Consider the following 60,169-nt stretch of genomic DNA (forward strand, 5'->3'; position numbering starts at 1 on the left):
TGCACCAGAATGTATTGATTTTGTATTTTCTTCTTTTTGGTATTTAGGAAACACTGCCAACTGGTAGTATCGCAGCAGTTCCTCTATTACATGTTTTATTTTTTATATTTTTTATTTTTTATTTTTTTATTCACTTCACTTATACTACGGCGCAGACCAATACACTGTTGAAGTATAGTTTCTTCAATTTAAAAATTCAATGAAAAGAGGTATGGGATTAACACCTGACTCGCAGCGTCTACAGCCACATGATGGACACCCCAGCAACCCCATTTTTAAAGCATTTATATAGTAAGGGCAGTAAAGCTCTGGATTCCACTCGCGGGGATGATGGTAGCCGCTGATACTTTAAAAGCCTCTTAATACCATGATGGGTATGCTTGATGTACATGTTTATTTCAGGCTTTGGGGTATTTTTTCAAAAATTTCCCCAAATCTAGCCACTGTTTCCAATTTTGTAAATTTGCTGTGGAAAAAAACAACGACGCAAATCCCTTTTCCTTCCCGTATTGTTTTTTACTTCACGGGTCATCTTAGGTAGAAGAAGGGTGACTCGAACCAGCGACCCATCAGAACAGAATCAAGGGCAATAAAGACATTGTCCATGCTGTAGGATTTTAGAATTCCATAGAAAGAATACTTGTGTATTTTACATACATTGATGGGTGTCTATTAGGGGGGCAAGAGGGGGCAAGTGGAGGCACTCAACACTCTCTCCCAAATTTTGTGACTTAACGTTTACTCATCGATCCAAAAAAAACACCGGGGAATTTTAAAAACGGCAGCCACACATCTATTTCAAGCTTTCCGCCCTCCAATTTTTTTTAACCCCTTAAGGACAATGGGCGGTCCCTAAACCCATTGAAAACAATGCATTTTGAGCCCGTACAAATACGGGCTTTGTCATTAAGGGGTTAAAAGCCGGTCCGCCGCCATATGACAGCACCGGCAGAATCTCGAGATTCGGCAGAACATCTTCAGGAGATCTCACACACGGCAATAATAATAAATAGAATCATATTTCTGTCTGTCTGGGTACTACAGCATCAGCCGTGATGATCAACAACGTTGCCATCTCTCCATATTATTCTGATGATGCCCCATTGGAATGGGTAGGGCATATTAGCCTCACTGGAGATTAAGCAAAGTGCCTATAGGGGTGACATAAGGGTAGAGGAGAAGGACACCATCCTACACGGAGTGTATACGAGAGATCAAGGTGTAAACCCTGCATTTCAGCTCTGCAATAAACACTAGTTATTTTAATGGGAATAAACTCTCGGATGTGCTAACTTTCTAGCTACTAAAACCTACAGGTCACTTCTCACTTTATGGCAAGGGTGTCCAACCTGTGGCCCTCCAGCTGCTGCAAGACTACATCTCCCATGCTCCTCTGCCAGCCACTTAGCTGAAAGAGCATTATGGGAGATGTAGTCCTGCAGCAGCTGGAGGGCCGCAGGTTGGATACCCTTGCTTTTTGGCATTCGTCCATCTGAGGTTTTGGGAAGAGGTCAGCAAACCGTAAGCTGATCTCCAGAAATATGCCGGCTGTCTTCATTACAGCAAAAAAAAGGTGAATGGAATTTTTATGAGAGCGGGAAATCTAAAAACTAGCAGCTTGAAAACATCTTCCATTAAGTAGGATTTTGTAAATCTGTATCTTTTTCTCATCTATGTTGATATAAAGCAGTTTACGTAGCGACGTTAAATGTATCTCTCTGCTGTGCTGTTGGTAACTGTATCCGGCTGCTGGGAGATCACATGACTGTTGTGAAAATGAAAGGGAAAGTAATTCAGAGCCGGAGAGTTCGGGTTTTTTCTGTGATGTGTGGGTTCTGTTAGTTATTGTGTATAACGCATTCGATATTGTATGGGAGGACTGCGTATTTGTATGGAGTCTGCTGGTATATTAATGATTGTTGTGTGTGAATGTTAGTGTTGTGTGTATCATTGTGTCACCCTGTAAAGTGCATCGCTGGGCTACATCCTGGAAGAGATCATGGACAGCATGAGGAACTATGACTTCATATGGTTTAGAGTGATGCTGACTCTGTACGGTAAGAGAGCCTTTGGAAGGTGGCAAAGAGACAATGAGGGTATTAGAGGGTTGATGTAGACCCTAGGGTGGTATAGGGGGAAGGAGACAGTAACTGAAGAGGTATAAGAAGAAAGAGATGGGTCCTAGGGTGGTATGAGAAGAAGTAGATGGGTCGTAGGGTGGTATAAGAAGAAGGAGATGGGTCTTAGGGTGATATGGGAAGAAGGAGATGGGTCCTAGGGGGATATGGGAAGAAGGAGATGGGTCCTAGGGTGATATGGGAAGAAGGAGATGGGTCCTAGGGTGGTATAAGAAGAAGGAGATGGGTCTTAGGGTGATATGGGAAGAAGGAGATGGGTCCTAGGGTGATATGAGAAGAAGGAGATGGGTCCTAGGGTGATATGAGAAGATGGAGATGGGTCCTAGGGTGGTATGGGAAGAAGGAGATGGGTCCTAGGGTGGTATAAGAAGAAGGAGATGGGTCTTAGGGTGATATGGGAAGAAGGAGATGGGTCCTAGGGGGATATGGGAAGAAGGAGATGGGTCCTAGGGTGATATGGGAAGAAGGAGATGGGTCCTAGGGTGGTATAAAAAGAAAGAGATGAGCCCAAGAGTTGTATGGGAGAAAGGACAAGGACCCTACGGTGTTATTGGGGTAGAATGTGGGTTAAATGACTTGCTTGGGCAGTGAAGAGGGTGAAATCAGGAAAAATCAGCTAACGTGGGAAAGATAAGCTCGATAATGATACACAATGAGAATGAGAGCAAAGAAAGAAATGCCAAGGTTATTAGAAGATACTCAAAGAAACCCGGGAGGAGGAAGGTTGCATATCCACTGGGGTAACGGCACTGGGGTTATGGAAACTTGCATAAAATAAACTGAAAGTAGGTAAAAAAAGAAAAAGGCAGAGAAATATTCGGTGAGGTTCGGGGTGGAAGAAGGATTCTGAGAGGTCTGGATGTTGATGTGCGAAGAGTTGACAGAATGTATCAGACATTAAAAGGTATGAAGGGCGAAATATGGAGGGGGAAATTTGATATTTCCAGTATGGTGACGGCGGATACTGTAAAGTTTGTGGGAGTGAGATCTGATGGGGATGAGGAATACCATTTATGAAAATTCCAGGTTACTCCAGAGACATCGGTATTGGCGGAGAAACTAGAATTTAAAGAAGAGATTAGAACTCAGGGATATGGTGGGGACACAGGACATTAACAACCGAAGACGGGACCACACAGAAAATTATTTTGATTTTATTTTAGGCTTGCAGGGGTTGTCTGCCGACTTGGCCGGGGGTCCGCGCGTTGTGGATGTTGTCCTGCCGTGCTCACATGTACTGAAGGGCGAAAATGGGGGAGGAGGTGTTTCATTCCCACGGGAGGACATTACGCTAGTCCTAAGTAACATTGAAGTTACAGGAGAAGGAGGTCTGGATCCTGGAACAGACTATGTTCCACCTCAAGATAAGGAGACCACTACCTTTCAAGCCACAGGTAACCGACTGCCAACCTCTCATATTCATCTGCCAGCAACATGTCTCTGCAAATAACACTCAACTTGCTGTTTAGTTATTCAACCCCACAGCGCGCTGTATGAGTATGCCTCGACACAGGAGGGAGGTTTGTTGTAATGTGGGAAAGCTTCACTTTACTGACAGAAGGGTAGATAAGTGGAACAGCCACCCAGCAGAAGTGGTAGAGGCTAAGGGATAGACATATCGCTACTGAATACAAGATGAGAAAATTACCGATGGGTGACTAGATGAATGGGACTGATCTGCAGTCAAATCCTGTGTTTTTTTTCTCATTTATTTTTCTTACACCCCCTCCCCAGTGAACTGGAGCCCACTACCGTTTGCTGAGCGCTTGATTCACGCAGAATGTGAAGGGGAGGACTTGTTGTGTGAATTGTCCCATCTCTACACCCAGTTTTATGTCGTCTTCCTCCATCTGCCGGACCTCAGCATCTCCTTACTGCTGGAAGAAGATCAGCCGGCAGGAGATGCAGCGACTGAGAGCGTCCCGAGCCAACCAAGAATTATACCCACAACAGGTGAGGTCTGTCATTCTCAGCAAGGTCCACAAATGACTAATTTATCTTCACCGGACGGCATCTTACCAGGTTGTTTCTAAAAGGGACTGGATGGAAAGGACTGAGGTTGAAGGACCTCTTCCTCTAAAACCAGCTACAAGTTTTGTAGAAGAAATGGTATGTAGTAGCGCTGGGTTAAAGTGACTGTAGCCCAGTGTCTCTGATTCCTCGCTTCCCCATATCTGTTCCAGTTGCCTCCATTCCTCCACCCATACACATTCGTCACAATACCATTAAACCTTCATCCCTCCACTTCTCTATTTTTTTTATGCTATTTTGCCTCCCCCAGGCAATATCCATCATTCTCACTCCTGTTAAATGCCCAGATCCTTTAATTCTGTACAATTTTGCATAATTCCTATTTTTTGCCGGGAGCACTCTATTGTCATGTGGCACAAAAGCAAGCACTGATAGGTTGTTGCCATAGCGAAGCAAAAAACACATCCCCCTTAAATCTCTACTCCAGCGGCGCTTACCTTTCCTGCGATGACAGAGCAATCGTTGACTCTTTCTAGCCTTTATTTGCTCATGCCTTCTCTCTTCGTTATTTTATTTCCAGTGAAACTCTTGCTTTCATCGTCTTCCCCCTCACTTTTGACCCCGATTTCCGTGGATGTCTCGCTGGGCTGTGAGGTCTGGGGGGACACCGAAGGGCTATCGGTGGAATGGCATCTGCAGAAGGAAGGCAAAGGCCAAAAGGTTGTACCTGAAGACGGAAGCCGGATAAGTATAGATCCCGGGACGTTGCAGCACAAACGAGATATGTCTTTGATCATAAAAGGTGTCCGTGTGGAGGACGAGGGGACCTATATCTGTACGGTGACTTCAAGACAGCATTATTTACAGCAGGTCCTCAAATTACAGATCATGGGTGAGCTACAAAGTAATGGCTAGCAGATGAAAGGTCAAAGGGTGGATTTCGGTGGCTTAAGGGCAACCTAGGTCAGTTGACTTTAAGACTATCGAATGGGGGGCCATTGGGTTCCAAGGTCAGCAGACCATCAGGTTTGTCAAAAGATAAAAGGGAAAGAGAGAGATTGTCCAGAATTTGAAGCAATATTTACTTGGAGTGAGTTGTTGAGGTATAATGAACTCGAACGCCATTAAGTGACAGACTTCTGTTGTCCTCAGAGCCCCCTTTGGTTTCCGTCATCCTAACCAAGACCCCAGAGCCTCGGTTGATCTGCCGCACTGACCGATACTACCCTCTGGATGTGGAGGTTGAGTGGCTGCTGAACGGGTCAGCAGTCACTCATTCTACTCCAGTCACCTCCAGCCATCGACGAAACAGCGATGGGACCTACAACTTGACCAGTTATCTGACCATTCCCAGCCAACCAGAAGGAGCTTCCCATGATATTTACACCTGTACAGTGTCACATGTGTCCATCGGCGAACCAGTTCAAGTCCAGTTCCCCCTACAAGGTACTTTAGTATGAAATTTACCATAACACTCTGTCCCTGAGTGTTTTCAGAAGCTAAAAAGTACACCACTTGTGGTAAGTGAAGCTACTCCACTCACTGGGAAGATTAGCACATATTTACCCATATAAACCACGGCGCCCACCATTAATTGGACAGACCCCAGCCCTATTTTCACAATCAATGCATATTGTGTTCCTTGTTGCATCCTCTCCAAAGCATTCTTTGATTATGGGAGTTAGAAAATTAGCTCCTCCCCCAGCAGCCTCTACTGAAAGCAGGGAGCATACCTCAGTATGCTTCTTGCACATGCTCAGTAGAACTCTGATTCTAGTCAATGGCAAATGAGCTACCATTAAAGTCAAAGAGAGAAGCAACAGCCAATCATATGTATGCTATCTGAACACTGATAGCGTACAAGTGATTGGCTGCTGCTACTCCCACTAATTTTCCGTGAAGCTCGGCACTTCCTGGCAAAATATTTCCACATATATTAACCAAATCAGTTAAGTAAGAGATTATAATATAAATCACGTCACTGTCCACTCCCTTTAGAGTCTGAGACATTTTTTACTTGTTTAATTCTCACCCCTCCCAAGACATTGTCACGTATTTATTTATTTATTTATTCCACCAAAGAAAATGTAGTATATTTATATTTACATAAAATTCACTTAAACTGAACTTCTGTACATCATTTAGACAAAATCCCTTTAACTACGTATACTCTCCAAACCTGTACAATCCTTTACACAGCACATTCAGAGTTTTATATAATTATATATGTTATTTCATATTTTTTTGTGTTATATGCCCCCAAAATGGTACCCTTTACAGTGAAAGGGCAGGTACTGACGTAGAGTGAGAACCAAGTTCAGGGCCGAGCCGGACCACGACCCAAATTTTTTAACCTAGGAAAACTAGGTGGTTTAAGCAAAAGTACCCTTTTTAGATCTTTTTTCCCTTTTCTCGACTTCTTGCTGTCTACTTTTTTTATTTGGTAATATCTGGATTATTGGTCATTACGTAATGTAAGCAATAATGATACTCTGTATCACCATTATCATGATAAATGTGGAATTGAATGCTGTTTCTTTCCTTCCTTGATCAGAGGAAGATACATCATATGGAATCGCTGTCCTTATCATCCCATTGCTAATCATCATCGCCGTTAAAATGCTCTTCAAGTTTTAGCGGCAATGGCGACGTAAGACTTTCAGATGGATCCCGGGAGGATATTTACTGCACTGTGTTCTGGAAGACTTTGGACATCGTGGGGCTGAGAAAGTTACCGGTGAAAATGATTTAGATATTATAATGGCCAATAGCTGCACCATTTCGGGGGCCGCTATAGCAAGCAAAGGACCATGACTTGAAATTTCCACCCACAATGGCACATTCTCCTACGTACATTCAAGGTCCACCTAGATCAATTGACTTGACTTTGATGTACTCAGTGCTGGTCACTACTTCTGATTTAAAGTTTTTAGACAAAGATCTAATCCAACCATTTTGAAAAGCAGATTACTCCACCTGAGCTCAAGCATGCAGACCTTCACCTTGATCACACATGTGTCCAAACATACCAGGCTTTTCATTCATAACTCTCGGGATTTCATAATGTGTCGCTTAGGAAGTTTTATAAAGTATATCAGCAACTCTATGTATGTGAATAGACTACTTTTTGGTTAAATTATGACCCTGCTGCTGTTAGACAGAGGTGAAAAAGTGAGAATGAAAACATGCTTCTGGGAACTGTAACATTTCGATGACTTTATGTTAACGTGTTTTTTTGCTTTTCTGGTTTATGTTTTTATGGAAATAAAACTAATTCCAATCACAGCACAGCGCAGTATATCTACATATAAACTATGTGGACAAAAGTATTGGGACACCTGACCATTACCAAGAGGGAGTTTGATGACATTTCTATGAAGTTGGTGCCCCCTTTGCAGCTATAACAGCTTCACTCTTCTGGGTAGGCTTTCCATAAGATTTTTGAGTTTTTCTGTGGTTTTTTGTGCCCATTAATCCAGAAAGCTCCTTAAAGACATGGTTGAATGAGTTTGGGGTGGAAGAACTTGGCCGGCCGCACAGAGCCCTGACCTCAACCCCATCCAACATCTTTGAGATGAACCGGGAACGGAGATTGCGAGCCGGGCGTCTCGTCCAACATCAGCGCCTGACCTCACAAACGCTCTACTGGATGAATGTAAACGACTGTTTATTTTCTTGTATTAATTGATGGCTGTCAAAACCCAGCCCATGGTATCAGGACCAGATGTGACAGAAGAATAATTGTTGGGCCTGCGTAACATGCAGCTCAGCCCACGCATCCGTGTTTGATGTCACATTCCGTTCACATATTTCCAAAACCTGTTCCACCGTGTCAGGACAGTTGGGAGCTACACTACCCAGAATCAGTATTTAGTTACAACCCCGTCATAATAGTGGAGAAATATACTGATGTCTGATGGCTGAACAAACGCTCTTAAGTCTGTTTATTAAAGCTGGATCATCTTCTGACCATCCAGTGTTTTTTGCCCTATGCCCAGTCTCAGCCAATCCAAGCATAGCGTTGGTGGCCATTGGCGAGAAGATGTGCCTCTTGGATCATTTAGGAGGTTTTCACACCAGCTTAGTTGAAACAATTATACACACCGTAATGATTTTGTATATACCCCTTATCGTCAGAGAAGCTTGAGATTGGTGGTGAAATGGAAAAAAAATAAAATGAATCCAAAGCAAATGTGGCAGAAAACGGAGAGCACTTTCTGATTTATGCGCCCAAAACACAGGTTGGGAGTCGTAGCATCATATTAGGTTCTCACTGCCGAGGAGTCATCGTGCGAAAATACACTAGAAGAAAACAGTAAATATATATATATATACACCATATACCATATACCAGTATATATATATGATTATATATTATATAATATATATATATATATATAAATATATTATATACTATTATATATATATAATATATTATATTATTATAGATATATAATAATATATTATCTATATATATTATATAGAACCAAACCTTTACCACTAACACTTATAACACAGTATTTTATTGTTAAATCGACGTATAGCTTATATAATAAATTCTAGCACATTCATAAATAGGCAAAGTCCAGAATGGCCTCCAGAAGAAAACTGAGGTTCCTGCGACCCAGAAACAGACCCAAATACCAAGGAACCCCCAGCAAATACGATGTCTTAAAATAATTCCTTCCCCAAGATATGCTTTGTGTATCAGAAGTATATACAAAAAAAGGATGGATATTCAGACTCACCTATAGCTGTAACTACGATGGAAATAACAATGAATACCACCACAGCGATAACCTATAAAAAAAAAAAGGATTTGGTTATATTTTAATGTCATTCAATATGTACTATTAGCTTTTCATGGGTTCCATTCTCGTTCCTTAAGCCCTATCAGCTTCTGGTTCTCTGGATGATGGAGCTCGTTGACCCCAAGGATGGAGGGAGCTCCTGGTCCTGCTGATATCGGTGCAGGATGGAGCTCTGTGAATTCCCATATGTCTGTATACATATATCCCAAGATTTACACCGTGATTTACATATAATGGTAAAGAGGAAGCTCTCTGAAGTCTAATATCCCAGACATTGTTGTAGTATGAGCTCCCTGTTACTAAGAGTCAGTATAGCATGGAGGTCTCTGGAGCCCTCAAATCTCCACTTATCATCTCATGGTTGAGTTCTGCGATCCTAAGCATCACTATAATAGAACTCCAGGTATTATTTTGGGATGGGACTCTCACATCTCCTTGTCCCAATGCAGGGTGACGCTCCGTGATCCTGGGTATCAGAATATTAACTCCTTGAACCCCACGTATCAATGCAGAATGAAGCTCTAGCTTCATGTCTTACCTTTCTCCACCGGTGGGACATTGCCCTGGAGTATAGTTGCTGGCGCTCAGCGTCCACCTCTTGTTCTGTGGCCTCCCGATCAGTCACTGCTTCTATGTTTAAAGCCATGATGGCAATCACCTTGCAGTTTAAAAAATACGAGTAACAATGTATTATAGCGTAAAAGTATTATTTTATATATCATAAGATATAATCATTATGTATTATGATGACAATGAGAGGATATGGGGATACTAGAATGATAAAATAAAAGATAAAATATTATAATACCCAAACATGCATGGCCTCTATGTCATCGCCAATCCTATCAGCCCCCTTTTATCACCACTGCCCCCACAGCCCTCCATGCGCACGCCGCAACTTTCCCCCAAAGCCCTCCACTCCATGTTCACTGCCCTGTTGCCCTCCCCTCTTCTCCTCTGCCTTTGCCAGGGCCTACACTGGGGGCTTTTAGAGTCTTAGACAAACGGGGATGACCTGTAACTTCCTTCATTGAAATATTTTTGACTTGGGTCAGCAGAGATGCCCTACGTTCCTCATATCGAGCTGCAACGCCATTCTCTTCCTCCTCTCTTCAATGCTCTTGTTTTCTCCCTGACCATCCACCCAATTCTCATGCCCATATGTGATGAACGATGACCGCCATCCTGCTCCGTTACATCATCTATCTGAGCCTGGGTCAGCTGTATCCTCCGGTAGCTGCTGGCGTTGTACCCATCTGGGTCAGAAGCAGAGACTTCATCAGGAACCGAGACGCGGGAGGGCCTGGGGGAGCAAGCAAAAGCCACATAAATAACGTGTAGGTTGAGTCAGAAGCCAGTGTCCGATCCATAGGGTTTATTGTCTTTGTCTAGGGGCTCCAAAAGGTCTTGTGGTACTATCGGGGAAGGACATATAGGCAACCTTAGACACCAGGGGGGAGGGGTCTTCTCTATGTTAGGAAGAATGTGATGTCATGCGGCAGGTACTCTGGGCTGTGATGTCATGCAGCAGGCACTCGGGGCTGTGATGTCATGCAGCAGGCACTCGGGGCTGTGATGTCATGCAGCATGTACTCGGGGCTGTGATGTCATGCAGCAGGTACTCTGGGCTGTGATGTCATGCTGTAGGGAGGTATTGTAGTGATTTCATGCTTCAGGGAGAGCTAAGTCAACAAAGGCACAGATCTCCCAGCTCCTTGTTACTCCACCAGCTACAGGGGCTGCAGGGGGTAAAGAGCAGGTGTTTTCCCTATGGGCCCAACAGCTGTTGTACCCCTTCCAGACACATCACAATCATGCTGCAGGGGTGCTTTGTTACTCACATATTCAGGGCTGCAGCTTCAGGTTTTCCAGCTCCCTCTGCTGCCGATTAGATTCAGGTCGACGGCGTCACTGAAAGCGATCAGCTGGCCTCTGCAGCAATACTGATCTTTACGTAAACCGACCGGATGTCGCGCATGGTTTTAACGCTTTATTCGTATAAATCCAACAATTTCAAGGCAGAGCAGGAAGTATACTCAGTACTTGGTGAAATGAAATGTATCCAGCATTTTTTTACAAAGTGTAATATATTTTAAGAATGATGTTATATTTAATAGTAGTATCCTTCAATAAAATAATTTGATTGGTGCAAATGCTTATAACGCCATAGATTATGATAAACATTGCTCCCAGTTTTCCTTTGCAAGTGGGGTAAATTGCCCCAAAATAGATCCATATACTTGTTCTGCGCTGAACTTTCATCTATTTTGGAAAATAAGAGAGCAAACATTACAAAGCGCACTTCACGCTGGAATTTTTTTCAGATTTGAGATGTCGGCACCAGCGACTTTTTCTGGCCCAGCTCTGGGGCAGCAAGTCCAGCGAGGGGGCAACAGCAAGGCCGGAGGGCAGATCAGGGCCCCCAGTGGACGCGTTATATGGGAGATCTTTGAACGTTATAGAGGTCATGGCCATCTTCTTCACAGTAACCAAGCTTTCAGTAGCGTAATTGCAGCATGAAGCAAAATAAGCTTTATTTCCCCACCAACCTAAAATTCCCAAAAATGTGCCTCTTTCACACACTTGTTGTTGTTGTGTATTTTTTTGGATGGGATACACGAAATCCGTGGTCAGCAACACAGCGCACCAACCCCCCCCCCCGTACAATATCTTGCATGCATAGGTTTGTCATGTTTTTGGCAAGTATCCAATTTGGGGCAGCCCCCCCCCCCCATTTCAAGTAACCTCATTACCCAAATCAGCCACTCACATTGATTAAGCCTCCTTGGCATTACACAGCAGACATTTTTTGGATTTCTTTATAGATATATATATATATTTTAATTGTCCTTTCCATGCCACCCTTACAGACCTTAAGGACCAGCGTTTTCAGGCTGTCATTGAAGATTCTGATACACAAACCGATTAATAGCATCGTCTATAGCAAAAAGGGACAGTGCCCTGCATACAAGCACATCTGTTCACTCAGGTACAGTATCGAGCACAGAGTACTCCTCGTACCTACCGGTATCATAAGGACATAAGTACTTTCTTACCGTTATTTCAGAACTGGTATGTACATCCCCCCCAAAAATATATGTCTTGTTAGGTTATAGGAAAAATGTCCTTAACTTTAACCCATGTTGTCTTTTTTTTATTAATTTGAAAATGTTCTTCCTCTGCTTGCGTACGTTAACATTTTACTAGAGTTCAATATTCAAAAAGACAATTATAAGGCAAGTATTGAATTAACCGGGTTTTAACAGCACATTGTATTTTACGTAGGTTTTATCCAGGGGTCACGAGCGTTCTCGGCTGCAACATTCTCTTTTTTGGCCCATTTTCACGTCTACCCGATACTTTTGCCCATATAATGTATACGTAGGATCATAAGCAACACTCCTATACATCTGACAGTTAAAGGGAGAATATAACACTGCAGAATACTCCTAGTCCAAAATCTCAAGAATACTTACAGTTGCATCAAAACATATTCGTCTGTCTCATTTTCCTTATTGTTGCATATTTTGGCGCTGAACTGCCCTCTGCGTTTTGGGTGAATGTTGGCCCGTTCCTCCGGGTAAAACTGCTTTAAGTCAGCGACATTAGGGGTTTGGGGTCATAATCTGTACATTTCAGGCCCTGCCACTCAAGAACATTCATTTCTTGTTCTTTAGCCAAAGGCTTGCTCGGCACAGTCGTGTTTTGGATCAGTCTTGCTTCGTGCCCCAGATGTGTTTCAACTTAAGCCAAACTTGGGGTTCCTTCCATGAACCCCGAGACCACCATGCTTGTAAAGTTCTTAACATGGAATGCATTATTTTCAAAACACATTAAAACTATTGCCAATTCTAATGTTGATTTTCACCCCCCCCCCCTCCATTGTAATAGTGGTATGGAATTGGTGACACTTAAGACATAATGTAAGCTTTTTCAATGTTTAAAGGCATAGACTAAGCTTTTATTGCCTAAGGCCAACAGCACAATTCCTATAACTGCACACAATCTCACAGTTCCCCGACTGAGGTTACAGATACCCGCCATCACAGATAACCCTTTCCTTACCTTGGGCCCACTCATCATCATTTGCGTAGCTGCGTGGTCCCCTTAAATTTTCGTTCCGCATTAAACACTTTCCATAACCCTCAGCTAAATACCTTGCAGGAGATGAGTTCAGACCCCAATACACGCAAGGAAAGGGATACAAACTGATGTACCTGCCACTGATTGACAGCTTCCAGCAGCCAATCAGTGACAAGAGCAGACTGACCATGGGCAGGGAGCTCCTGCAGAGCTGCTTTTTTGTGTTATTTTTATTCCTTTTGGATAAACACATATTAAAGGTTACTCGCAAACTACTTTAATGTGCTTTGTTCTATAGTGGGCTGCCAACGACATACTGTCCCTTTAGACACGATCAATGGAATTGTTTATTTGGTGCATACAAAAGGAGTTAAATTATTGGAATTTGCAGGTGAACACTAGGAGTCCTTAGATCGTCGCGTGGGTTTTATCGGTGCTTGCCATAACGGTTGAATCTCCTGTACAAGAAGCTGATTCTCTTCTTGAGGTCTTCTCTGTCCTGGAAAAACATTCTCGATCCAACCACCTGGCGCTTGCGGATACATCTCTGCAGTTCATTCCCACGAAAGCCCTTTAACCAGGTAGGACCCACGATCAAGTCTCGCGGGTGGGCTCGAAATTCCCCTACAAATTTAATTAGAGCAGAGGTCAACTCAATAACCGTGTTTATAAAGATGTTGGTTCGCACAAGACTTCCAGGGGGCCCAATAAAAACTCCCAAGTCATGGGAAAAAATTACCCCTACTGAGTTTCATTTTTAAAATTAAAATTATAAAACATCTGTTATAAATAGCCAACGCTAAGAGAAATCAAACTCAAAATTGTTGTAGGCTGCATTGAATGTAGTACCGACGGCCGTAACCTTACCCAGTATTCCTATGTTGTCATAGACCCCAAAAAGAGCCCGCTTGTTGTCCCAACGATCCGTGTCTTTAGGTTGGGGCAGGAAATTTTTTCTCCCGAGATCCCGATGCCCTGAAACAAATAGAACGATTAGTACGAAGTTCCTTACAGATCCATCTACCGTCATCCTCACAAGGTCGCCAACAATCCCAGCAGAATTCAGTCCAAGACCACTCCGCATCCATACAAACACGCACCCTCACACATTACAAACACTACCCTTAACACGCCATCATAATGACCGCGCTCGTCAGTGGAGATCTCCAGCAACCCAACATGCCCCACAAACCAAACCAACATCCCTCTGCATTCAAACTTACCGAGAGAAAACGGCCGCGTGGATTGCAGCAAGTCTGAGCACAGGGAGCGCCCCCCGCGCAATAACCGGGTCAGCACCCACATCTACAAAAACATAAAGCGCTTAACAATGCACATAAATGGAGGCTGCGACTACCCAATGAGAACACTCATTTATACAAAGGGGGCTATAAATTAACAAGGGGGGCTACAAAATACACACGGGTGGTGGTGGGGGACAGGGGTGTAATGCATTCACAGCCAAGCTGCCCTCCTATTCTACACCGCTGTGAATATTATATATATATATATATATATATATATATATATATATATACATACATATATATACATGACACCCAATTTGTGAGTTTACCACCAGCAGGTTATAGCTGATATCTCTGCTTAAATGCAGGAGACTCAATTGAATCTTTAAAAAAATAAGTCACGGTCTCCATTACAGCCATTTGGCTCGTTATTAAAGGGTTACATTTTTCAAGAGTCTCATTAGCTCTTAAATACACCATATGGACAAAAGTATTAGGACACCTGACCATTACACCAGCAGGGACTTTGATGACATCACATATATACATATTACACTATTAAGAGTACTGTATGCTATTCTCAGTATTATATTAGTTACGCAGGCGCCATGTGGTTCTACCTCCAGCCGCTGCGGTATCACGGACACTCTCCGTCTGTCACCATTCACCTATTCCCCTTCAAGCTGCCATGCTCTACTCCCGGCGCCCAACGCGCTGTCAAAGCCACGCCCCGTAACCCCGCGACCTCCCGAAACAGGATGAACTGTACTAGTAGTCCCTGCCGTATTGAGCTGCAGCCAATAAGAGATCATCTTCTACGAGCTTCTAGTCGCGCTGACGGTGAAAGGAGAGCTGTGATTGGCTGGCGGCTGGCAAGCCTCAGGACGGCTGAGCAACTGCTACTGTTCTTTGTGGAGGTTGTTTCTTTGGCACCAGATGCCGGGAATACCGTCTATTCTCCGCGCACACCGGCCTGTTAGCGTCCCTTATGCAGTAACAATCTATTATTATTAGATGTTATCCTGTTTCCTGTTCTGTGCCAGGCGAATGGAGGATGTGCCACCCGCCCCCTTATTGTGAAATGGTTAATTGATGTATGTGTGCAGTGACTAAAGATACATAACGGAATATAAGATAAAAAAAGTGTATATATCTCCCCTCAGTCCTGATTTCTGATCTTATAGTTTCTTGCTTTTATGCACCGTAAACATTTGGGTGGATTTTCAAATTCCTAACTGAAGACAAAGAGTTAAAACAAGTCTTTAAAAAAGAAATGAGTGAGGTTACCATAGTAACATGTAATTTGGCAGTAGATAAGCCTCGCTGAGACCATCTTGTCTGCTTGTTTTTCCTGCTGTAAATAAAAACCTGCTGCATTGTACCACGCTCTGGAGCATGCTGGTGATATAATTGTATAAATACTGCCCTTAGAGGACTGGGCTTTAAACGCTTTTTTTGTCAGGTGCCACTCAGCCTTTTCTTTCTTCTTTTTTTTTTCTTTCATTAAGATCCAAAGTTTAAGGGGTCTTCTTATAATCGAGCAAATATGGTACTTTGATATCTATTCATTAAACCTGCAAGAATATAAAACTTTAAGGAGAAGCTGCAGCTCAACGCCCCACTGCGGTCAACGTCTCGTAGCCAAACGGTAGAAGCCAAGCGCTCCCATAGAAATAAACTTGTGTGTGGGCTCAGAGGTCTCATTATACCCACCCGAAAGCACCAGAGCTCAATATACCCTTTACAGCAGGAGACACGGGCAGGCTAGACGGGGCCGAATGGAACTGTTCTGCCATTAAATGCTACATGTCACATGACCGTTAAGCATTCCCTGAAAAAATATGAATGGCCTAACATTTTATATAAAATAATTCTTTCTGGGAAGGGTTTTGGCATTTAATGATATTAGGAATGATCTTTTTAATGATCTTTCTGTTTATAGTTACAAAAGTATCAAATATGACAGAATAGGTGAAAAAAGACAGATTTAAGTATATCTTACGTTATTGAGATGGATACATTCTGAACGTTATACCCAAAAGAACTTCACAATTCAGACACTAAATAGCATGCGAAATACCATGCGTGGAAATGATTTCCTGGAGCCGAGATAACATGCGCGAGGCGGTAATGTTAGCGTCACGCTGCCGTATGTGTTGTATGCATTTAATGGCTGTAAACCCAGATGTTTTCCCAATGTAATATCAATAGGATGTCTCTGGCGCGGAATCTCCGGCGTGGGCATTCTCTTTGGGACATCGTAGTCTTGCGCATGCTTGGATGGACTCGTGATTTATAAGGAGGATGAGGATTTTAAAGACCAGCCCGTGGATCCTGACTGGTAATGATAACATGACACAGATGAAAGAAATATCTATTACTTTCCAGATTTCTGGGTCACGTAAAGAACATCTCATCAGCTTTCCTTGCATACTCACACATTCATTACCTTCTCCAACATGATTCTCTGTTACTCCATACTGTCTATTCACTAAAGGGAGAGCTGGCAGGAGAGTTGTGGTTTCCACTCCCTCACTTCATTATGAAGGGCCAACAGTGTCAATGTTCTCAAGCATGAAAGGCTGAGCTGGCCCTGTGTAATGTATAATTCATTGTGTGGCGAGAGTTTGAAGAAGCCTCATTAATTTATCTTTGCATTATACAGAGATAAATAAATGAGAAGCTCACTGGGGTGAAGTCAAGGCGTCAAAACCACAACTTTCCCTTTAGCTTCTACCCTCGGCAAATCCTGATGCCAGGGGGCAGAGACTGGGAGGTAGGGTCACTGGCAACGCAGCGTGCGCAGCATGCATTCTCTGGTGTACTAGAAAGAGAAATCTGGACCTCAGGATTGCGGCCCCAAATCCCGTATCCCGCTGTCCTTCTGCGGGGAGTGTTATTGATAAAGATGAAGCGGGTGCTATCCAAACTTAAACTTGGATCAGCCAACACAACATGCCATTGGAACACAGGAGTGATGGGAGTGATAAAGGGCCATTGGAACACAGGAGTGATGGGAGTGATAAAGGGCCATTGGAACACAGGAGTGATGGGAGTGATGAAGGGCCTCTGTATGTCTATGAAGAGATTCCATAAAAAATCAGCCATTTCCAGGTACAATAGTCATTTACAACATTAACCCCTTCTGCGCTGGATTTCTGACCCATATCAGGTTTTTCTAATATGTACAATTTGCTTTTCTTTAAAAAACAACATTTCTCAGCAACCTCAAACTTTGGAATGGTAGCGAATATATATTTTGTAAAAATACAATTTATGATTTTAAAAGCATAGGTGGCAATGTACAGGTTCTTGCAGTATTAAAAATAACAGTAATAATAATGTTTTCCAAGTATTCTAGTCTATTCTTTGTTTACAGTTAGTCATCGATGTGTAACGATGTCCAGTTTGTAGCATTTATGCGTTTTTACATTTCCGACAGCTTACGTTATCATCGCGTGGCCTCTTCAGCCATTTATCCCCGCAGTACCCGGCTCCCCGCTTTGTGAGGAGGAATACAGGACATTCCGGCTGCTCCTGAAGCCCAAATCGAGGGCTTTTCAATCATGTAAGATTCGCCAGCGCTATGGGTGCGATGATCCACGGATCGAGCGCGTTGACCTGTTGGAGAATCGCGGTCTCATTCCCAAAGGTAATTGTCCAGAAGAAACTTAGAGCTCCATTATTTTAGTTACTCGCTTGAAAAATAAATTAAGTTAGCTGAGGTCTCCCTACTACAGTATTTAATGATACTGCAAACAATTTAACCCCTTAAGGACAATGGGCGGTTCCTAAACCTATTGAAAACCATGCATTTTGAGCCCGTATATATACAGGCTTTGTCATTAAGGGACCACTCCTGGCAACCAGGACCATTAACTGTTCTGTTAACGGTTTTCCCAGCGTACCCCTGATATATATATCTATATATAATGTTATGTATATTAGCTATAGTGTGCAGTGGTAGGTGCTGTATAGTCTACCACTATATGCATATATGTAGATGTTGCGTACGTTCTCTGTACTGCGTTCGTTTTTAGGGACTGTGTGCACAGAATTGGAGAAGTTCAGGAAGTTTGAGTCTTTCTGCTGTTTTGCGCAGTTTCGCTGTTCCAGAAAGAGCTTTTTTCTGAGGGTAAGAGAATTCTTGGCAAATGTACACAGAATGAATGTTAGAATAATAAAATTAGAAAAGAAATGATGCTGAAGTTTTCAAAAGTTCTGCAGGTAAGTGGTTGGGTGGGGGTGTGAGAGAAATATGGGGTGCAAAGGTAGTGACAAAAGGTAAAACAAGAAAACAACAAGTTGGACTGAAAATTGTGAATTTTAATAGTGTATGAATGAGAATGAAGCAATGGTGCTTACTGGTAAGAGAATGAAAGGGGGGGTTATTGATGCATTGATAGGACTCATTATTAGAGGAAAGGGCTTCACTGGTTAATGAGTGGGACTTAATGAGGGATTGGGTTTATTTGCAAAAGGTGGGATAATTGGTGATGTAAGAGGTGGCAAGTGGTGGCGTAAGACATTAATGAGAGGTGGACAGTGGTAACAAAAGGGCAGATGTGAGAATTTAAACAGGACAAATGGAGAATATATGTTTGTAGAATTGAGAAACCCCAAACCTCTAGCTCTCCATTACTTCTCCATCTCTATCCCCCTTTTTTTCTCCCGTAACATGTGCAGAGGACTCCATGTGAAGATGCCCTTGATGTTTCTTCAGACCCCACAGATTCTTTGGCAATTAAAGGTGAATATGTAGATTATAATTCATGCTGGGTGAGTTTTCAGTTATAAACCTTATGCAGTAAAAGGCCCGCTGGGCCAAAGTTTTCTTGCCCGACCATCGCATGGCTTTCTGCTTCCCGCTATATAAAACTGATGGGAGCGGGAGATGAGCAGATCACAAATCTATTATCCTCAGGTCCCCTTCCTGGACCGCAAGCGGCTATGGGACTTATTTTATTTATTTATTTTTATTGCTTTATATAGTGCCATCAGATTCCGTAGCGCTGTACAATATCCTAATATCTTTAGCCTGACTGTCTTGCTTAATGAATAGCAAGTAAATGTAGGACAGAAATGTGTATTTCTGAAACAATGGCATTTGTCATTACTGCGTCTGCCTGAAATCGATAGCATGGCGTAGAGCGGACATGTAAGGGATTGACACAAGGTGGCACCAGAGACCGCGGGATTTACTAACGGTCTATTCGAGAGCTTTAAGTCACAAAATATTGGCAAACGTGTATTTTATTTGCCATAAAAGTTATTTACTGTATTTGGATGCAGCTTTAACAATATAAAAGTATAAAGGTCATGGTCTCAAGAGATTTGGATTACTTCCTCCTTGATGTAGTTTATCCATCCAGCCTGTCTAATAATAAACTAGACCTGTAGCTTAAAACTGTAAAAGCATTTTTGGTTAAAACATACCGTATTTTATTACCCGTGAATGCGGGGCCGTCTCTACAGGTCTTTCATGGCTCATGCACAGCTAGTCTGTTCTTCACATTACAATCTCATGGCATTTGCAGAAACAGAGGCAGCCGTAGGCTTTTGGGAGCCCTAAGAAAATAGATTTAAGGGGACCCCATCTGTAGCAGATTACGAGCACTTGCAATCATAGTTATGTAAAAAAAAAAATACATTGTGGGGAATGAACTGCATGAGAAATCTGTGTCTCACCCTACCCAATATTCTCCCAAGGAACACCATAGACCCGTGGGGGCTCTAATTCATTTCATGTGGTAGCGCCACCTCTAGGCGGAGACGATACAGGTCTGTTGTAGTGCAGGAGCTGTATTTATGCGCCCAACTCCCCCATCCGATCTGCTAACAGAAAATGTGTACTTTAATACACCGCGTGACATTATTACCCACACGTCACTGAAACCATATTACTCACATGTAACAGATATGACACTTGGGTTATATTACTCATGTTTGGCACCTGTATAGACGATGCTATTCAACACACATTTCAACTTTCCATTTTTCATTGTCTGGACTTTCCCCGGTAACCTTGGCATCTTGGCCTTTGGCTCATTCTTTTGCTATTGAACCCATACTGTACCGTTACTGGTGTGTTATATACAAATATCTTCATGTTGTGCTGACGTTAGACTCCATCCTCTAATTGTCCTTCCTGGACTATTAGTCCGATAGACCCCCTACTCCCTCCTCATAGACCTTGTGGGCTGCCCCACTGGTTAACTGCCAGGCTGGGCCATTTTATAAATGCAGGAACCTATACTGGCATTAACGGGATGACACAGCTAGCTGTATTGTGAATTTATGTGAGTATTCGGGCTGTTTTGCCGGGACGAGGGTCTTCAGCCGGTCCTTGGGCTGAGTGAAAGAGCAGGGCAGCGTCACAGAGACATCTTCCTTATTGCTCAAACGTCTGCAGTTTTCTCTGAAAAAAAGCCTGATATGAAACTGCTCTCACACATGCAACTTGCTTACTTGATGAGAATGCGCCCTTTTCTACTAAAAAGTGACATCAAAGCAGATTGAAATCGACCTGAAAGCGGTGCACGCTTTGCCTTCCTTTGAAGAACATCAAACGACAAAAACCCCAACATAATAGAAGCGACGCACCTTACCGATTCACCCAGCAGAAACTTTTCTTTTCTTATTTCTTTTACTCTAAAGGAAAAGCTGGAGAGCTTCTGGCGCAGATGCTAAACCCGTGGAACGATTGTGTTTTGCGTGACATATTACAGTATACTAAGTACGTTATATTCAGTATTGAGGCTCTGCCTTACATTCATTGGTATGAAGTACAAATCACACGCGGGACCAATAGACAAAGTACAAACATTGCTTTTAGATTGCAAGCTCTTTTGAGCCGAGCCCTTCCAACCTCTCGTTTTCTATAAGTCAAATTGTTATGCGATGCCCTACTTGTCAGGTCCTGTTTACCCCATTGTACAACGCTGTGGAATATAGTGGCGCTATATAAATGATAAAATGATTTTTATTATATTCGGACAGTAGTTTCATCTGCTTTCATGGTATTTCTATGGAATAGCAAACTGTCCCGGGAAAACAGATCTTAAAGCCAGTCAGGGGTTTTATACATGGATTTATTTGTAGGAAATCCAAAGGGTTCTGTGTTTGTCAGAAGATTGTTTTTGTGTCAGAAGACATGTGAAACCATAGACCATAAAACACAGGTGCTTCCTCTATGAAGCCTGTATTGCCCCCAAGCAACTTGTCTGTGCCTTCTTGGCCGCTTGCCCCCCTTCCAACAAAAACTCTAGCACACATATGTAAACACATTAACACAAATTACACACACTTACTCATACTCACTAACACACACACACATTCATTGTAACACACACACAATTACACACCCATACTCTCACACACAATTACACACACACTTAGACATCCATGCTCACACACACACAATTACACACACAATTACACATCCATACTCTCACACACACACACAATTACACACACAATTAGACATCCATGCCACACAGACACACACACAATTAGACATCCATGCCACACAGACACACACACAATTAGACATCCATGCCACACAGACACACACACAATTAGACATCCATGCTCGCACACACACAATTACACTACCTCCCGTCCCCGCTTTCTCTCCTTTGCAGGCAGCCTCGGTTTCGCTGCGGGGTCACGTGACCCCAATACGCTCCTGTCTCCCCGTGCCAGTTCAGAATAGTTTAGAAAGGGCCCTTCTGACCTGGAGTGGGATGGTGGGATGGTCGGAAGGGCCCATTCTAAACTATTTTGGAATTGCCTGGGGTCTTCATTGACATGATGAAGAAAATATTATGAGGTTTTGCAACCCTCTTTCATCCTGTATAATAGCATCAAGTGAATTGGAGAGAACAATTCCCCCGACTTGAACTCTGAAACGCTAAGAGCATCAATTGTTCCAATGAAGTGCGACCTTCCAAAAATAAAAATATGTTGCCTGGCGTGTTTAAGAATGTTTAAATATATCAGGAAATTGATCCCCGTGAAACAATAAAGTGACCCCGTGTGCGCGTTAGGAAGGAAATGATGTATATATGTGTTTGGATTTAGATATTTATCGTCATGAGTAGGTACATTCCATCCATTTTGTTGATTTAAATGTCTCAGGGATGAGAGTTTCCTTTATGTTTCAGGTAAACTATCACTAAATTAGTGAATAGCTTCACACAAATACAAGGGTCGGGCCGACGATCACTTTAAGCACCTGATGACGCCGGTGCGGCCAATGACCGGATATGCGCGGCCAGCGCCCCACCAGGCATTTGCACAGTGTGCCCGATGGCCAGTCCAGGCCATCTGTCTTATCTGTTATACAGCCTCACTAGGCCTTTCTGTGCACTTACTTAGAGGCCTAATAATTGTAGAAGATGCCAACCTGGATTGAGTTTCCTTTAAAGGATCCTCCTTGAAGGCTGCACTTCGTTCTGTGTTGCAAGCGAGACAATTTTGTTGACTTCTATGAAATTGACCTTAAAACCTGCTGCTATTATTATATATTATTGTGATGGTGTACATTCATGAGAAGCTGTAGCAAAGCCCCACAGAGTGCCCGGTTCTGCACTGTTGGTTGGCACAATGCTGTTACATGCTTGACGTGGGATGACGGAGCCTCTTCCAAATAAATCCGCGCTGGCTGAAAACACTCATATCCCACTCATCATTCGGTGTGCTTTCACATAAAAACAGGGACTGAGTCTCACCTGTCAGTGAAAGCAGGAGCTGCTATCGCTACAGATACGGACCTTCAGGCTGAGGGGTGAACCGTTCTGTACGTTCAGACGTTACTTTCTGCAGCCCATTATGTTCCATGATCATCCGTGCAGGTTGGGTGACGCCACACAGTAACCCTCACAACGGGCTTCTTACTATTGTGTGGTTTGACGCACTCTTTTGATATACTTTGTATTGTTGTCAATCTCTCATTTGCTGCTTTCTTTTGGGTCTATCTCCCGTCTATCCCAGTGAAGTAGTAGTGTAAGTGTAGAGTGTGAGTGCATTATGGGTATTTTTTTATATTATTATTATTATTTATTGTTTTATAAAGCACCATCAAATTCCAATAATGAAATATATGATCCAAGCAGCTGATTATTGTAGGTTTGCTTACATTTATTTATAGAGCGCCAGCAGACTCCACAGCACTATTACAAAAGGGGGAGAAGATACAAATTGACAATATGATTGACACACTTTTTATTATCAAGTACAATGTGGCAAATTGGCACAAGAATAAGTCAACTATAACAACAAAATGGCGGCAGATGCCATTAGTGCCAGCTTCAAAGGCCCCACTGGCACGCCAAGGAGCCTTCGGGGTATATTTTGAGTGGTCGGGCTTTTTGTTACAGTGTATATGAGGTTGGGGTCGCTGTTATTAGATGCAGTTCAATGTACAGCCATTCTTTGTACCTACAGCTTCAGCCCCTGTAGCCGCGTCACCGGACACTCTGGGACTTACTGATCTGTCACCAGGCTTCCTTCATTCTGACATAGAAGTGAATCGCAAGCGAGGAGCTCCCAAAAGAAGACCTACATCAAACACCCTACTTAACAAGAACTCGAGCAGATCCCAGAGCACCCGTGTTGACAAAGTGATCCAGTTTAGTTTTAGTGTCCATAATCAGAAGCCATTAAGAAGGAACAATGAGAACAAATCCAGATCCCAGATCCCTGGTCACCACAAAGTCTCCTTGCGTATGGTCCACATCCCCATACAAGGATGATTGAGGTGAGAGACAGCCTCCGGGACACACTAGAATTTGTCAGCAAATACCAATAATGTAAACGGCCATATGATCAATTGTGCGGTAAGGAAGTTGTGCGCAGCGGTGTAATGTCTGCATGTGGACAGCATTACACTGGATACGGTCTGAATGGGTTTCAGCAGTCTATACGTCTCTTTTTGAGTCTGTGCTCCCTCTGAATATTCTTTTTGAGTCTGCAATCTGAACAAATGCCTTGGTCTGTCTATTAAAACGTCTGAGTATGCGCTGTAAGGATGGAGTATTTCTGGGCTTTCACTGGGAACTTCTCCATAGGTGTCCACAAAGACTCTTCTTCCTCTCTAGGGATTGTTCCAACCCAAATAAACCCTTCACAGAACGCCCCAATTCCGGGATCAGGGCAATCTTTACAACATCATAAGGGGTCCCGTGTGCCGTTGTGCCATTCGGTTACTTGGCTGACGCGCTCCTCCCAGTGACCCTGTGCTTCCCTGCCGCTAGCCACGCACCCAAGCCCAAAATGCAGGGGGTATGCAGTGCTGATTTGGCGTTGTCAGTGAGGATAATGTATATCCTGTTTGGAATGACCGCAGTAAACAGCAATGCTTAATTGAATTAATTCCTGAATAAACAATCCCTTAATGCAATAAGGCCGCTTTCTTTGCATGTGAAAACATTACCATGAATGCTTTTATTAATTATAAACAAAGTAATTGGTAAATAGTTGCACAGAGATACGCAATACATACATTTATACACGCGTGTGCATTGCATGTATCTTTGTTGCATCAACATTTAGTAAAATTTAGTGTCTACTTCGGATGAATTGTCTTATAAATCATCAGGCTTTTATGTGATCACATGGACCTGCGCTGCCACCGACAAATTGTCAGCCCACATGCATAAAATATACAGTACGCATGGACCCCAAAAGTAGTGGTTTGCCAGGGGCCAGATTAGAATCTAAGACAGCCCTTGAATAGACTCAAAATAGGATTCATCGGCTAAAGGGAGAGTGGTCAGGAGAGTCGCTGTTTTCACGTCCACTCATCTGGTAATATCAACAGCAGGAAGGACTGGCCTGGCCCTGTATAATGTGTAATTTAATGGGTGGCGAAACTGAAGAAATCAAATTAATTTAACTATACGTTATACAGGGCCAACCAAGCTCTTCCTGCAGCAGAAGCTCACTGGGGTTAAACCTTCATAATGTAAACCATAACTCTCCTATGCATTCTCCTGCCAACTCTCCCTTTAGTGAATGAACCCCAATGTGTCCCAGGCCCACGATAAACTTTAATTTACAGCTATGGCCACCCCACCCCCATTATCGCCATTTATATCACATAGGTAGCCATAGGTTCTGTAAACAGAGGGTGAGATTGCAGGGAAGCCGTCCCCGCTGGAGGCCGTGATCTCTTTTGTTTTATGTCCAGGACGCTTTCAGGTGTAAATGACCGCCTGTTGAGCCACCAGAAGGGTACCTTAATTTACACAAATGCACACAACCTAAAGCTTTTTATGTAACAGATATACATTTAAAATGTAGGACCCCTGTCTCTTGCGTGGTGCAACTTCTAATAATCTCTTTCCGGGTGCGCGAGACTCATGTCTGTCTTTGTAGAGTCCAACGGATTAGATAAACATTTAAGGATATCGGTTCTTCTGCTGGGATCTTATTAATAAAAATGTTCAAACATCAAAAACAGGGGGTCTTCTCTGGATGTCACCGGTGGTCCCGGTCCTCTTTCCATCACAGTTTGCAGGCTGTGCCCAGATGCTGGTGCGGGGGCTGTCACTGTTACCAAATCCCAATGTCTGATGATGATGCCTCCAACCGGTCATGTGATGAGGGATTCGCCAAACCACCTGGTTCTAAGAATACTGATTTCCGATATAAAACCCTTATAACCTTATCACACCTTAGACCTGCCGGAGCCCAAGCACCAATGCCTGCTTGCCTGTGTATTTTTAATACATATCATCAAGTCTCCCTTTGTGTTGGATTCAGTGCCAGAGAGCTGAGCTGTGCCCCGACAATTTGGCATTCGTACCCATTTTGGAGAGAAATAAAAAAGGCATAAATATGGCATTATGATATAACAGAGCTCAAACATTAGTCCCCAAAAACCAGGACACTTGGGAAGTATGCAGTGTGAGCAGTGCGTGATATCTCGACTCCAACCACCAATTATATCACTTCCACATTCTGTGTGAACAGGGTATTGGTGAGCACGCGATACGCGGGGGGGGCTCCAGTAATGATTATGATGGAATACTGTGGTCAGGAACACTTCCACATACTACAAAACCCCTCTTTACTCGTGCTGGTCAACAACATGTGGAGCGTTCACGTAGTGGCCCTTGGTGCATACCCATTCCACGTTAGACTGGCCACGTCTCATAACCTAGCCGGGTCACATAGCCTACGAACACATTGCTTAAAGCTGAACACGCCGTGTGCTGCAGCCTCCCACGTCGGAGCGCGTTCTGAGTGTCAGATGGGAAATGTGGTTACCCTGTACTCTGTTTCCTGAGTCCCCCCCCACCCCATGGAGAACTTACCGGTATTAGCTGTCTGCTGGGGAGGAATAATCATGCAGATTCTGAGGATCCACATGTCCCTCTTCTGCTGATGACCCTCTTTTGCAGAATGTTTGCTGGGTATGAGGGTATCACAGGGTTTTACAGCCATAAAAGCCCCAATAATGCGTATAGAAAAAGCAGGGAATGGATGTATACATTAAACGGTATAAATAAAATCAAAAAGTCACATAAGTAAGTCTTGGGGGAGCCCCCCAGCCATGTCACTAAAAAACATCCCTTTGACCAGTGGAAATGTTTAGAGGCATTGAAAGGCAGTTACACGTGAGACTCGTCCATTCAAAAAACACCCTTTTCAATGTGAGAGACCACTCCCTACAAAGAGAGACACCTATCTCTGCGAGAGACTTATCTGCAGCTCCACAGTACAAAGGCCACGGGGTAGGGAGAGTCTTAAGAGACTGAAAGCCGAGCACTCGGAGGAGGTGTCACACATGGAAACAGCTGGCCCCCACACACAGCACCGAGCGTCTCACACAGGAGGGAAACGCACTTGCAGAAGGTTATGAGTTCAGGACAAAAAAATGCTTTCGACTACAGACAAGCAGGTGAGTACCTGTCTGTACCTGCGCAACGTGCCAGAAAGCGCCGACATTGCTTTCTCCCACACTTTTGTTTCATATTTGTAAAGCGTCATTATAACTCTATATCAGCTCTCTGCACGCCCTCTCTCTATCGCAAATCTCTGCGCTTTCTGTCTCGGCTCTCTCCACTCCCTTCTGCAGCTCGGCTCTCTTCACTCTCTCATTGGATCCCGTCTCTCTCTCCGCTCCCTCTCTGGATCCCAGCTCTCTCTCTGGATCCCGGCTCTCTCTCCGCTCCCTCTCTGGATCCCGGCTCTCTCTTCGCTCCCTCTCTGGATCCCGGCTCTCTCTTCGCTCCCTCTCTGGGTCCAGGCTCTCTCTTCGCTCTCTCTCCGGATCCCGGCTCTCTCTCCGCTCCCTCTCTGGATCCCGGCTCTCTCTTCGCTCCCTCTCTGGGTCCCGGCTCTCTCTTCGCTCCATCTCTGGATCCCGGCTCTCTCTCCGTTACCTCTCTGGATCCCTGCTCTCTCTTCGATACCTCTCTGGATCCCGGCTCTCTCTCTGGATCCCGGCTCTCTCTCCGCTCCCTCTCTGGATCCCGGCTCTCTGCATTTACTCTGCATCTTGGCTTTCTGTACACTGCGTTTCTCTGCACTCACTCCACCTCTGCTCCATGCACTCTCTCTGAATATCACTTTCCAAAATCTCCCTGTATCTCAGCACTATGTGCCCTCTGCACTCTCTCCATCTAAGCTATCTGCACTACATGTACGTGTCTATACCCTCTGCACTCTCTGCACCCTCATGTACTCTCTGAATTTCTCCTTTCTCTCTGTACCGCAGCTGCCTGTACTCTCTCCATCTCACCTCTATGAACTCTCTGAATTACAGCTGTCTGCATGTTCTCTGTAGCTCAACTCTGCACTCTCACTGTCTCTAAGCTTTTCGTGCTCTCTCCAAGGAGGATGGCGTCTTTAGTCAAAGGTCATAACTTTCATTGGGTCAACACAGAAAAAGATGTCAAAAAACTTTTTACAAGCCCAGAGGTCTCTCGTTGAGTGGTGGGGAGTCTTGTACATATAGCATGAATAGAACCAGTGACTGAGGGGATCGACATCCCACAATAAACCTCTAAGCGTGGGCCTACGACATAAACAGGGGCACAGGACTCGGCGGGCCAGGATGAGTGCGAACAGATTGATACTGTAAACAGGATGTTTTTGCAAACGTTCTTGTTTTAAAACATCTCCCCTGAAGCCGAAGACATAAATCCGCCTTCCGGTTTAGGGGTGTTAGTGACGTTGCCCTTTAATATAAATACAGTGAGGTCTGAAATATTGTATCCAAGTACAAACACCGTCCAACTGGCGTTCTGTCCGGATTGGATATGGATGGTGCTTAACTCTTCTGTGCGGAGAGGTCCAAAAAGCCCATGGTCTGTCGAAAGCTTAGGAATCTCATCTTCGGATTAGAGCATACCAAGTATTTCTTAGCGGAGTTAGGTTTTTTATCCTATTGCCTTCTGTAAGGATGTATTCCATTCAAATACTCTACACTCTCTGTACCTCAGCTCCCTCCCTGCCGTCTCTGTACACCTCATCTGTCTGCGCTCTTTGTCTCCCTTTGCTGTCTCTCTCCACACTGAGAATACTGTCCGGACTGTCCGCTAGTCCTCAGTGCCCCTTCTCTTTTTGTGTATCCATAATCCCTACGCTGGCCCTGCTTTCCTCTCCTTTGCATCATACCCTCCCGCCTGTGCTCTCTGAATCCTTCCGCAACGTGCTGTCTCTTATTACTCTGCGATGTCTTTGCATCCCGTTTCTCTCCATTCACAGCCCCTTCACTTCAATATACATTATGAAGGCCCAGACCTAATGAGCTTCTGCTGCAGCAAGAGCTTGGGTAGCCCTGGATAATGTATAAGAGCCTTCAAAGTCTCTTTACACATTGAATTATACATTAATACAGGGGGTCAGCTCACCCCTTGTTCAGGAGAAATGCGTGTGTTGGTCCGTCATAATGAATGAGGACGTTAAAACTAGACTTGGGCACCGGTGGAAAAATCATGTTTGCTTTCGGGGAAAACAAAACATTTATATATTTATACATTATTCTGTCCAAGTGGAAATGGCTACAACCTATACGGGCAAATGCTTATTATATATATATATACACACACACAATGCCCTCCATACTGCCTTGTGCAGAAAATGTGCCAACCACTTGGCTCTGTATATTTCCAGTGCCCCAGGTGCTAACCATATGCTTCTCCGTAGGTGTCTGCCATGGTGGCCAACGTCTCGATCGATAGCTGTGAAGCTCATACCCCGCTGTCCTCCCGCACGCTGCTCCTGGTCGGTTATAGCATGCTGCTGCCGCTAGGAGTCCTACTGAATGGAGTGTCCCTGTTTGTGTTTCTCCGCTGGCTTCGACCTCTGAGCGTGGTGGGGATCTTCCTGTGCAATCTGGCTCTCAGCGACTTGCTATTCTCCCTCTCTCTTCCATTCAGGGTCTATTACTATGCCAATCACCACTGGCCATTTGGCTCCTTCCTCTGCCGTTTCTCTGGCTCCATTTTCCATATCAACATGTATGGCAGTTGTCTGTTCCTACTCTGTATAAACGTGGATCGTTACTTGGCCATAGTACATCCTCTGCGCTTTCGACACCTACGACGGCGTAAAATTGCCCGTTTGACCTGTCTGGCTGTCTGGCTTCTCATTGTGAGCGGGTCAGTACCTGCAGCCCTTGTGCACAGTTCAACTAATTGCTGGGATGGAGATTCAGAGGTCCCACGCTGTTTTGAAGGACTGAGCAAGTGGCAAGGCCGCGTCCTACCCCTGTTGTTGGTGGCTGAGGTTCTTGGGTTCCTCTTGCCACTGGGAGGAGTGCTGTATGGATCTTGCCATGTGTTTTGGGAGCTATGCAAGGCACAAGAGGGTCAGCAGCGTCACAAGAAGACTATAAAGCTACTCACCCTGAATCTCGTAATCTTCATTTTCTGCTTTGTTCCGTACAATACAGTGCTTGTTGCCTATGGGCTGTTGAGAGCAAAACTGGTGCCCGACGTGTGGAACGCAATGCCGGTCTTGAAAAAGATTCTTTCCGTTACCGTTCTACTTGCCAGCACGAACTGTGTTCTCGACCCAATGATTTATTATTTCAGCACAGAAGGTTTTAGAAAGACGCTGCATAAACTCAGCAGGATTTCCAAAAGCTCAAATACAAAGGGGTCATCCGGCAGCAATAGCAAGGATAAAGTGGAACCCATCAAGGAGATATTGGCTGGGTTGAACACGGAGTTCAGGGACAATGATGGTGAAAACAAGGGGTTGCAAGGGGCATCTGTTAGAGTTGGAGAGGTTAATGGTAAAGATGGAAAGAAACTGCTGGAAGAATCTGAGATCTGAGCCGGGAAACGCTGACAACTTTCATCCCGGGTATGGTCTTGTAATTAAGAGGTCTGAGAACAAACATGGCGCAGACAGGACAATCATTTTCAAGCAATTATGCCAAACACCAATGGGAACTTAAGAAATAAAGTGTGGATACTGAAAGGATACTGAAAGCTATATGTTCCTCTATACACCCCCTGTGGACAAATGGGGAATTGCAAGTAAAAAGGACAGCTGGACTGCCTCCTAAGCTTCCATGGCCCTGAGATAGCAAACTAGGTGTAAAAACTAAAAACACGTTAGTAAATAATACGATATGGAAAAGGAAGAGAGGGAGGACTAGGCAGGCTGATAAAATGATAATATGCAGCGGGACACAAATTGTGTAAGAAGTAGAAGGAAATGGTAAAGGGTTTTGAGTGGGACGTAACATTTCAGAAGAGGTGGAATAAGCAGATATCTGGGATTCTAAAACAGAACCCAAATTTTTTTTAATGAGCTGAGAACAAAGGTTTGGAAGTTTGTGTTTTGATGCTAGGTTTAGAGCGTAAAAAAAGCTGCTTCACAAAAGATTAGCTGCACTTTCTAGGATGTTAGGAAAATAAACCTTAGCAGGTCTAAGTCTTCCTTTCCTTTGAAGGTTTGATCGGAAACATTTTAAAAAGGTTTTTCGGTTTCTGTGGCAACGGCCTGTAAGTGCCTGCTTTTGTCTCACATGGCAAATATTATAATAGAATATTAATAAAAGTATCAACAACAGAAGTGTTTTCGGTGCTAAATCCAATTATTTAATGTGAAAATCATCATCCTGCGCTGGTATGGAAACCTAACTACCTGAAGAGTCTTATGGCAATAAATGGTCAACGTATGTATTTGGAAAACCTTCTTTTCTTAAACAAAAATCTGGTTATCCACCATGGTGATAAATGGTGATCCTCATTTTTTGTGGAAAGTTTTATGGCAATAAATGGTGATTTATTTATCTTTTTTTGCACCAGGAAAGATTACATTTACATTAGTAAATAGTGATTCTTTATATCTGGAAAGGTTATGGCAATAATTATTGACGCTCTGCGTGAACGGGTATGATTACTAATGGCGTTCCTTTGTATCCAGAAAAGTTTGCACAAATAAATGGAAAACGTTATACTGTATGTATTGAAAAACGATTGCTGTCAAATATGGTAAACTCTTATACCTGGAAAGGGTTAAAGTAATAAATGTTGACCCTCAGAAAAAGCTCGCCGGCTACAGGTAGTGGAGTACCTCGTGGTCACTACATGTCTGGATGAGATGAATAAAACAATTTCTGTGTGTCTCTATTCTCTGTTATCTGAGCCCAATCCGCTAGACGAACACCCGGACTCTCTGACTAATGAAAGTCTATGGAGGAACGGACTTCATTAGCATTGCCATAAAGCATCAGCTGGTGTTTGAGCCAGGAAAGCTACTCAAAATATCACATAACTGACAACAATGGCGGCCCCCAGGTTTGCAGATAAAGGGAGTATTTTGAGATAAAAATTTACAAAAGATTTTTGTCACTGCTCAAGGAGGGCCCCTAAGCTAAAGCTTTAGGGACTCTAAGTTACATGGTTTATGGAGGCCCTGTCTTTAACACAATCAACACATTACATTGTAAATAAATTAAGGAATCCAAAATCTCCACGTGGATATATACAGTAATAATTACTTCTTTACTGAGGTTAGTTTGTACCTAAAAACCTAGAATTTTTTATGTTTTTACGATATGTTGGTTTAGCTACGATTGCCCTTTTTACATTTTTACTGAACCCACACTTAAGGACAGATAGAGATTTCTTTTAAAACCACTTTTAGATGTACAGTCCCAACATTTAGTATGAATAATTAATCAAAAAAGTGGCACCTTTTTGTATCATTTTGATAATTGTCACTAAAGTGTTGACCAAAATACCCCAAAATGCATTTAAGTGCCTTGAGCTTGGAAATATATAAATTGCTATATGATTTCAAGGTATTTTTGCGAACAATTTTGGACCAGCCCGGGAAGGCAGGAGTGCAACAAGGTTGTGTAATGTCGAAGAAGCGAGGTAAAAGTGTGTTAAAAGCATGCACGTGTTTGTGTGTGAGCATGAATGTATAAGTGTGTTTGTGTATGTGTGTTAGTGTGAGGGTGTAAGTTTGTGTAAAGGTGAGTGTGTGTGTAAATGTGTTTGCCAGTGCATACAGGGATCCGGCGTCCTGGTCTGGTTTTTGTTATTCTTCTATATTGGGGGGGGGGTGTCGGGGACATCAAACTGTCCCTTTATTCTTTCCTGTGAAACCAGATTTCTGCTGTTCAACTCTAAAGCACCAAGAGGTAAGCAAAAAAGATAACTCATCAGTGTAAGGTACACTTCTTCTAAAATAATGGGAGAACACACCACCTCTTGAGCTCATTTGAGCAGAGACCTCCTTACCTCATCAGCGTTACATCATGCACTACTTGCTATGTCACGTTAACCCACTGTACAGCTCTCCAGAATATGATGGCGCTATATAAATCAATAATAGTTACCTTCCCACCCCAGAAAGGTGGTAGGTGGTAGCCCCCTGTGGGTTCTGCTACACAAAGCCATGATGGTTCTAAAATAAATGAATTATGATAATAACTTGCGAAAAGACCAAAGTGATATTTTAACAGATTAATGTAATCTGATGACCTCAATCCAGGGTGAAGGTCTATAAATGCGACCAATTCACTCAGCTTTCAACTACAGACCCTGTAAAACTACACGCGGCCACCAGATGTCGCTAATGGACACCATAAACAAACACTGCTTACCCAAGCATTCTAAATAAAGACTCGCTGATTTACATAGCGCCTTCATATTCCGTGGCATTGTACACCTTCTCAAATATACAATGTATAATATATATATATATATATATGGCCAAAGCATTGTCCTCTTACTCCAGTTTCAGACGGTAGTACGAGGTCCACATCGCCTGTTCTCTTGGCCAATATTGGGACAAGGTTTAGAGATGCTGAAGCATCTCCTGAGGTGTCATCATGAGGCCTGTGTCACTGTACATGAATAGTGGGGGGTTTGCACCCAAGGACCACCCCAAGAACCATTTTTTTTCTGCGCCATATGGAATTGTTAGAAATATCACATATAGATAAATCGATAGTTTACGATAAGTTTATTATTACGCCCCTTCCTTTCCCTTGATCGTCTATATTAGGGGCGCAAACCTTGAGGGCCGCGAAGAGGCCAGGGAAGTTTAATTAACTTTTAACTGAGGTGATTGCGCTTAAAATATAAAACCTGAGGCCTCTTCGTGGCCCTTGAGCACTGGAGTTGGCCTAAGTCTTCTTAGCCCAGGACCCCCCATACTGTTATGGGCAGCCACCAGGTGCTACTGGGTTTATTAGACACAATCGCTAGAGAAATGCGTTGGGGAACATAAATGAACCCTGGCCTGTCCTAGAAGAGTCTGAGTCGCCGAGTCCAACGGCTTATGCATACCCCTCATTATACATGCATGCATATATTTATATATACACATTTATACACACACACACACACACACATATATTTATATATATATATATATAAACGGGGAGAGCCTTGGGAATCCTGAGGAAGATTAGTAGGCAGAGTTCCTTACTGTTTGGATGCTGGGCACACTTTGTGATGGAGCTGTCACCTCCGCACCATGGACCGGGAGAACTCGGTGACAGTGTGAGAACATCTGACTGGGCTGTTGACAAATATGTCAGTTTCTTCCTGGGTTGCTTGGAACAAACTTTGGTGTTCCTGTCCTCATTACTGGTGAAATACTGCCCTGGTGTAGTAAAAGGTCTGGGCTCAAGCCTGGTGAGGTAAAAGGTCTGGGCTCAGGCCTGGTGAGGTAAAGGGTCTGGGCTCAGGCCTGGTGAGGTAAAGGGTCTGGGCTCAGGCCTGGTGAGGTAAAGGGTCTGGGCTCAGGCCTGGTGAGGTAAAGGGTCTGGGCTCAGGCCTGGTGAGGTAAAGGGTCTGGGCTAAAGACCTGGGATGCTGGGAGAAGTGATGGAGAGACAGGAGGTATTGGAGGTGTTAAATATGTCTGTAGAGAACTAGCTGTCACACAGGTATTAGGGGTCTAAGAGGGGGCTGGGAGAATATGAGGCGCAATCCTGAGGTAATGAGCAGCACCTGGATTATTATGGGATGCTAAGGGGGATTCCTTTATCTTGCTCTGGAATATCAGGCAGAGCTCTGTTATTATGGGATGTCAGTAGTTATTATGGGCTGCCAATCTCCCTCAGGTTATTATGGGATGTCAGGGTTATTATGGGATGTCAGACTCCCTCCTGTTGCTATGGGATGTCAGGCTGCCTCTTGTTATTATGGGATGTCGGACCGGGGGTTATTATGGGATGGCCAGTTCTTTGGGGTTATTATGGGATGGCTGGCCGCCCGTCTCCAGGGTAACGCGCTGGTTGCCGAGGTAACAAGGCGGGGCCAAGGAAGGGGCGGGGACTCCACCATCACTGCCGGTGTCCCGGAGAGAGGAGCGGGAGGATTCACGGCGAGAGCGGCTTCCCTCCCCACCGTCAGAGACCGGTCTGAGGTGAGTGCGACTTCGGGGGGACGGGAGAGTACGCGGATGGGACCCCCGGAGGTCACGGGTCACAACGAGTTAGAAGCGGCCTGAGCCCGGCCATTGTGTAGGGGTATTGTACGGATGGCGCTATACCTCAGCCCACGGAATAACTGCGCCGCTGTATACCTCACCGCGCGCTTCCTAAAGGCATCTGCTCCTATAATCCTATATACAGACACATGAGCCCTTATACAGAGTAATGTAACGCCTATATACGGGGACACGGTCCCTTATACAGAGTAATGCTGCGCCTATATACAGACGCACGAGCCCTTATACAGAGTAATGCTGCGCCTATATACAGACGCACGAGCCCTTATACAGAGTAATGCTGCGCCTATATACAGACGCACGAGCCCTTATACAGAGTAATGCTGCGACTATATACAGACGCACGAGCCCTTATACAGAGTAATGCTGCGACTATATACAGACGCACGAGCCCTTATACAGAGTAATGCTGCGCCTATATACAGGCACATGAGCCCTTATGCAGAGTAATACTATGCCTATATACTTCCATAAGAGCCCTTATACAGAGTAATGTTACACCTATATACAGAGTAATGTTACACCTATATACAGACACGTGTGTGTGTGTGTGTATGTATGTATGTGTGTGTATATGTGTATATATATATATGCACTTCAATCCCCAGCAGGCATGCATTGTTACTATATGTAGACACTGTATATGGGAATATAGTACAAGGCATGGACGGGTGACATTAACCCTTTGTATTAGCACAAAACCCCTATAAGTTCTCAGTACGCAGCCATGTTTCCTTTATAACATCCCAGTGCACATGAACAGACTGCATCTGCTCGTAGTTCCACATTGTTTGTCTCTATGCTTTAAAACCTATATATACACGCACACGTCTGTATATGTTTAATCAAAATGTCACCCATGCACAGGGTGGGGGATGGGTAAGGCTTGCAGCTCAGGTAGGCCTCAGTGCCTGTAGTGGATAGCTGTGTACACAATAGGCTGCTCCTGCTGTTTTTGTGTGTGCGATGGTGTCGTTTGTATAGCATATATATATGTCTCAGTATATTAACGTGTTTTTTTTCCATTGCAGACTCCTCCCCCTGCGCCACGCAGCGACTGAAGACTTTCATCGCTCGTGCCATCTAGCTTCTTATCATGGCTTCCGGGCTCGGGCCCTCGTCGCCGGGCAGCGAAGGAGAGATTGAAGTCATGTTAAACAGCAGCCACCACCAAGGTAGGAAGCGGTTTATTGTATGGAATGCGCGGATTCTATAACGGAAGGGATCGGGGTTACAGAGTTACCAGCTGATTACTTCTCTGGGTGGCTTTTGTGTTCAAGTAGGCAGTGTCCAGCGTGTTCGGACGCCACGCATCTCCTGAAATTCCCTGTGTGATAACATGAAATATAGGTCTAACATTCTAAATGTATATATGTGTGTGTGTGTGTGTGTGTGTGTGTATATATATATATATAATCTCCCTATGAAGTAGATCACTTAGTTTTAATGGCATTTTGTGACGGCTTGTGTTATCCGGAGGCTGATAGCGCTGCCGTGATGCCTGGTGTTGGCAGGTAGCCTCCGTTTTGGTTTGGGTTTAGGTGAGTCTGCAGATATTTTAATGCTACAGCAACCTCTCGTGCCAGTTCAGTCAAAATTGCAGCATAATCCCGTCCGAGCCAAATGTTTAATGAGTTGGGTGGCATGCAACCTTCTTCAAGCAGGCAGAGATTTCTGCACGTGATGTACGTGGCATGAAGCGGTGAAAGTCATCAGGCTGGCGTTTAATTCAGTCCTATCCAGTTTGTGGTTTGGCATAAAATCTCTCGCTTTCGTCAACAATGTCATGTCCCGTACAAATACAGTATATCTTTAATGGTTGGGTTATGGATGATGTCGGCGCACTTCCTTGGGTTTGGATGTTGGGGTTGGAACCCTTGGTCAGTTTCTTGGTACCACTAATCTGCTTGTTACCGTACAAATAGCCGGGTCGCGGAGCTTCGGCCGGAGAATCAGGTTGTGCTTTCGTTAAATTGTCTTTTGAGGCCTTTCCGTGCCGTGAAGTTATGGCAGTGAATGTTGGGCACTTAGGTTACTTGGTTATGTCATCGGCCTATAAGCATCAGTCGATGGACTACGGGTTACTTCTTTCCGTCGTGTCTCTTGGCGCATCGGCCGCGGTTGTGCCGGTCAACGGCTACTCACTGAGTGCTCAGAAATAAGGCGGTTGTTTGGTGTTTGCTTGTTGAGAGGAACAGAATCGGTGATGGTGGACTTCACTTTCTGCGCTCCCCTCCTCTTTAGAAGAGGAGATACAGATACTCTGGTATTGTAAAGGTTGATGTGTACTCTCCTTATTTCATGATCTACGGGAGTTAAATCTGCAAGATGTTACTTTGTCAGACGACCTCTTGCTACATTGGCCGGTATTTTATATCTGAGGATACGGTTAGAAGTCGTCTCCTGTTACGTATAAAACGTCTGCAAACCCCCCATGTGGCAGTCAGCCGTTTGCTAGTTGACTTGCTCTTTTGTGACGCTGCTTCTGGGGTGTCAATGAAGCCTCCTTAACATAATAGGCTTGTTGGATTTGATTGAATGTGACACGTGCTTCAAATTCACCCATCTCTCCGGTGACGTTTGGCCGTGGGGGGCCACGCTGGAGAGGGCAGGTCGTGTGGTGCCTTTGGGGTACTGCCATCTTGTCATAGAGAAAAAGTAAAGCAGCCATTAACTGTCCTGTCCTAAAGAAACAAAAGCTCCCCCTCCTGCTTTCCGCCGTGCGTGTGCATTGTGGGCGTGCAGGGCAAACATGCACGCCCCCTCCTCGTGCTCCTACTAATCCCTTCTAATGCTGCCGGAGCCCACCTCCAAGCTGCCCCTTCCCCTAAAACAACCCCACGACAACGTCTGCCTATGTGCTGTTCTGCTAAATGAATGTGTGTACAATTATTTAAGAAACAACGTGTGGAACATTCAGCGCACGTGCTTTGTGTATCTCTGTGGCCCGGTGCTGTGTTCTGTGTGTGCTCCTCTGCTGTGTCGCTCGTTGCCCTGTGTTTGTGTGTCTGATGGGTTCTGATCATTGCCTGGTGCTTGTATGTCGGGTGCTAATCATTATCCGCTCCTGTGTCTTATTGCCCCGTGCCTGTTATCTCGGGGGTGCTGATCATTGCCCTGGTGCCTGTTATCTCGGGGGTGCTGATCATTGCCCTGGTGCCTGTTATCTCGGGGGTGCTGATCATTGCCCTGGTGCCTGTTATCTCGGGGGTGCTGATCATTGCCTTGGTGCCTGTTATGTCGGGGGGTGCTGATGATTGCCCTGGTGCCTGTTATGATCATTGCCTCTCTTGCTTGTATGTCGAGGGGGGGGGCTGATCATTGCCCCCTGCTTGTATGTCGGGGGGGGGCTGATCATTGCCCCCTGCTTGTATGTCGGGGGGCTGATCATTGCCCCTCTCGCTTGTATGTCGGGGGGCTGATCATTGCCCCCTGCTTGTATGTCGGGGGGGCTGATCAGTGCCCCCTGCTTGTATGTCGGGGGGGCTGATCAGTGCCCCCTGCTTGTATGTCGGGGGGCTGATCAGTGCCCCCTGCTTGTATGTCGGGGGGGGGCTGATCATTGCCCCCTGCTTGTATGTCGGGGGGGCTGATCATTGCCCCTCTCGCTTGTATGTCGGGGGGGGCTGATCATTGCCCCTCTCGCTTGTATGTCGGGGGGGCTGATCATTGCCCCCTGCTTGTATGTCGGGGGGGCTGATCATTGCCCCCTGCTTGTATGTCGGGGGGGGGGGGTGATCATTGTCCGCCACTGTGTCTCTCCAGTAATTTGTGTATCTGGGAGTCTCCTCCCTCTTGCTCGGTGATTAACCCCTCCCCCCATGTGGGCTGCTGTCCTCCCTGCTTTTCCTAGGTATGAGAACAAAAGCCAGAGCAATGTTTGGACCCTTCTAGGCCTGAGATATTGCTCGTCTGTCCTGCCACCGTCTTGTGCGCGGTGTAAGGTGTCCACCGTGCCGTAGGCTTGATATGGCAAATGTATATTTCTGTCTGTAGAACCTCAAATGGTCTTCCCTCTTGTATTAAGCAGCTCCAGAACTGTAATGTGCCGTGCAGGCCCTCGGCTGTGGTTTTAATTCCCCCACCCCCACCCCCCCAACAAGTCTGTACAGCAGGACCTCATCTTGGAGCACTAATCCCTCCCCGCTTCCTGTCTCACAGTCCTGGGTTAAGAGTGCTGCTTGCCGAGTCTTGGACACGTAGCTCTTGTTTTTAACACGGGTTAAAGTTTTAGGTAAATCCAAATATTCTTTGCCTAACAGGTAGAGGCAGTGACATTAGTTTGTGTATTGTAAAGCAAAACTCCCATGACTCTCAGCAATCTTCATGAATGAATCACAGGAATACTAGTTGTAGCCCCACCAGTTGACTTCTCCTGGTGTGTGGATTAGTCTGTTAATCTCAACATTAAAGGCATTTATTTGGCCCCTCTGGCCAGTTCCTTTTCTATGCCGCTACTGGAAAAGTAAATACGCTGTGAAAAACTTCCAGGGAGATATTAACCAATGTGAAGACGGCAGGTGTCATGTCTCTGGAGACGTCTCTGCTCCTCTGGCAAGGGAGTCTTGGAGAAGCCAAAGTTTTATATTTAGAGGTGGACTTTTTCTGACAACAGGCATCTCTGTTTCCTTCCTTCCAGATGATGACGATCTTGATGAGGATCTCTCGGAAGTCGAAACGCCTAAAATAAAGAAGAAGAAGAAACCCAAAAAGCCAAAAGATTCAAAGCCCTCCAAAGGAAAGAGACAGAAAAAGGAGGTTTGTTGGATGTGTGAATGCGAGTATCTTTTCCCTGTAAGCAGAGGATAAGGTTTGTTTGCGTGATGAGTGCGCTTTAGAAGCAGAAGTGATTCGTGTCAGTTTGGGACTCAGAGGTTTAGAGGGAGTAGAGATGACACGTTGCCATGGTGATATTTGGAATGTGTGAAGAGGGTTCTGGATAGATTGGAAAAGTTTTTTGGGGGGGTTCCAGAAAGTAGGTGACCTCAGTGTACACGTTACCTTCGCGAAAATATAGAGGCCGCTGCGCCTGTAGTGCTAAAGGTTCTACTGATACTTGGCATCAGGTAATATACAGTAGAATAAGACAGAACAAGACACTTATTTCTTGCTGTTTATCTGCTAGGATGTGGATGATAGCTCAGGAGAAGGCAACGATTTTGGGGAGGACGATGTTGGACACGTTCGCTCAGACAGTGAAGGCAGTGATTACACCCCTGGCAAGAAGAAAAAGAAGAAGCTGGGGCAGAAGAAGGAGAAGAAAACCAAGGTGAAGCGTGAGGAAGAAGAGGACGATGATGATGACTCCAAGGTCAGTGCACCATAGGCTTCTTTTTGTTTTGATATATATATATATTATATATATGCATGTTCTCATTGCTTACGTTTTTGGTTTTGTTTTTTTTGTTTTTTTCCAATTCTCCGTTTATTGAAAGTAGAATATGACAGTACACAATACCAAAGCAATAGTAAGGCACAGGTGAAATAGGTACAAGGCACAATGATAAAAGCAGTAGCCATCAGTGCAAACGTAAACCTGAGAGATCATAACATCAGAGTACAAAACCACACAGGTACAAAATGTTCACACAAAAAAAACAGGTCAAGTACGTGTCGTATACATGTTGTAGTGAGACATAAACATGGAGCAATCGGAGACTTAAACCATGGTAAGGACTTACGTTTTTGTTTAATACTGCACCGAAAGCACTTCTGTAACCGTTAGTCAATGCACATGTTCACTTGTATCGCTGTATTAGGAAGGGGTATCAAGTGTTTGTTTTCTTTATAGGAGCCAAAGTCTTCTGGTCAACTTTTGGAGGACTGGGGTATGGAGGATATCGACCATGTGTTTACAGAGGATGATTATCGTACACTGACTAACTACAAGGCTTTCAGTCAATTTGTCAGGTATGTCCTGTCCTCTTCATTCATTTCTGCCTTTGACGTTTATTCAGTTCATTAACATTGTGCCTTTATTTTTATTTTTTTTAGACCTCTCATTGCAGCCAAGAACCCAAAGATTGCTGTCTCTAAGATGATGATGGTCCTGGGTGCCAAGTGGAGAGAATTTAGTACAAATAACCCTTTGAAGGGAAGCTCAGGCGCTTCTGTGGCTGCTGCCGCTGCTGCTGCTGTTGCTGTAGTAGAGAGTATGGTGGCAACTAATGAAGTGGTTGCTCCCCCACCACCACCACCAGTTCCTGAAGTTCCCCTGCGCAAGGCTAAGACAAAGGAAGGAAAAGGTCAGTGGTCATCAGGCTACCCCTGCTAGGGGCTGTTGCTGGCTACTATATGAGATGAGAGTTTGCCCCCTAACTTCTACACAGAATTGTCCAGCCCTGATGTGTAAACGTTTTTGTTTTTTTCTCCCTTTCCTTAGGGCCTAATGCCAGGAAGAAACCAAAGACTGTCAAACCTCCAGAAATTAAGAAGCCCAAAGCCAAGAAAGTTGCTCCTTTGAAAATCAAGCTTGGGGGCTTTGGTTCCAAACGCAAGCGTTCTTCCGTAAGTGGAATATTTGAGCGTTTTAGACGTTAGGCTATTAAAGGTATAGCTTCAACGTGTCCCGGTGACAGCCTGGTGTAATGTACGGCTTGCTTTGCCAGAGTGAAGAGGATGATCTAGAGGTGGATTCTGACTATGATGAAGGCAGCATGAACAGCCTGTCTGTTTCAGATGGATCTACCAGTAAGAGTAGCCGGAGTCGGAAGAAACTGAAAGCCAGCAAGAAGAAGAAGAAAGGTTCGTAAAAATTGCGTTGGTATTTTACTCAAGTAGGGAAATGTCTTGTCTCATCCTGAAAGTGTCCCTTTTTTAAACAGGTGATGAGGAGGCAGCTGGAGGAGTGGATGGTTATGAAACAGATCACCAAGACTACTGTGAGGTTTGCCAGCAAGGTGGGGAGATCATCCTGTGTGACACCTGTCCCCGTGCTTACCACATGGTCTGTCTGGACCCCGACATGGACAAAGCGCCTGAGGGAAAATGGAGTTGCCCACACTGTGTAAGTGAAAGCAGAGGGCAATTGAACACAGGAGCCCTTTTCTATAGTTGTGTATACTTACTGTTAGGGTGTCACAAGGGTGTGATCTGTCACGTTTTGTCTGTAAGTTGAAAGAGAAGGAGCCGTTTTTCATTTGTCCTTGTGTGAAATGATGGATGATTTGTGTTGTGTACTCTGGTACCTCCTAATTGTCTCGCTACGTCATGTCTCCTGTCTATTAAGGCTGGCTAGAATGCGTTTGGCAGTTTGAAATGTAGCCTATATTGTTGGCTAATGCGGCTTTATTTCTCATAGGAGAAGGAAGGAGTGCAGTGGGAAGCAAAAGAGGATAACTCTGAGTGTGATGAAGACATGGAGGATGCCGCAGGTGATCCAGAGGAGGAGGATCACCACATGGAGTTCTGCCGTGTTTGCAAGGACGGAGGGGAACTGCTTTGTTGCGACACCTGTCCTTCTTCTTACCACATACATTGCCTAAATCCTCCATTGCCGGAGATTCCCAACGGAGAATGGCTGTGTCCACGGTGTACTGTGAGTATCAACTTTGCTGATTTTCTTACATGTTGACTCTGTTGCTTCTTGGTGTAACCCATATCTTTCTCTCCGCAGTGCCCTTCCCTGAAGGGTAAAATCCAGAAGATATTGACCTGGAAATGGGGTCAGCCTCCTCCCCCTACTCCTGTACCACGTCCGCCAGGATCGGATCCTAGTGCCCCTCCACCCAAGCCTCTAGAGGGTAGACAAGAGCGAGAATTTTTTGTTAAGTGGCATAGCATGTCTTATCTGCACTGCTCCTGGGTCACAGAGCTCCAGGTAACAATTTGGCGTGGAGTAACATCTTGTGTCTGTAGTATCACCCCCCTGACTGCTTTAGTAACCAAACCTGTTTCCTTCCGCAGCTGGAACTTCACTGCCAAGTCATGTTCCGAAACTACCAGAGAAAAAATGACATGGATGAGCCTCCTGCTGGGGATTATTATGGAGGTGACGACGAAGAAAAGAGCCGCAAGAGGAAAAACAAAGATCCTAAATATCTTGAGATGGAGGAGAAATTCTATCGTTATGGGATCAAACCAGAATGGATTATGATTCATCGCGTCTTGAACCACAGGTACGGGGATGCAGTGAAAGTCTCATCTGTGGATCATTCTGTTGCTATAGGATACTAACAGCACCTCTTTTCTCTATGCCTAGTGTTGACAAAAAGGGGAATGTTCATTATTTGATCAAGTGGAGGGATCTGCCTTATGACCAGGCATCCTGGGAGCTTGAAGATGCTGATGTACAGGATTATGACATATACAAGCAAGGCTACTGGAATCACAGGTGGGTTCCTGGAGCGGCAGACGCCTACTCTTCATACGTACGTGTCGGAAATGTGTGTTCGTCTGCAACTTACATTTTCTTTCAACTTGCAGGGAGCTGATGTGTGGTGATGAAGGACGTCCTGGTAAAAAGATCAAGAAAGTTAAACTTAGGAGACCTGAACGCCCCCCTGACACCCCAACCGTAGATGTAAGTTTCTTTACATGGAAACATAATTTGATGGTAGATAACCATTTGGATCATCTAGTCTGTAAAGACCCAAACCTTAATCACTCCTTGGTCTCTTCTTAGATTCAAGATAGAAATATACCTTCCCCATGCATGTTTAAACTCTCCTACCATGTAAACACTGAGTTGATTGTATTTGCTGTATCTTCACTCTTAGCCTACAGTTAAATATGATCGTCAGCCTGAGTATCTGGACATCACGGGAGGCACACTTCATCCGTATCAGCTGGAGGGTCTGAACTGGTTGCGCTTTTCATGGGCACAAGGCACAGATACCATCCTGGCAGATGAAATGGGATTGGGAAAAACTGTGCAGACAGCAGTATTCCTGTACTCTCTTTATAAAGAGGTGAGTTCTCATGCCCTCAGCTAACATTCATTACACATAATCTGTACTCTGCCTTTACCGAGGGTATGCAGTTCTTGTGTACAAACTTTTCATTACCCTCCCCACCTGTGTCCCCTGTATGGTACTAACAGAGTTTTTTTTTTTTTTTTATTATTTCCAGGGTCATTCAAAAGGTCCATTTCTAGTCAGTGCTCCACTCTCCACCATTATTAACTGGGAGCGTGAATTTGAAATGTGGGCCCCTGACATGTACGTTGTCACGTATGTGGGAGACAAAGACAGCCGTGCCGTCATCAGAGAAAATGAGTTTTCCTTTGAAGATAATGCAATCCGAGGTGGCAAGAAAGCTTCCCGTATGAAGGTTTGTGATCTAATTCTTCATGATTTGGCTGGATATCGGCGGGCAAACATGTGATGCTGAGCTTTTTACTGTTCTGTATCCCACAGAAAGAAGCGTCTGTGAAATTCCACGTACTTCTGACATCCTATGAGCTAATTACGATTGACATGGCCGTGCTTGGCTCTATAGACTGGGCATGTCTGGTTGTGGATGAAGCTCATCGTCTGAAGAACAACCAGTCCAAGGTAAAAATGCACGGACACAATTATCCATGTTTTTGGGAGGCTCGCTGTTCATTATCTAATTGTTTTTTCTGTATTTTCCCCCAGTTTTTCAGGGTTTTGAATGGTTACTCCCTCCAGCACAAGCTTCTCCTCACAGGAACCCCTCTCCAGAATAACCTGGAGGAGTTGTTTCATTTGCTCAATTTCCTGACACCGGAGCGATTCAAGTAAGCTTGTAACAATAATTACAATTGGGTAATTCATGTTGGATCTGTTAGATGCTCGTATCTGCACCATATCTACAGATACTGGTCAGTCCACCCATTGTCAGGTGGCCAGTTTAATTTTACTCAGTGAAATTGATTTTTAATACTTTTTCTATCTGCTTTTTAGTAACCTTGAGGGGTTCTTGGAAGAATTTGCGGATATCGCAAAGGAAGATCAGATAAAGAAGCTTCACGACATGCTGGGACCTCACATGTTGCGTCGGCTCAAGGCAGATGTTTTCAAAAACATGCCATCAAAGACAGAGTTGATTGTGCGTGTGGAGCTTAGTCCTATGCAGAAGTGAGTGAGGTTCTGCTCTCTGCCTGTCCATGGCGCCCACTATGATACCTCCAGTGCAGGGCTGTCTGAGGTCTGATCCGTTTACACCGTGTTTCTTATTTCAGGAAATATTACAAGTTCATTCTCACAAGAAACTTTGAGGCTCTGAACGCACGAGGAGGTGGCAACCAGGTGTCTCTCCTAAATGTGGTGATGGATCTTAAGAAATGCTGTAACCACCCCTACCTCTTCCCTGTGGCTGCTATGGTAAGTGTATGGATGGGTATATGTAGATACTGCGCTAGTAATTTGCCTGTACGATTTAGCCGCCTTTCCGCATTTCTCTTTCATGGGGATTGGTAATACATATGGTTTTAGTTCTCTTTTGAGACCAGTTCTCATGAGTTGCTTTGTATTCCTCCTGTAGGAAGCTCCAAAGATGCCCAATGGGATGTATGATGGGAATGCATTGATCAAAGGAGCTGGAAAACTGTTGCTCCTGCAGAAGATGCTGCGGAAACTAAAGGACGATGGACACAGGGTGCTGATCTTCTCCCAGGTGCGTATCTTCATTCACAGGTGTTCATGACGTATGCGTTTGTGTCCTGTTAGACTCATTGTAACACTCCCTAATCTCTCAATTGTGCACCATTGGGTGATAATATAATCTGTGTTGGCAAACTCGTGATTACTTGATTTGGATTTTGGACTCTGTTGCCTACATATACTTCTTACTCAAATAGATGACAAAGATGCTGGACCTTCTCGAAGACTTTCTTGAACACGAGGGGTATAAATACGAGAGAATAGATGGTGGAATCACTGGGAACATGCGTCAGGAAGCCATTGATCGATTTAATGGTCAGTCTGAAGTCTATACGGATAGTGGGCAGGGGTTTAAAATCCAAGATAAAATCTCTGCTTTTTCTGCCTTGTTTTTACATGGGGATAACGTGGACAATTTTTGTATCTGGTCTGCAATGACCTGAAATAAACGGCTGTAAAAAATCTGAGTTTTATAAAATGTTAACACAATATCTGAATTGTTCATTACATGGAACGAGATAATGATGGGTGCTTTATTTCCTAGCTCCTGGGGCTCAGCAGTTCTGTTTCCTTTTGTCCACTCGTGCCGGAGGTTTGGGGATTAATCTCGCCACAGCAGATACTGTGATTATTTATGATTCTGACTGGAACCCACACAATGACATTCAGGTGAGCAACAAGGCACATCACTGTCTGTAATAAGGCTGTATTTCCGTCTTGCGGCGGCTCTGACGCAAACTTCCTACAGGCTTTCAGCAGAGCTCACCGTATTGGGCAAAACAAGAAGGTGATGATCTATCGGTTTGTGACTCGTGCGTCTGTGGAGGAGAGGATCACTCAAGTAGCAAAGAAGAAGATGATGCTCACCCACTTGGTTGTACGCCCCGGCTTGGGCTCCAAGACTGGCTCCATGTCTAAGCAGGAACTGGACGATATTCTTAAATTCGGAACGGAAGAGCTGTTCAAAGACGAGGCTACAGAAGGTAAGGATTATCCAGGAAGATGACCTGAACCACAATCTCTATTGGTATTTATTGTTCAAGATATTAAAACTACCTGTTCCTAAGGTGGTGAGAACAAGGAGGGTGAAGATGGAAGCGTTATTCATTACGATGACAAGGCCATAGCTCGTTTACTGGATCGAAACCAGGATGAAATTGAAGACACCGAGATCCAGGGAATGAATGAGTACCTGAGCTCCTTCAAGGTGGCGCAGTATGTGGTCCGGGAAGAGGAGATGGCGGTGAGTCACGTTGTTTTCGTGGCATGGCAAATGATTGGGATGATTAAACTTGAGGTTGAATGCTTGCTCACATTGTTGGTCTCTACTCAAGGATGAAGAAGAGGTGGTCCGTGAGATCATTAAGCAAGAGGAGAGCGTTGATCCGGATTACTGGGAGAAGCTTCTCAGGCACCATTATGAGCAGCAGCAGGAAGACCTTGCTCGAAATCTGGGCAAAGGAAAAAGAATCCGCAAGCAGGTCAACTATAATGATGGGAGCCAGGAAGATCGAGGTATATATATCCTTCTATATTGAATGCCATAAACCTACCTCTAGCTCCTGTCTTGCGCCTGATTACTTTAAATCTCTTCTCTCCGCAGATTGGCAGGATGACCAGTCTGATAACCAGTCCGATTATTCTGTGGCTTCTGAGGAGGGCGATGAAGATTTCGATGAACGCTCGGAAGGTAAGCAGCCCAAGTACATACAGTGCAGACTCACTCTTGTCTAACGAGCTCTTTTCAGGAGCTAATCGTTGCTTACATGGCCATTTTGCCTTTCTTTTCACAGCTGCTCGTCGGCCAAACAGAAAAGGTTTGCGAAATGACAAAGACAAGCCTCTCCCGCCGCTCCTGGCACGTGTGGGTGGCAACATTGAGGTACAAACTCCTGGATTGTTTTGGGTTCGGGGGTCTGATAGCTGTTTGAGGGTGGAAAATGGAACTGGACTAGTTATGTATCGCCTTAATGTACTTGAAGTAAGGGGTGTGTATGTTCTAGTTCATGAACTTGTGATCAGCTTATGTATTTAAACACTTGAACATGCTGCCTCATGTCTTTTGTGGTTTTTATATCTCCTTTATCTCAGGTTCTTGGATTTAATGCCCGACAGAGGAAGGCTTTCTTGAATGCCATCATGCGCTATGGAATGCCCCCTCAGGATGCCTTCACCACTCAATGGCTGGTACGAGACCTCCGTGGCAAGTCAGAGAAAGAGTTCAAGTAAGACTTGCACCTTCTTCCCATTCTCCTTCATACAGTCAGCCCCCGCTAAACTTTGTTCTGCTTACCCATCTACTTCTGTTCTCAATGAGCTTCATAGGAGGTAATGCCGGGCTCCTGTCCTCACACTCTTCTATCTAATATAATAATAAATATACTTTTGTTTATGTATACAGAGCCTACGTGTCCCTGTTTATGCGCCATCTCTGTGAACCTGGTGCCGACGGGGCAGAGACTTTCGCAGATGGTGTTCCCAGAGAAGGTCTATCTCGCCAGCATGTTCTAACCAGAATTGGAGTGATGTCTCTCATACGGAAGAAGGTGAGATTCTACATTTTTCCCCCCATGTATGTAACGGGCTTCTACCTCCAGTAAGATTGTCATGTTGATGTAAGGGTTTCATTTGAAAATTTGCTATTTAGAAATATTTATTAAGTTTCTCATGTTACACAATTTAATCCCCCTATGATGTATGCATTAGCCAGTGTTAGTAGTTTTAGCTACGGATTTGGCGTTAACCCTCGTGGCACGGTTTCTCCAGGTCCAAGAGTTTGAGCACGTGAATGGACGTTGGAGTATGCCAGAGCTTGCAGAGGCTGAGGAGAATAAGAAAGCTGCTCAGGTTGACTCTCCATCACCCAAAACACCCACGCCATCTACCCCAGGGGACACACAACCCAATACACCAGCTCCTGTTCCTGCAAACGGTAAGCCCTTTTTTCTTATTTTTAACGTTGCATCATTTTGTCCGCCCAGCAGACTTCTGCACACCCCGGTCTCTAGTGTGGCTGGGGATCCCGGTTGGACACAAACTAATACTGTCTGTTTAGGAGGGCAGCACAAAGATGTAGTGCTATTCCCTTAAAGGCTTGACAGGACATACTTTACATACAATTAGATGCAAGGCTTTGAAGAAATGTCTCTGTTGTGTCATTAACCCATCAATGTCTAATTCTTTCCAGAGGAAAGCTCAAAAACTGAGGAAGGAGCAACTAAGGAGAACACAGAGAAGGAGGTCAAGCCTGAAGAAAGTAATGAGGTGAGTGTTAACCAAAGTAAAGTACTCTTATCTCCTATCCAATCACCCCCTGGACCTTGTTGTAAAATCCCCATTTTTTTTCCTTCCCAGGGTTCAGCGACTGCAGCAGAGACCCGGTCTCCTGTCGCTCCTGCTGAGGAGAAGCCGGAGGAGCCAGAGAGCAAGGAGAAGCCTCCAGCATCTGAACCCATGGAGACAGATCATAAACGTGAGGAGCACGTAGTTACTAAATAACATGCTACAAGCTTTCATTTTACTATCCCCTTTATACACTTTTCTTATTTTCTTTATCCCCATTACAGCAGAGCCAGAGAAAGTAGATGAAGTCATCACTCTGGATGATAAGAAAGGTTTGTACCTTGTCTTTTTTTTTTTTTTTTTTTATTCCTTTTGTTGAGAAACTGTGTACCGGTCTCACAAATCCTCCTCTGCTCTACCCTGCAGATGATGTACAAGAAGTAACGTTGCAGAATGGGGAGACTCCGAAGGAGCCGACTGAAGAGAAAGCCAAGCGCGCTCCGGCAACTGCTGCAAAACAGAGATTCATGTTTAACATCGCGGACGGCGGCTTTACTGGTAACGTGGCCCTTTGTGTTTTGGGCTCTGGGTGATTAACTTGCGGAAGAAGGAAAACATATATAGGGTTGAATGTGAAAACCTCAAGCTCCTCTAAGCCCGTGTGTCTGCAGTATTACTTGACTGATTTCACTCAAGTCGGTGTTCTCTGTGTGTTAACACTCACTCCTTGCTATCCGCAGAACTCCACTCTTTGTGGCAAAACGAAGAAAGAGCAGCAACTGTTACCAAAAAGACATATGAAATCTGGCATCGTAGACATGATTACTGGCTGCTGTCCGGCATCATAAAGTATCCTTTATTGTGCTAAGAATAAGTCGATTTGTGACGTTTGTGGTAAAGCAGGTGTCTTCACTTTTATTGTGCAGTGCACTGTGCTCCTTTTTGTGAAGTTTTGTGACTGGCGGTATGTGTTAAGGTGTTTCACCACCTCGTGCGTCTACTTTTGGGCTGAGAGAAACAATCAGGTGGTTGGGTGTCCTTGGGGGGGGGGATGTACTGGTCAGTATGAGACTGGATCGCTGTTTCTTTGGTTGTAACTTCACTACTGTGAGCTCCATTTTCCTATACGCCGGTCAGTCATGGTTACGCTCGTTGGCAAGACATTCAGAACGACGTGAGGTACGCCATACTCAACGAACCTTTCAAGGGAGAGGTGAACAGAGGCAACTTTCTGGAAATCAAGAACAAGTTCCTCGCTCGGCGGTTTAAAGTGAGCTTTTTTGTTTGTTTTTTCTCTTCCTGCTTTGGCACTTTCTGTGGCAGCGAGGCAGGCTTTGTAACATTTGCCGTCTTTCTTCTCTAGCTCCTGGAACAAGCACTTGTAATAGAGGAGCAGCTTAGACGAGCTGCGTATCTCAATATGTCTGAGGATCCCTCCCACCCTTCCATGGCACTGAATACCAGGTTTGCCGAGGTCGAATGCTTAGCGGAAAGTCACCAGCACCTCTCAAAGGAGTCAATGGCGGGAAACAAGCCAGCAAACGCTGTTCTGCACAAAGGTAAACCTTTCCCGGCTACTGACCGCTGGCCAATAAAATACAAACCGCTGCAAAGAGATGGAGACGAGACTTAAACCTTACGCTCTGTCCTTACCGTGTAACTCACTTTGTGTCTTTGGATCCCCAGTGCTCAAGCAGCTGGAAGAACTGCTGAGTGACATGAAGGCAGATGTCACCAGGCTCCCGGCCACCATTGCCCGAATCCCTCCAGTGGCTGTACGGTTGCAGATGTCAGAAAGGAACATCCTGAGCCGATTAGCAAGCAGAGGGGGAGAACCGCAGCCCCAGCCGGTAAATCTGCAACATAGAATCCCCTCCACCTAAAAAAAAAAAGCCTCTTTCTCAGTGTCGCCAGGCCTGCTCCTGCTTATTTGGTTCTAATTGCGGCTTTTATCTACAGCAGATGGCTCAGCAATAACAAACCCCCTCCTCTGGTCAGGAGGTCCAAGTATATACACCCACCCCAGACATTCCCTACTAGAAGCAGAAACCCAGGCATGGGTTGCAGGACTTGCTACCACATCCAGGGAGCCGACTCAGCAGAGCTGAACCCTACCCCGGAAACATGAGCGACGTTCCCAGTCCCTAAGCAGTCCTGGACCTGTAAGGCGTTAACTGTGACTGCATAGGCCTGAGGGCAGATCATATGGTGCTGCTGCTTCATACATGGGGTTTAACCCCTCCCTTGGGGTTCAGGGTCACATCACTTTCCCCAAAGGCCAGAAACTCACCCTTCGTGGAGGGGCAAACTGCATTCTGAGTTCAGAAGGAAATACTTATTTTGTTTTTTTGTTTTTTTTGTCTTCTAATTTTATTTGCTCCAATCCCCTCAAACTGCCCGAGGGGCGCAGGAGGGGTGTCTCCCAGGAAGGGCACCCTACCTCCATCCTTTTTAATACAGAACGCGTTGTCGCATAATAATAAAACACAAAATACTATTCTGAATGAAGACTTTGAGCCTTTTTTTGTGGTGGGTAATGCTCTGTGTGGATGATTGATGCTAAGGTGGCCTGTAAGCGCATGGAGAATTTAATCAAGGTTAGGTTTAGCCTTTTGGTTTTTTTATGGTGTCCAGTCATCAAAAACTTGGTTATGGTCGGTAAACATGACTTACGTTTGCAGAGGGGGGAAAAAATGTGTTTCTCTTGTGCTTTAAAGAGCCGTTAAAGTTTGGTACCTCTGGAAGAAACCAGAGTTCTTAAACCAAAACTGCTGCCGTCCCGCGTTCTCTCCTTCCTCCCAGCTCATCAGCTAGAGCCGCCGGCGTGAGCCTGGACCCACGTCTGACATGTTTACTGAAACTAATATTTAATGTGGTTAACCAAAATGGTCTATGGTTAGGGGGACACGTTCTTTTCTCACTTAAGGGCAGCTACTTACATTTCATGGGGTTTTAAGGTATTTCAGCTGCCTGAAAATCTCAGGTTTCAGAGCCACTGACTATCTACCCCGTGCCCAAATCCGTCAGAAGAGGTCTCCTTGAATAAATCTAGTTTATTTGAAGTTGCATTTGCGGGAAGCTTTCTAAAAGAAGAGGTGGAGGACAATTCAAAGGTGGCCTTCAGGGGCATCGTAATAAATTAACAGCCCTCTGTAATAAGAATCTAGTGATAGTTTAGTGAAGTTTATTTTGTTTTATTATGTTTTTCTGCAAAAGTGCTCCTTGATCCCGATGAAATCATGGTGTACATTATAATTATTTAATCTGTGAAATGTGCCAATGAACAAATATTTAAGCGCAGCCCTGGGCTACTTTCCGATTGAGACTTAAGGCCAATTGGCAGCGCTGACTCTTTCCAAACGCGCCGTCAACATTCCATACGTCCCGTGAACAATCTGTAGGCTTCTGTATAGATTTATTCCCGTATTGGTTGTGTTCCGTATCGTTGGTAATGGAACAAATGGAATATTTGTGTCCTAGAGAACATACTCCACATAGACTGGAGGAGGTAAATGTGAGCCTCTTACCACCTTCTCCGGAGAAGGGAAAACAAATGTGTGTTACATCAGGACATATGGATCTTTATCCCATCATGGATTCCTATAACCATGGATACGGCCATATACTATGACAGTATCTCTCCTCTACGATTTACACAGAGGGATTATGTGCATTAGTGTTTGACTTGTATGGGGCTGTCATATTCTGCAGCGCTGTACAATACAGTGCCACACAAAAACAAAACTAACATCCCAGATCGACGGAGCTGACAGTCTCCCCCACCCCCCACGTTCGGTTACTGTGCTGCCGAGAGGGGTTTATATAAATGCGGATAATACTGGGTGAGCTCCAGACCCGGCGGGGAGGGGTTGCCGTAGGATTTTGGGCCCCCCGTTCCCAGGGCTGATCTACCCAATAGAACCCTACGAGCCCTGCGACAAAGAAAGCGGCACTCACACCCACGTGACTCGAGTGCGAGTCGCTCTGCCTCTGGAACGTGGAAGGGAAGTACGTCACCACTGTGCGCCTAGCCGGAAGCTTACTGCGTAACACGTGAGAGAAGAGTCCGAGCTCCGGTAAGGAATGTATACTCGGTGCTGGTTCCCTGCATGATCCTATTGCTTTTCATTCACTTAAATGCATTAAACAGTCTGTTGCATGCATTTGCGGTCTCTTACTGTCTGCTACATGTATTCGCTGTCTCTCTCTTACTGTCTAATACACTTACGGTCTCTCACGTGCACGGAGAGCTGTGTGTATCGGTATATCTCTCGCTGTATTTTATATAAATAAATAAGTTTTGGTACAAATATTTATTTCATCCACTCCAATTATTCTCTCCTTATATATATATATAGTGTATATGAGAAGAGATGTACAGGCCGTACCCTGATTTCTCTGATATGTACTTTTGTGTATTAGCACAGCACTAAGTCGCTTGGTGTCCCCCTTAACATTTCTTTTTCTCTTATTACTCTTTGACTGGCGGTGACCCCTAAACAGTAACGTCTTCTCATTTATGGGTCCTTTACTCACAGGCTTTACTAGTCAGGGCTTTATACCCACCCGTCTTTTACTGGGGGTTCCGCCGTCTCTTCGGAGTTTCCCCCTTTTCTATCCCCTTGTCTCCGGCTTTACAATACAGCCGGTGTTCTGATATTATTGTGCATCTTGTGTTCATACGCTACGGTTCAAAGGTTTGGGGTCACTGAGCTGTTTTCATGAAAAACAAGGACATTTCTGACTAACATAATTGCAAAAGGGTTTTCTAACAATTAGCCTTTTAAACTTAGATCAGCAAACACAGGAGTGATGGGAGTGATAAAGGGCCATTGGAACACAGGAGTGATGGGAGTGATAAAGGGCCATTGGAACACAGGAGTGATAAAGGGCCATTGGAACACAGGAGTGATGGGAGTGATAAAGGGCCATTGGAACACAGGAGTGATGGGAGTGATAAAGGGCCATTGGAGCACAGGAGTGATGGGAGTGATAAAGGGCCATTGGAACACAGGAGTGATGGGAGTGATAAAGGGCCATTGGAGCACAGGAGTGATGGGAGTGATAAAGGGCCTTTGTACACCTATGAAGAGATTCCATTAAAAATCAGCTGTTTCCAGCTACAATAGTCATTTACAGCATTAACCCCGTCTGCACTAGATTTCTGACCCATTTCATGTTATTTTATTAGACAAAATTAGTGCATCATGGGTAGAAAATTGGACCCCCTGAGAAAGGTGCCCCGAGGACCTGGTCGAAAAGCCAAGAAACAACCAGGAGCTGAAAATGAATTGAGTAAAATCCTTTCGGAGGGTAAGTTTCATGTTGGTAAGACAAAATAAAAAGTGCTAAAGCTCCAAGGAAAACTTGGAAAGTTAAATATAGTGATCTGGATTTATATCGTGTAAATCCAGATCATCACTATGAGAGCTCTGTTACTCCTTTTTGAATTTCGCTTCCCTCTGTCCTCAGACTCAGAAGTGAAGCGCATGTCCAGCCGCGGTAGGAAGAGGTAAGAGCGCGCATGTGCATTAAGACGCTCGGCTCGCTCCGCTTAGTAATAAAATTAACGCATTCCTTTTCTCCTTGACTCTGTTACAGAGCAGCTAAACGGCGGCAGTCGGGGGAAACAACAGCTACTGCAAAAGGGAAGGCAAAACAGAATGGTAAGAGCCTGCCCTGCGCCTCCGGCCTGTTATTCGTCTCCCTTCCCTGCCTTTGCTTAATCCCGGTGTTCTCTTTAAGGTGCGGCCCCGGGCATCGCTAAGAAAAATGTCCCCGGATTCACCGATGAGAATTCCGAGTGGTTGAAACCAGTGAAGCGACCGAGGAAGGAGGAAGCGATGTCAAGCGAGGAGGAGACGGAGGGAGAGGAGGACAAAGAGCAAAGCGAGGAGGAAAGGGAAGAAAATGCGGAGAAGGAGCAGAGTGAGGAAGAAGAGGAGAGCGATGAAGAGGAGAAGGAGCAGAGCGAGGGAGATGAGGAGGAGACGACCGCAGGACTCCTGTCTATGTCAGATAGTGATGATCTACAGGATGATTTTGGAACGTCATCAGAAGAGGAAGGAGAAGATGTAAGATATTAAACCCCCAAGCTCTCTCCTGCTTTTTACTTACCTGTCGTTTGTGGCGTTCAGCGTCGCCTCTCTCCGACACCTGAGCTAGTCTGGGTGCTGCACGGCACTGCCATGCGCCAACTCCTAGGGAGCCATGATCAGTCATGAAAGCTGGTGGCTTCCTTACAGCGTCATAGCGTTCATTTCCTTTTTTACTAAATTCTTACTGTTTCCCTCCCCCCTCCAGCTTCTTCCAATAGAGAGAGACTCTGCAAAGTTGAGAAAGAAGCAGAAAAGGTGAGAACACAAATTCTATTTTTTTTTTATGTGAATCCACAGGTCTTAATGCTGTCCAGACTCACATGCGCTCATCAGCCATTATCAGCAGACTCTGGTCCACACACCGCCGTCTGGGCCTGCACACAGATCCGCTTCGTATACCTTGATTGCCAAGCTCTGCTGTACAGGGCCACATTTCCCTGCATGTGCGCATGCACGCTGCCATGTGTCGCCAACATCCCAATTTTTATTCCTGCAGTGAAAAAGCCAAAGACAAAGAGGAGTCAAAAATTCAGCTAAACACTGATTCAGAGGAAGTCTTTCACTTGCCAACCCCCGAGGAGCTGGAGAAAGAATGTATCCTTTGATTGCCCAATCAGATCTCCTCCTATATTCCTGCCTTTTCCTTGGCATCTGTCACAGACAGTATACTCCTACTGTATTATTTCTTTGTATTATTCCTCCATTCCTACCTCTACTCATTCTCTGCATGTTCCGCGTCCCTCCTGCCTTCCTCGGGATCTCCCCGTGTCCTTGTCTCGTGTTGAGGCTCTGCATACATGTTTGCGTCCCTTAACGCCGCGTGCAGTGTCCAGCGCGCCGGATCTCACCGCGGTGCAGGAACGCATTAAGGATGTGGTGGGAGTGCTGCAGGATTTCAGCCAGCGGGGGGGACCCCATTCGCGTCAGGATTATCTCACTGTGCTGAGGAAAGATCTCGGCACTTACTACAGTTATGGAGACTACATGCTCCAGACCCTGAGCGACCTGTTCCCGGTATCGGAGGTGAGTATCGGCGCGTGGAAACCATGCTCTTCTGCGTATTCCCTCCTCTCCCCCATTCACACCTCTTCCTCCTATCCACAGCTAGTTGATTTTTTGGAGGCCTGTGAAGTGCACCGTCCGGTCACCATTAGGACCAACACGTTAAAGACCCGCAGGAGAGACCTAGCGCAGGTAAAAACCTATTTTTTTAACCCAAACTCTTTGAGGGAGTTTTCCTCGGCACCAAAAACATTACTGTTACTTTTGCCTGAGACGCTCTCACCCACCAAAGTCTCTTCAAGAGTGTCCTTTTTCCAGCAAACGCTCTCATCTCGTATGTCTCTCCCATGTTTGTCTAAAATACCATTTTATTTAAATTGTCTTCCTAGGCTCTAATCAACCGAGGAGTAAATTTGGATCCGCTGGGGAAATGGTCCAAAACCGGGCTTGTCATTTATGATTCGTCTGTTCCCGTTGGTGAGTTTGGGGACTTTCTGGTGGGTACGATAAGTGTGTAGTAGGGGGTCTTCCTTTGACTCGTGTGATTTGGCTCTTCTCCGTACACTAGGTGCCACCCCTGAATACCTGGCTGGACATTACATGTTACAGGGGGGGTCCAGTTTGCTGCCAGTCATGGCTCTGGCTCCGCAGGAGAACGAGAGGGTCCTGGATATGTGCTGCGCTCCGGGCGGAAAGACCAGCTACATTGGTAAGAGTTCATGGAAGTTTCTTTCTCAAAGCCAACGCGTTCCGCTGTACAATGAACTCTGCTTCTACTCTCAAGTCAGCTGCTCTTCAGTCGCAAGCTGACATCACTGCCTTTATACTGATGTCATGGTTGTGCTTTCAGCCCAGCTAATGAAGAACACCGGTGTGATCGTCGCCAACGACGTCAACGCAGAGCGCCTCAGGAGCGTGGTGGGGAATCTGCACAGACTTGGGGTTACGAACTCCGTCATCTGCAATTACGATGGACGGCAGATCCCTAAGGTGAGCGGGTCGTTTTTTATTCGGCTGGGGTAACCACTGGGTTAATTGTGGCAAAAAAAAGATACCCTTGGTTTGGGTCGTCCCAATATTTAATGACAAACTGGATCCCTTTGGTTGAATTTCGTGGAACAAGACTGCCGGTGCTTCGAACTGGTAAAGTGTGTGAGATAAATTTACAGATAGGTAGTGGATCCGTGGACCAGTCATACAGCGTTGGTAAAAGTAATCGTTAAATAATATTTTGGCTTCCCTCCTCGTTTTGCTCCATTATCCTCTCTATAATTCTTTATGCTCTCTTGTTTTAGGTGCTGGGTGGGTTTGATCGCGTTCTCCTGGATGCCCCCTGCAGCGGCACCGGAGTCATCAGCAAAGACCCCGCTGTGAAAACCAACAAGGTGCGTTAATACCAAGGGGCTTTTGCAATATGTATACCGGTCTTATTTATTATACATGAGGAAGGGGAAGATGTATGCGCGGCAGAAATAAAATAAAGGACTGTATTGTTTGCACAGAGCGTACAGGACGTCCAGCGCTGCGCCCACATACAAAAGGAGCTCATTCTCAGCGCCATCGATTGCTTGGACGCCCAGTCTGCCTCCGGCGGATTCCTTATCTACTGCACCTGCTCCATCACGGTGAGTAACCCGCCAAGAATAATGACGGCCTGTTCTGCCATTTAACGTAATACTCAACATCCATCATTTCCCAACCGTAAACTACTACCTCCAGGTCCTCCCTCCAGCAGAAATGGTAGCGGGTGGTATTCTTCCTAAGGCTTGCGGTCCTACGTTATGACTGTTTCTGGTTTGCCCTTTAAGTTCTGTCTCAGTGTCGTTCCTTTAACTCGGCAGGTGGAGGAGAATGAGTGCGTGGTGGACTATGCCTTAAAGAAACGGAATGTAAAGCTCGTGCCCACCGGCCTGGACTTCGGAAAAGAGGGCTTTGTAAGGTGAGACTGCTGTGGCCTCTGCATCTTAAAATATGCTGAGTAACGAGAAGCCGATGGGTTATAGAGAAATGTGTGTTTTAAATACGCCGAGGTGGAAAGATGGACTTTTGCGTATAAGAGGTTCTGTATCTTGTTCCAGGTTTAAGGAGCGCCGGTTTCACCAGTCCCTGCGTCTGGCCCGTCGGTTCTATCCGCACACCCATAACATGGACGGGTTCTTTATTGCGAAACTCCGCAAATTCTCGAACACCATCCCAGCCGCAAACAAAGCGACCGAAGGTGAGTGACGGAGGCCTGTCAGCGGGGCCACGCGTCCCGCAGCTCCCGACATCACCCGGGCCGTGTCCGTGACCCGCACCGTTTTAGGGGCTCCTGATCCCATTGGTGCGATCCCGGCCAGAGCTCACCGTGGGCTGTTTGTAACACCATTTATTGATTGAGCCCCAACCAGTGTAATTAAAGTTCTATATGATGCAGCAGGTCGCACTGCTCATCACCCGGACTGTGCTGGGGGGCACTGGCGGAGAGCAGTTTGAGCTGATGAGGTGCTGCCATCATGCCATGGGGGGGTAAATGCCCTGCCAGGCCAGTGTTAGGTGGCATCCCGGCATACAGCTAGCTTTGTATGCGTCCTGCACAATACTTACCATTTTTTACAAAAAAAAATTATTATTATTATTCTAGAACAACCAACAGAGACCCCGACCTCGACCCCCACCCCCAGCCCTGCCAAACCCAGTGAAGGGAAGGGGGAAAAAGCGGCCAAAAAAGAGAAGAAAAAGAAAATCCTCGCAAAAAAACTAAAAGGAATGCAGAAGAAAAAGAAAATCCCCGCAAAAACAAAAGGAATGCAGAAGAAAAAGAACAGCAAATAGAACCCCCTTTCCCGTGCTCATCATATATACAGGGCTGGGGTGCCACAAACCACCACATGGACTGGACTATGATGCCCTGGATAGACAGGACTCTGATACCCTCCAGACCATCACATAGAAGAGACGGCGACGCTCTGCGGACCCCCACGCAGAAGGGACTGCGGTCCACCGCAGAGAGCTGGCTGTTTTCCTTTGCAGGGTGTGATGCTCTGCGGTTACGTTGTATCCCTTGTAGGGTGTGAAGCTGTTCTGCGGGTCACGTTCCATTCTCTGTAATAACCGTTCTTGTGATCTTTTTATGATAAAATGAATATAAAAAGGATTTATGGCTTCTGATAACTTGCTGCAGGATGGGTCTGTCCGGGAGATAAAACTATCAGGAATCAGGAAAGGCGTAAACGTTCCAATCTTACATTTCCCCCGTCTAAAAATCTTTAATTTTTTTTTGTATCAGATCTGCTGTGTATTCTCTGCAAATATTTCACACTTAGCCGAGTTTGTGGTTTTTATCACAATGTTGTTGTTTTAATGCCTAGAGATAACTGCTAATGTGTTTCACTCTTTCGCTCGCAAAACAACTAGCACACTGCTTAGAAAAAAGGGCCAAAAAGGGAATTCAGATTCCTGAATTTACTTTTTTTTTCTCTTTTTCTTTCTTTCGTGAGTTGAGGCTGAACGTATGTCTCTCATCCTGAATGCTGTGAACAAGGTCACCCCGGGGTGTAATCGAGAACGTCCATAGCCGGGGTCCCCAACATTTCCCATAATGAGAGGAAAGGCATTTTGTGGAAGTTTCCACCGTCTCACGTAGACAGATGGGACCCTGCAGGAGATGTTCACATTTCTGTAATCCTCTGTTAAAGCCGATCCATAATAATTGTCATTTAGAGAATCCCTAATACCAGAACCATCTACGAGACGTGAGAGAATGTCCAAGAGGCATGAAATCCCCCGAAACGATTTATAAGAACGGTGATACCAAGGGGTTCGGTGACTCCCATTTGTTTTAGATGCGGAGGATAATTGCACCAATCCTTGAGTTTGTGTTAAGATGGAACAAATTCTGAACGAAAGACCTACTCTTTGGTGATGCGAAGTCACATCAGCGGTTCCACAAGTTAAAGGGTTTGGTGAAAATGATTGCAAGCTCTTTGAGCGAGTTCCTCCATACCTTTTCCAAATTGCCATGTGATGCACTACTTGCTATATCACGGT

General features: G+C 45.0%; 5 protein-coding genes, 1 long non-coding RNA gene and 1 other non-coding gene across 7 annotated transcripts; 5 read left to right on the forward strand and 2 right to left on the reverse strand.

The window, feature by feature from the left end:
- Positions 1-1,768: 1,768 nt before the first annotated feature.
- TAPBPL (TAP binding protein like) lies at positions 1,769-6,779 on the forward strand. Its single transcript, XM_053451148.1, has 6 exons — positions 1,769-2,057; positions 3,302-3,532; positions 3,873-4,091; positions 4,690-5,001; positions 5,262-5,555; positions 6,664-6,779. The coding sequence occupies exons 1-6, from the start codon at positions 2,000-2,002 to the stop codon at positions 6,744-6,746; spliced, it is 1,197 nt and encodes a 398-aa protein (XP_053307123.1). The 5' UTR covers positions 1,769-1,999; the 3' UTR covers positions 6,747-6,779.
- Positions 6,780-8,225: 1,446 nt separating this feature from the next.
- LOC128469315 (uncharacterized) lies at positions 8,226-9,759 on the reverse strand. Its single transcript, XR_008345931.1, has 3 exons — positions 9,459-9,759; positions 8,858-8,909; positions 8,226-8,411 (listed from the first exon to the last, which is right to left on the reverse strand). It is a non-coding gene; the product is annotated as an uncharacterized LOC128469315 (long non-coding RNA).
- Positions 9,760-12,849: 3,090 nt separating this feature from the next.
- Positions 12,850-14,976, reverse strand: MRPL51 (mitochondrial ribosomal protein L51). The gene is made up of 4 exons (XM_053450046.1): positions 14,871-14,976; positions 14,227-14,308; positions 13,871-13,978; positions 12,850-13,627 (listed from the first exon to the last, which is right to left on the reverse strand). The coding sequence occupies exons 2-4, from the start codon at positions 14,306-14,308 to the stop codon at positions 13,431-13,433; spliced, it is 387 nt and encodes a 128-aa protein (XP_053306021.1). The 5' UTR covers positions 14,871-14,976; the 3' UTR covers positions 12,850-13,430.
- A 12,017-nt stretch (positions 14,977-26,993) lies between these two features.
- LPAR5 (lysophosphatidic acid receptor 5) lies at positions 26,994-30,685 on the forward strand. The gene is made up of 2 exons (XM_053450351.1): positions 26,994-27,157; positions 29,410-30,685. Exons 1-2 carry the CDS (start codon positions 27,134-27,136, stop codon positions 30,541-30,543), a joined length of 1,158 nt encoding a protein of 385 aa, XP_053306326.1. The 5' UTR covers positions 26,994-27,133; the 3' UTR covers positions 30,544-30,685.
- A 4,292-nt stretch (positions 30,686-34,977) lies between these two features.
- On the forward strand, positions 34,978-51,544 carry CHD4 (chromodomain helicase DNA binding protein 4). The gene is given in 39 exon segments (XM_053451168.1): positions 34,978-35,109; positions 36,225-36,368; positions 39,833-39,951; positions 40,319-40,504; positions 40,985-41,103; positions 41,188-41,438; positions 41,576-41,700; positions 41,802-41,937; positions 42,018-42,199; positions 42,494-42,730; positions 42,809-43,012; positions 43,099-43,310; positions 43,394-43,525; positions 43,618-43,714; positions 43,911-44,102; positions 44,263-44,463; positions 44,550-44,687; positions 44,772-44,893; positions 45,060-45,233; positions 45,338-45,479; positions 45,640-45,771; positions 45,956-46,073; positions 46,303-46,427; positions 46,507-47,001; positions 47,093-47,273; positions 47,362-47,448; positions 47,552-47,640; positions 47,850-47,983; positions 48,160-48,304; positions 48,525-48,690; positions 48,946-49,022; positions 49,113-49,230; positions 49,325-49,372; positions 49,467-49,598; positions 49,781-49,889; positions 50,178-50,310; positions 50,404-50,599; positions 50,727-50,890; positions 51,000-51,544. Coding segments are annotated over 38 exon segments (5,715 nt in total). The 5' UTR covers positions 34,978-35,109; positions 36,225-36,289; the 3' UTR covers positions 51,018-51,544.
- Positions 48,728-48,865, forward strand: LOC128469535 (small Cajal body-specific RNA 11). The gene has a single exon (XR_008345956.1). It is a non-coding gene; the product is annotated as a small Cajal body-specific RNA 11 (non-coding RNA).
- A 1,517-nt stretch (positions 51,545-53,061) lies between the features above and the next one.
- Positions 53,062-59,276, forward strand: NOP2 (NOP2 nucleolar protein). The gene is made up of 17 exons (XM_053451169.1): positions 53,062-53,116; positions 54,232-54,353; positions 54,513-54,552; positions 54,642-54,706; positions 54,786-55,114; positions 55,344-55,393; positions 55,635-55,732; positions 55,965-56,161; positions 56,243-56,332; positions 56,530-56,617; positions 56,709-56,849; positions 56,991-57,130; positions 57,436-57,525; positions 57,643-57,765; positions 57,982-58,079; positions 58,219-58,358; positions 58,764-59,276. The coding sequence occupies exons 2-17, from the start codon at positions 54,248-54,250 to the stop codon at positions 58,952-58,954; spliced, it is 1,986 nt and encodes a 661-aa protein (XP_053307144.1). The 5' UTR covers positions 53,062-53,116; positions 54,232-54,247; the 3' UTR covers positions 58,955-59,276.
- Positions 59,277-60,169: the final 893 nt, after the last annotated feature.

This window comes from Spea bombifrons, chromosome 11 (assembly GCF_027358695.1).
Source record: "Spea bombifrons isolate aSpeBom1 chromosome 11, aSpeBom1.2.pri, whole genome shotgun sequence".
NCBI classification, from domain to species: domain Eukaryota; kingdom Metazoa; phylum Chordata; class Amphibia; order Anura; family Pelobatidae; genus Spea; species Spea bombifrons.

What these genes read in the sequence shown, in the direction of transcription:
- TAPBPL (XM_053451148.1), top strand. Translation starts at nt 2,000, where the DNA reads ATGGACAGCATGAGGAACTATGACTTCATATGGTTTAGAGTGATGCTG. An exon ending in AGTGATGCTGACTCTGTACG is followed by an intron (nt 2,058 to 3,301) that starts GTAAGAGAGCCT and finishes ATTTTATTTTAG; the next exon opens with GCTTGCAGGGGTTGTCTGCC. An exon ending in AGTCCAGTTCCCCCTACAAG is followed by an intron (nt 5,556 to 6,663) that starts GTACTTTAGTAT and finishes TTCCTTGATCAG; the next exon opens with AGGAAGATACATCATATGGA.
- MRPL51 (XM_053450046.1), bottom strand. Translation starts at nt 14,308, where the DNA reads ATGTGGGTGCTGACCCGGTTATTGCGCGGGGGGCGCTCCCTGTGCTCA. An exon ending in CACGCGGCCGTTTTCTCTCG is followed by an intron (nt 13,979 to 14,226) that starts GTAAGTTTGAAT and finishes TATTTGTTTCAG; the next exon opens with GGCATCGGGATCTCGGGAGA. An exon ending in TGACAACATAGGAATACTGG is followed by an intron (nt 13,628 to 13,870) that starts GTAAGGTTACGG and finishes TTAAATTTGTAG; the next exon opens with GGGAATTTCGAGCCCACCCG.
- LPAR5 (XM_053450351.1), top strand. Translation starts at nt 27,134, where the DNA reads ATGCTTTCGACTACAGACAAGCAG. An exon ending in TTTCGACTACAGACAAGCAG is followed by an intron (nt 27,158 to 29,409) that starts GTGAGTACCTGT and finishes GCTTCTCCGTAG; the next exon opens with GTGTCTGCCATGGTGGCCAA.
- NOP2 (XM_053451169.1), top strand. Translation starts at nt 54,248, where the DNA reads ATGGGTAGAAAATTGGACCCCCTGAGAAAGGTGCCCCGAGGACCTGGT. An exon ending in GCAGGAGAGACCTAGCGCAG is followed by an intron (nt 56,333 to 56,529) that starts GTAAAAACCTAT and finishes TTGTCTTCCTAG; the next exon opens with GCTCTAATCAACCGAGGAGT. An exon ending in TGATTCGTCTGTTCCCGTTG is followed by an intron (nt 56,618 to 56,708) that starts GTGAGTTTGGGG and finishes TCCGTACACTAG; the next exon opens with GTGCCACCCCTGAATACCTG.